Here is a 72089-nt window from a genome sequence, read left to right as displayed (position 1 = left end):
TTACATAGGAATGATATTTTGTTTATATCTTTCTGTATTTGTCTTCGTGTATATGTACCACATTTTCACTGTCCCTGCATTTGTTGATGGACATCTTGGTCTTAGTCACAATGGCAAGAATACTTGTTCATTTTAAGTCCTTTTTATATTGCTTAAGTTCTCTAGTCTTGTTCCCTATTCCACAACATTGCATATTGGCTCCCATTGAAAGAGTCAGCATGAACGAGAATTATTTTTAGAGATGAGCTGAATCTTTTTTTCTTGAACATGAATAATAAATGATTATCAGATATTGGGTGTGGTGATGTACTGCTTAGAATGCTGATACAGATATATTTCACATTTCCTGATTCTAAGTAAACAAGTAAATAAATAAATACTCAGCCACAAGTAATATATCTTATCTGTATTCAGGCCTTGGGGTTCACTTGGCTATTGATATGAGTTTGGTTGCTCAGCCTGTTGAAAATCAATTGTCTTGAACAGGAAACTCCTATGGTGTTTTACAACAGATTAACTTGTTCAAGGACCAAGTAACAGATTTCCTTCCCCTTGTCTGTCCTGACAGCTTACTCTTTGCATTTCATCTGTGCACACATTTGAAAAGAAATGTAGCTTTCCTTGTGATTCCTGACAGCTGCATTGTTTAAGATTCAATGAGTTATTCCTCCTGAGAAATCCAGTCACATTTGCTAATTTTGATTTAAAGCTAATGTTTGATACTCAACTCATGAATCCCACTTAACACACTTTTAATGAGTCTTTGCACCCATCCCTTTATGTAGTAAGAAAATGGCATTTCCAGCTACTTGGTGAGGGAAATGTGACAGTGAGTACTTGGATGCCAGTAAAAGGCAGAAATATTGGAATTCGGGTATCTTAGGATCTGGGAACTTCATAGTTGCAATTCCAGTGAATGATGTACTCAAGCTGGAGCTTCGCTATAGGTGCCATGTATGCATGCAAATATATGAGATCAGAATATTGTAATTATAATGTTCAGTGGTCCATGCCAAAACACCAACATGTACTGAAATCTTAGATGTCTAGAAGTTAAAGGAGCAAATGAATTCAGGAAATAGCATGTGGATGATCAAGAAAAGGTATTTTGAATATATTGAATAGGAAAATGTAAGAATCGAAGCCAAAATGTATGCTCTGTTGTAATTTATTTGATAAGAATTGCAACACTCGGGAGGCAGAGGCAGGTGGATTTCTGAGTTCGAGGCCAGCCTGGTCTACAAAGTGAGCTCCAGGACAGCCAGGGCTATACAGAGAAACCCTGTCTCGAAAAAAAACAAAAAAACAACAAAAAAAAAAAAACAAAAAAAGAATTGCAAAAGTAAGAGGGAATAAGGCTTTAATTACACAGAATGGAAACATAGAAAGGTGGTCTTACCATCATATTTTAATGGGGTGTTTCTCTGTGGGAGAAAAGACAGGAAATATATGATATATAGAATTATATATATATATTATAATTTATACTCCATTTCTGAATAGAAATAGCTCATAATTCATGTATCTATATACCTGAGTCCATTGCATACATACATAAGACTCAAGTCATCCAATGGCAAAATGTGTGACAAAACTGGGGTCCTATGTCCACTTGGAGCTAGGGCCACTGGGCAGAGCTGGTACAGGGAGTTTGACTGCACAGCCCTCAGGATGCTGCTGGGGGCTCTTGGATTGTGAGAAGTCACAGGATCCTGCTTCAGGGGTGAGGAAGGGACATTCTGGGGTCCCTGTGGGACTGCCAGAGTTGGTCTCCTACTCTTAGGGAACACATATGCTGCTGGGCACTGTGGAAGAGCCAGTTCTGGGGTCCCTGGGCCACACAGAGGCCAGGGATGACAGGTTCTCACACTTGGACATCCCAGATGCTGCTATACGTTATAGAAGAACTGAGACTCTCAGGCAGATTTGTCCCTCGGGCCAAAGGGAAAGGGGTAGGAGGAGAGAGCTCTGGCAGATTACCGTGGAGATGAGAGTCCTAGGCTAACTCAGGAGCTTCTTTGTCAGGCTGCTTGGTTTGACTAGCAACCATGGCTGGAGCACAGCGAGGCCTCATAGCAGAAGATTAGATGTGCAGCTCATTAGGGGAAGACCTGCACAGCGGGTTCAGATGAGAAGAGGCAGTTCATGGTTTTAAGACGTTTATTGTAGAAAGTCAGAGAGAGGGAGTGTGGGGAAGGAGAGGCCCGCCATGACCACATATAGAGAAGGGGAAATGGAGAGGGAGCAAGGGAACAAGAGTAAGAGCAAGAGAGTAAAAGGGTAAGAGAGGCAAGAGAGCAAGGAGGGGGCAAGCAGTTCTTTTTATAGTGAGCTGGGATTATCTGGCTGTTGCCAGGTATCTTTGGGGATGGAGTCCAGACAGAATACCAGGAACTTGGGGCATTGCCTATGTGACTGATGGCCACCCACCTCTCTGCAGGGGACTGTGGGAGGCTGTAGCTTAGACAGGAGTCAGCTGCCCAGGAGGGGTGGCTGAACACTTCTGTCCCTTAGGGTTTCTGGGGTTCCAGGCCTGTGCTTGACTAGGACCAGGCCATCTGTGCACAGCTCACCACCCAAAAGCAATTTCTGTTTGTAGGTCACCTGTAATATCTGGGAAATATTTGGTCAAAAGCTTGTATTTAGAAGACATTCTTCAAATTATGCAAGTTATATATGAAAAAAAATTTAAGGTCTCTATATTTAACAACATTTTCAATTTTTCTATGACTATCAGAGTGGTAACACTGGATGATTTCCTCTTAAAGTAGCAACTGTTACAATAAAATCTCATTTCATTATAACCGGTTCAATTATCTGTGCTTCTATAGAAAATCATATCTAGAATCTTTCAAATCATTTGTAATTTAAAATATTCTAGAATAAAAGGGGCTAATGCGTGTTTGACAGTTAATAGAAATTACACTGCTTTCTTGAAATATCTAATGACTATGATATTTACTATATTTAGGTCATTTTAAATATATTGTAATTCCTTTGATCTTCTTGACATCTAATATCATACTGAATCTGCAGTAGTGATTTGGTAGCTTTTATATCGAAATGGGCTCTCTGGATGATGTATATTCGATCCCATAGAACTTGGGGTATGGAATACCTATCTGTAGGCATAACATGCCCATCACTGTCTTGGCCTCTATGATTCCCAGCAAGAGGCTTGTACAAGATTGGATTCATTAACATTTTCTCATGAGGGAGCAAACTTTTCACCAATTCTCACAAGAGAGTTTATAGATAGCAGTTGGGGTGAGGAGGCCTTGAGGCCCCACTCACCTCTTAGGGTGTAAATGATTAATTGTTTGGGGCAGGAATATTTCTTCTTTGGTTTAGACACCCATAAGTTGTTCACAGTCCTGGAATTAGCTCCACATCTATGCTTCTGTAAGGAGAGCCAACTACAATCCCTGATTCACTAGATTAGACTTGGATGAAATATTCTCTATTAACTGTGGCCTTTGCCATATCTAGGATGAATAGATATGTGTATTTCACAATGAAAGGTTCACAAACACTAATAGAGTATACAGGTGAATTTCTAGAAAGATTCAGTAGGCTTCAAATTTAATAAATGCAAGACAGGAGCTTGTATGTTTATTATAGAAAACGCAAACCTGACTCAGTGAACGTCCACAATCAGAATGACAGAACTAGGAAGGAAGGCTTCATGTGTTACAGCTAGAGCAAAGTGGTTAATATTTAGAGATATGATAGCATCCTATAAAACATATCAATATTCTGGGTGTGTCCAGTCATACAATAGTATGTGACCCTAATCTTTAGCATATACTCACCCACTGGCAAGTAACTCTTCTAAATATTTTATATAATTGAAGTCATTCATTCCTCTAACTAGTCTATAAATACTAACAGCATTTCCTGTTTTACTGAAGGCAATTTAGGCAGGTATTTAATTAGCTAACAGAGCTATGATTCACACAGATCTGTAGGCTTATCCCCACCTAATGGCATGCATGCCTGTGCCTCATGGCAATATTAGTACAAACATTTTCTGTTGGTATAAGGACATAAGTTATCTGACCACCTAGATACCGTCTTCAAGATCTAATACTTTCAGAGCAAGCTGAAAATTTAAGTTTTGCTAAATGCTGAAAAACCAATGTTCCTTTCTGCAATGTAAACAGTCATTTAGGCTAGTTACTGTTTCGGTCTCCATAAAGAAATGAAAGTTACCATATGAGATTCTTGAAATGCATAAATGGAGCTCCTCTCTTCTCTATTATCAGTCATTGACTGCAGCTGTAGATAAGCAGAGAGATTGGCTTCTGTTCAGTTAGGGTGTAGCCTTGACAAGTCACTGAAGACAGGATTCCCAACAGACACATAGGAGAGACAAACATCAAGGTGAGTCTTCAGTCACTACAGATTATAGCTTCCTGCTCATGAGAGTTTCCAGATGTTGTGGGGCTTTAACTGTAAGAAAACAGAAAGAAAAAAAAGAATAAGTTCTTTCATACCTTATTCTAAAATTAATTTGGGTTTTTTTGTGGTTCAGAGTGGTCCATTTCATTACAGGTGTCCCATGAATGATTTTGTAAGTCATTGAGTGAGTGTGACATGTCATAAAATGCAGTCACTCCTGGCTCGTTAAATGTGACTGCATTACATAAGACAGGCAGCTACAAAAAAGAGGAGAAAGGTCGTAGAATCATGCCAGTGTTCTTGAACAGAGATTTGGTCTCTGGGTTTCATTTACTGGCAATTAAGCACACAGGAAAGATTAAAGACAAAACTCCAGAAATAAACAACACATGAGTTTGAAAATGCACACACACCTCTAACCAATGTCCTGTTCTATCCTGCCTGGGACGTGAATCTTCCTTTCACTCAGTACATCCACAGCATGTACATTACTCATTCAGACACCATTTAGAAATTGTTTTGAAATGTGGCCAGGCTTGTGCTCATGCATCTCATGTTTTACTTAATAATAGCATGAAACTGGCCTGGTGACTAAGGTGTGTTAAAGAGAACCATAAAATGCCTGTAAATGAAAGGTGAGAGTACATTGTACCACATATGCTTTTAGAAATAATCAGCACACAGGGACTCGTCACATTTGTTATAGTTTATGGTTATCATTTTTCTGACTTCCTTCTGTTACTGTGAGTGATTTTTCCTGCCTTGCTTATACAAATATTCTATATGGGACTGAAGAAATGGCTCAGCAATAAAGAGTACTGGCTGCCCTTTCAGAGGACCCAGGTTTGGTTCCCAGCATCCACATGCTAGGAATGGATACCAAGCATATACACAATACACCAGCATCTATGTATATAAAACTCCTATACAAAGAAAATAGATGTTTTAATTCATTTATTTATTTACTTACTTTACAGGCAACAATAGTTTCCCCTCCCTGGTCTCCTCCCAATCCTTATATCCACCTTCACACCTCTCCATCATTTCTCTTTTAAAATATGGGAGGTCTCCATGGGTATCAACCAACTCTGACATGCCAAGTTTCAGTAAGATTAGGTGCATCTTCTCCTATTGAGGCTGGACATAGCAGTCAAGAAGGGGGAAGGGTACCAAAGGCAGGCGACAGAGTCAATGATAGCCTCTGCTCCACGAAAATAAATTTTAAAAACTGTACCCTGTGTGTATAGTATAGGAGTGAAACAGCATATAGGGTTTGTCACTTTGTTTTTGCACTGGTACAGTAGGAAATTGCAGATCCAGTTTGTGGGGAAATGTATCTTTATAAAAGAGAAACTAGAGCCTATGGCTGTATAAATTATGTAACCTATTTGTTCATGGATTTCCATCATTCTAAAACATTATTATCTATTTTTTTCTGACCCAAAGTCACCAACTGTGGGATGGTAAAGCCATGCCAGGAAGCTTGGTGGATAGAGTGGGTTGAGACCCAGAGACTCAGTGGGCACACACCTGAGACTTAGGTAACTCCCTGCTCCCTGTCAGATTCTTGGCCTGGAACATGTACTACACTCCCCATATAAGGAAATGTGACCTGTGTTCATGTAAGCCCAGAACAGAGTCCTCCATGCTAATGAGTGACCTAGAGGCCCTGAGAGGTTTAGCCAATAAGCTTCCTTTCCCAGACATTCCTCCCTGTAAAAGGTATTTAATCTCTGGTGAAAGCCTGAGAAGTGGATATGTATCCCACTTTTCACCATGAACAGTCAATACACAGTTTAGAACCATGGACTGTCACTTTCATCTACCACCGCCATGAGGAACATGAGGGTCTTTACTTTTAGACCCCTACAGAAGGCCTCTCTGTGCTTTCTATGCAGACAATTGGCACCAAGCTAAGGGTAATCACCCCTGAGAGACAAGCCAGAGCTCCCCTTTCCCCTGACCCTGGGCTAGACTTTGCCCCAGCCTCCTCAACCTCCCCAGCCTCCCCAACTTCCCCCCTCCCCAGCACCATTCTCAGCTCTTCCAAGATTCACAGTAGTGCCTGGATGTCCAAGAGTCACAGAAACCCCTTGGCCTTGGCCTTGTCACAGCCCTGGATACCCCCCCAAACCAGCTCAGGTTTCTCACATCTGAGACTGCATTGCCCACCCCTGGGCCTCCCCAGAGGCCATGTCCTTAGGTGGGTGGAACAGGATACACAACCAATCACCCTTCTAATTATTTTGTTTCTTGTGTTCATACATTTCCCAGTTACACTGGTGGTCTTGGACCACATTCCTATGGTAAGGAGAAATCTTCATACCTAAATACAAGAGTAGAAACTGTATTGTAGTTAACAGGAGGCATAAATACAAGTTCAGAATAAGTACAAGGCCCTGGAACACCATATAGGAAGGAGGTGAAAAAAATTAAGCTATGGTGAGACTCATCGTGTAGAGGGAGGTGAAGTAGGAAACAGACTTCTGTGGAAGAAAACCAAAGAGAAGGACCTTAATTTGAAATGGAGAAAGCAAGAAACCCTTTTCCATAGATAGGCTGCCTATAGATCTTAAAGGGTGTGCTGAAAAGTTTGGACACTAAAACCTAAAAAGCTCTTTAAAATTTAAAGACCTCAGCAAATAGGTAAAGTCTAGTGTTTTAAGGGGGTTGACTAGGTGTAGATATGTGGAGTTATTTGGAAGGTGTTAGAGGTCCACAGGAGAGATTCAAGTCAGGAAAGTGCTTTAGGGTATTATTAAAAATTCCAAGCACGAGGAAGGCACTAAATGGCAAGAAAGAGCTGGATCATAAGTACTGGCATCATATTTTGCAAGGATGGTATAAAACTCAGAGACTGAGCCCTCTTCACTTGCTGAAGATGTGTGAAGTTGGTACGGAAGAGATGGTGGCAAAACGAGATGCAGCAAAGGGATGTGAAGGGAAGGGTGCAGTTATACTGAAGAGGGAAGATGTGGAAGATGGAGACAATCTCCTTAGACTTAATGTGGTACACTTCAGGCTCCTGGAAGAAACTGGCTGCTTACAAAAGAAAACTAAGAGACTATGGCTGTGCAAATAATGTAGCCTACAAGTCTTAGATCTTCCATTCTGCCAAATATTATCTGTTCTCTGCATCCAGATTCACTAATTAAATTTCCAAGTATTTTGCTTCATATAGATTCAGAATTTATATTATTTATATTCATCTGTATGATATTTCATCCATTTTTTGTGTACAATCTCAGGAAATCTATTAGCTAGAAATCATAGATGCAATTAGCTCCAGCAACCAGCCTCTTCTTTGTAGATGAATACTTGGCATTCTGAGCAACACATATGCTCTCTGTAAATTTGATGAGCTCACCGTGTCTCACTGGGTCCAATTAACTCTGGGGCTTGGATGTGTTAGAAGCTTTGAGACCATATCTGCACTGTGGCCAGTTAACCAAGTTAATGTTCTTTCTAGGCACTGTCTGGGTGCTGATTATGCTGGCTCTACAGTCCTGTGTGGGCCATACACTTCATAGCATCGGCCCCTTCAAACTGTGATGCCCTGCAGAGAGGTACTACCTCTCTATTAAGATGTAACTTTTCCTCTTTCATCTTTGAAAGTTCAGATTTAATAATGATTCAGTCATTTGGGGGATATAAAAGTATTGCATTGTTGTATATGCAGACTTTGATTATAACACTAGCTTCATGGAGAGATGTGACCTCTCCAAGTGAAGGTTCAAGAAGATAACTGTGAAAAAAAAAAAAAAAAAACCTCATGACATCTCTGCTAGACACATGGACATAGTGCATTGCCTTGATCTTCCACAGTGCAAACAGTTATACGAACCAATCCAATCTGCTCTGGATTTGTATCACCTATGAAAAGGATTTCAATAAGAAAAGTAATCACTATAATTGGCAGAGGGAAGGACAGGGAGATGATCAATGATAGTGTTCACTGTGCAAGTTTGAGGGCAGGAGTTTGGATTTCTCAGTAGCCACATAAAACAACATGAGGGTGAGGTGGCTCATCTGCAAATGCAGCTCATGGGAGGAGTCCCAGGGAAAACCAAAATTGGTGAGTTCTAGGTTCAACAAGAGATTGAGCCTCACTAAATACAGTGGCACACAATCAAAGAAAATACCTGATGTCAAATTTTAGCTTCCACATTGCATCTAACCTCTCACACACACACACACACACACACACACACACACACACACACACACACACACAGAGGCACACATAATGCAAAACAAACTCATAAAAGTAGTATATGTGTTTAGAGATGTAGTTGAGTGACCTGTAAGTTGGCAAATTACAATACTCACCCTCCAAAATCCAAAACACATGTGTAAAACTTCATATTGGACCAAAGCCAGTATATATTGTTATATATGTAAAGCTGTGCTTCTATGATAAAAATTTAATTTATGTCTGAAGTGCCATAAGAGATTAGCAATACATACAAAATAAACCAGATATAATTATTTACTATAATGAAATTTATATGAATGTGCTCTGGTTCAAGATATCTTATTGTGCTTTCAACTTTTAATTATTTTATATTCACTTCATTTATTTTATCATGTATATGAATGTTTTTAACTACAAGTATTTCTGTGCAACAGATGTATGCCTAGTGCCCACAGAGGTCAGACGAGGGCAGCAAAGCCTCAGGAACTCAAATTATGGATTTTTGCTAGACAACTAGTAAGTGCCAAGAGCTGAACATGGGGCCACTATAAGGGTAGCTTTTGATTAATCTCCCCACCATGCTCCCACTTATTTATTAATTAAAAGGAATATTTGATGATTATCTTTGTGTTGTTCAGAGTGCCATATAGTTTGTTGTTAATTCTCAAATAAAAAGGAATCTACTTGAACACAAGCCCTGTGACTATGGAATTGTCAATCTGATGACAGATACTACCAATGGGAGGGTAGCATATAGACTCAGGACATGCAAGTGAATAATAGCATATTCACATCTCACATCCAAGAGACAGAGACAGGTGGTATACAATTTATAATTTGAGCTGATCGGGAAGGCACATGCCTTTGATCAAGACATCGGGGAGGGAGAAGCACTTAAAAAAAAAAAAAAACCTGCCAGCTCTATGGTAGCTTGGGAAACAAATCTATACAGTCTCATGCTTTTCAAAAAAATGTATATTTTTTTAAAAATTGGTGAACTTTTGTGTTTTGAATTTTCCGATGTACTTATTATAGACTGTGGTTAAGCAAGCAAGTGTAATTATAGAAAAAGAGAAACTGGGGAAAGTGGAATTGCTATAAAATGCACACAGATATTTTATGGACTTTTACCTGTGCACCCTATCCTGGCTCTACCTGCACATACAAGAAACATTTCTTCCCCTTTCATTCCTTTCTGTCCCACCTCTCTTTGGCTTCCACTTTCTCTTTCCCTTCATCTCTTACGTCCACTCAACCAGCACCTATAGAACACTGACTTGTCCCTGCAGCATCTTGACCGAATTTTAGAATAAGAGTTAGGACTGGGCCATATCTAGACATTCTAAGAAAGAGAAGGTGAGAATAAAGAGGTTGTAAACGTGTGCACATATCTGTGAGATTAAAAAGAAAACAAAAATGTGTGTCTTAGGAAAACAGGCAATATCCCAAAGCCCTAAATGCAGATGCAATCAGAATTCAATTCAATCAAGCATCTTTTCAAATACTTTGCATCTAATAACAGCATAAATGGAAGAACATTCTATCAAAATGTCATATAGAAGGGGCTCGCCCAGCCGGCAGACAGACTCTGAGTGCTTGGGATGGTGTTATTCAATATGTTTATGACTATTGCTTAAACATGTTCAGAATTTTACAGCGGTAGCATAAATAGCTACTGTATCTCAGGGTAGGCACATCCACATACTAGGCATATAGAAAATGAATTCTTCTGCATGTTTCATCCCAAAATGCCAGTGTTAATGGATACCCAGAAATTTCACTGAAAATCAACTGCAGGAACGGAAGCCAAGGTGCATTTGTGAAGAAGGAAGAGCACAGCAGTCAGATTTATTAGGAAGGAAACATCTTAAGTTAGCTCCTTATCAATTGTAAAATGATGGTCTCATCATGAACTATGCTTTTAACAGTATTTTCCTCAAGCATTAAACAGGAATAATTGTTCTCCCCTGTGACATGGGGTGTTGTGGAATCTTTCAAAGTAGATATGGAAATCATCGTTTTTTTCTGTTCAATTTTCACAACAAAGACAGAAAGGTACCCAAGTTAAGAATGAATTCTGGAAAAAGCCAGGTGATTAGATACTTAAAGAAGTGCGCTCAGACATTGTCTGAAGTACATTTTGAATGCAAATAATACCTTCCTGCATAAATGGCTGTGAAGGTTCTGTGATTACAACCTTCTTGGAACACGTGGAATGCTTTTCATTTCTCCATCTTTCTTCGCTTCTAAATTTAGGAGGTTCCCTGTTTTGTTATGTCTTTTTTTATAGCAGCAATTTTCATGTTTTTATAGCATTTTTATGACCCATTGAAAGGCCTCTTGGTGCAATATTTGGCAATGTTTCACCTCAAAGCCTGTCACACAAGAATTCACAGCACTAGAGAGCTAACATTCATCAGGAAATCCAACCTACACCAACCAAGTCAGATAGATGCCAACCTAAGAATCTCTCAGATTGCCTTATTCTTACCTTGTTTCTGTAATTTTCAAAATGCCTAAGCATTTACAGAATTCAGGAGAACCTTTTATCAGTGGCTTGTCCTATAGCTTTGAGCTTCTATCTCAGGAACTTCACATAAGAACCAAGTATCTGTGTTAATGTGATTATAATCCAAATTTTTTACTTATAAGATATCCAGTGGTAAATTCAGTTCCCTTCTCTAACCAGAACTTTACAGTAAAAAAACTGCCAATCATCTAAGTGGAGAAGGAACCACCCCTGTCTAGTTTTCAATGTCTCATATATTTTATGTGAGCACTTTTGTCACAGAGGCTGAAGAGGCCCTTCCCAACTGCCATAAAATTTGGATGTCATCCCTGTTACTCCACAAACTTCTTGGAGGAACTCTCAATTTCTGTTGCCTTTCCTCATCCTCATCTCAGATGGGTGCCACTAACACAGACAGTAAAGTAGACTTCAATGCCTAGTGAAGAATGCATCTTCTTTGGAAAAGTCTAGCACTGTCAGTCTTAATGAACTCAGGTCATATTGTCTGTCCTCTCCAGAAGACAGAAGAAGAAAGTACAAAATCAGTTTTCAAAAGAACATATTCTCAAGACATCCCAGGGAAATGAAAAGCCAGAAAAGGTAAAGCATCCTCCACTCTTTGTCTCATCCCGTACTCAAAAAGGGTGTGAATAAGGCAGGATTGGGGTTGGCGATGGAGAAGAGAGCTGAGAGAAGGAAGGACTTCCAAGTACAGAATGTTATCATTTGGGGTTGTTGGTATGATACCATGACACACTGAAGAGAAGCTTCAGAATGCAGATTTCTATAAGAACATGCTGTCATTTTGAAGCCTGCTGGAGTGATGATGTGTAATATTGCTACCACAGGACACAATATAAACTTCTCAAGCAGGACATAGTAGAGTTTTCAGGATATTTGAAATGTGTGGCAATTTGAAGCCCCAAACTTACTTCTAAAAGGACAAACTGTCTCTTGTCATTTATTTTCTCTCCACTTTCCCCTGACTCTTCTGGATTTTACTTATGACTGTAAGAGTAAAGTGAGAGATAACTGAAGCTTCACTGTATCTTTGTCATAGAACCAAGAATTTAAATGAGTAGGTATAGGTATGCACTCTTCCATTTATCTTTGTAGCAAAGGATATACTATCTACCATCGTCTATAGAGTTTCTAATCAAATGCTTTAGGTAAGTATGCATATAAGTTAATAAAAACCAAGATCATTCATGAAAAACAATGCAACTTAAGAAAATGGAACTCATGCCAGGACAACTGGTGAACATTTGAAAATTGAAATTTATTTAGCATTATTTTGTCCAATTGGGTGCTATATCAAGTAAAATGAAAAAGTTTGAAAAAAAATAAAATGAGGACATATTAGTACCTATTTATCTAAAGATATTCATCTTTTCAATCATCAAACTATATTGGTTTTATTATTTTCTTGTTTCTATTTTCCTTTTTTAATTTATATTTTTACAGTGGGTCATACTTAATATTTAGATCATAGAAGAAAAATCAAAAGAAACAAAAAAGAAAATCTTAAAAATGTAAAGTCCAGCCTTCCTTCCAGCCTACAAATCTGCCCAAGACAGAGTTTATGCTCGAGACACCCTCCCATACTCAGAGACAGCTTGACTCCCAGGATGCACTTCATAACCAGGGTCACAGGTAAGAGAAGCCCAACCCCAACACTTGGCCTAACTAGGGCCCCCATGGGGCCCAGTAGAAGCAGGACATATCAACCCTGCCAGAGACACATCATCCTTCCTGTCCACAACTACACTCCTACTTACAGATCAGGTAATCCAGCACTCCCCCTACACCCACACCAAGAGACAGCTTGATTTACAGGAGGTCCTTCAAAACCAAGGTGTAGACTCACAGAAAGTACAGGATCCAGTCAGAGACAGCAAAGTCACTTAACACCAGAAATAAACAGATGGTGGGAGGCAAGCACTAGAACATAAGCAATAGAAACCGTGACACTTGGCACCATCAGAACCCAGTTCTCCCACCACAGCAAGCCCTGGATACCCTAACGCACCTGAAATACAAGATTCTGACCTAAAATCCCATCTCATGAAGATGATAGAGGACCTTAAGGAGTACATATATAACTCCCTTAAAGAAATATATGAGAACACAGGTAAACAGGTAGAAGCTCTAAAGAAGAAACATATTTAATCCCTTAAGGAAATACAGGAAAACAAAATCAAACAGATAAAGGAATTAAGAAAAAAACATCAAGAATATAAAAATGGACATAGAAACAATAAAGACAGCAACAGGGGAGGTAACCCTTCAGATGAAAATTCTAGGAAAGAGATCAGGAGTTACTGATGTAAGCATCACCAACAGAGTACAAGGAACAGAACAGAGAATCTCAGGCATAGAAGATATTGACACAACAGTCAAAGAAAATACCAAATACTTTCTTCTCAGCACCTCATGGAACCTTCTCCAAAATTGACTGTGTAATCAGACACAAAACCAACCTCAACAAATCCAAGAAGATTGAAGTAATCCCATGCATCCTATCAGATCCCTGTGGACTAAGGCTAGACTTCAATAACAACAAAAACAACAGAAAGCCCACATATTCATGGAAACTGGACAGCACTCTACTCAATGATAACTTGTCAGGCTAGAATTAAAGAAAGAAATTAAAGACCTTCTAGAATTTAATGAAAATGAAGACAAAGCATACCCAAACATATGGGACAAAATGAAAGAAGTACTAAGAAGAAAATTCATAGAAATGGGTGCCTTCATAAAAAAATTCGAGATATCCCATACTAGCAACTTAACAGCACATCTAAAAGCTATAGAACAAAAACAAGCAGACATACCCAAGAGGAGTAGAAAGCAGGAAAAAAAATTAAAATAAAGGCTGAAATTAATCAATTAGAAACAAAGAGAACTATACAAAGAATCAACGAACCTAAGAGCTAGTTCTTTGAGAAAAATCAATAAGATAGATAAAACCTTGGCCAAACTAACTAAAGGCCACAGAGACAGTATCTAAATTAACAAAATCAGACATGAAAAGGGAGATGTAATAACAGAATCTGAGACAATAATAATAAAAAAAAATCATCAGTTCCTACTACAAAAGCCTATACTTAACATAACTACAAAATCTAGATGAAATGGATATTTTCTAGACAGATATCAGGTACCAATTTTACATAAGTACCAGATAAACTATGTAGACAGTCCCATAAACCCTAAGAAAATAGAAGCACTCATTAAAAGTTTCCCACCCAGCCCCCTTCCCCCCAAAATAATCAGGGTCAGATGGTTTTAGACAGAATTCTATCAAACCTTCAAAGAAGACTTAATACCAATACTTTTCAAACTATTCCACAAAATATTCCAAGAATGCCTCAAACCATCAAACACAACAATCAAGTGGGCTTCATTCTAGGGATGCAGGAATGATGCTGAGAAAGGCTTTGACAAAATACAACAACCCTTCGTGTTAAAAGTCTTGGAAAGGTCAGGAATTCAAGGCACATACACAAACATAATAAAGCAATATACATCAAATCAACAGCCAAAATCAAACTAAATGAAGAGAAACTTGAAGTAATCCTATTAAAATCAAGGACAAGATAAGGCTTGTTATTTATTCAATACAGTACTAGAAGTTATAGCTAGAACAATTAGACAACAAAAGGAAGTCAAAAGGATATAAATGAGAAAGGAAGAAGTCTATGTATCACTATTTGCATATATATATATATATATGTATGTATGTGTGTGTATATATATATATATATATATATATATATATATCCCAAAGAAATCTACCAGAGAACTCCTACACCTCATAAGCAACTTCAGCAAAAGTCCCTGGATATAAAAATAAATCAAACAAATGAGTAGCCTTCCTCTACACAAAGAACAAATAGGCTGAGAAAGAAATTAGGGAAAAAACACAATTCACAATAGTCACAAATAATATAAAATATCTTGCTGTACCTCTAACCAATAAAAGGAAATATCTGTATGACAAGAACTTCAAGTCTCTGAAGAAAGAAATCAAAGAAAACCTCAGAAGATGAAAATATCTCCCATGCAAATGATCAGCAGAATTAACATAGTATGCCCATCATACCAAAAGCAATCTACGAATTCAATGCAGTCCCCATTAAAACTCCAAATCAATCCTTCAGAGATAGAAAGAGAAGTATTCAACTTCATCTGTAATAATAAAAACTCAGGATAGCAAAAACAATCCTAAATAATAAAATAAGTTCTAGGGGAATCATTATCCCTGACCTCTAGTTGTACTACAGAGCAATAGTGATAAAAAAAAAAAAAAAAAAAAAAACATGTGGTATTGGTACAGAGATAGGTAGATCAATGGAATAGAATTGGAGACCCAAAATTAAACCCATACACCTATGGTAACTTTATCTTTGACAAAGAAGCCAAAACCATACAGTAGAAAAAAAGAAAGAATTTTCAACAAATGGTGATGGTCTAACTGGAGGTCTGCATGTGGAAAGATCCAAACTGATCCATATTTATCCATATTACATCCAATTTATCCAAATTGATCTATATTATCTCCTTGTACAAAGGCCAAATCCAACTGGTTCAAGGACCTCCATATAAAACCAGGTAGACTGACTCTAATAGAAGAGAAAGTGGGAAAGAGACTCAAACATATCTGAACAGAGGAAAATTTCATGAACAGAATACCAATGGCTCAGGTTCTAAGATTAAAAATAGACAAATGAGACTTCATAAAACTAAAAAGCTTCTGTAAGTCAAAGGAGACTGTCAATAGGGCAAAAAGGCAACCTACAGATGTGGAAAGATCTTAACCAATCCTATAGCTGATAGAGGACTCCTATCCAAAATATACAAAGAACTCAAGAAATTGGAGGCCAGAAAACCCAATGACCCTGTAAAAAATGGTGTACAGACCAAAACAAAGAATTCTCAAGAGGAATCTTGAATAGCTGAGAAACACTTAAAGAAATGTACAACATCCTTAGTCATCAGGGAAATTCAAATAAAAGTGACCCTGATACCAATGACCATATAAATGACCTTACACCAATCAGAATGGCTAAGATAATAAACTCAGGTAACAGCACATGCTGGTGAGGATGCAGAGAAAAAAGAACACTCCTCCATTGCTGGTGAGAATGCAAGCTGTTACAACCACTTTGGAAATAAATCTGAAGGTTCCTCAGAAAACTGGAAATAGGTCTACCTGAAGACCTAGTTTTATCACTACTGGGTATATACCTAAAAAACTCTCCAACATATATCAAGGACACATGCTCCACTGTGTTCATGGCAGCCTTATTTATAATAGCCAAAAGCTGAAAACAACCCAGATGTCCCTCAACTGAAGAATTAATACAGAAAATGTGGTACATTTACATAATGAAATGCTACACAGCTATTAAAAATGATGACTTCATGAACTTTGTAGGCAAATGGTTGGAACCAGAAAATATCATCCAGATTGAAGTAACCCAGATCCAAAAGGACATACATGATATATACTCACTGATAAATGGATATCAGCCCAAATACACATAATACAACTCAAAGACCATATGAAGCTTAACAAGAAGGAAAGGCCAAACTATGGTTGCTTCAAGCCCACATAGGAGGGGGAACAAAATAATCACAGGAAGCAGAGGGAGGGGGGAGGGTGCCGAGTGACAAAGGAGAAGTGGAGGGGAAAAAGAGGGGTAGGCTCAGGTTTGGAAAGAGACAAGAGATAATTCCAGAGAGTCTGGGGAATGAATAGAAATAAGTAGAATATGGCATGGAAAAGAGATGAAACCATTAGAAAATCCCAGACACCAAGGATTTGAGAGTCTCCCAGTACCCAATGGGGATGAGATTAGCCAAAATACCCAACAGCAGAGACATAGAACCTGAAGAGACCACCTCAAGTAGAAAAACATAGCCCCTAGTTGAGGGAGGGAACGACCCACCCATCTCAAAAATTTTAATCGACAATTGTTACTGTCTAAGAAAAAAATGCAGGGACAAAAATTAGAGCAGAGACTAAGGGATAGGCCATTCAGAGACCTCCCCACCTTAGGATCCATCCCATCTGCAGACACCAAACTGTGACACTTTTGCTGATGCCATGTTGTGCTTACAGACAGGAGCCTGGCATGGCTGTCCTCTGAGAGGTTCTGCCAGTACCTGACTAAGACAGATACAACTACTTACAGCCAACCATTGGGCCGAAGCTAGGGACCCCAGTGGAAGACATAAGGGAAGGACTGGAGGAGCTGAAGGGGATGGCAACCCCATAGGAAGAATAAAAATATCAACTCACCAGACCCACAGAGCTCCCCGGAACTAAACCACCAACCAGGAAGTATACACAGGTGGGTCCATGGCTCGAGCTACATATGAGGTAGAGGACTGCCATATCGGGATTCAATGGGAGGGAGGTACTTGGTTCTGTGGACGATTGTTGCCCCTGTTAAGGGGGATGCTGGAGGGGTGAGCCAGGGTTGAAAGAGTATCCTGTTAGATACAGAGGGGTGGGAGTTGGGGGGTTGCAGAGGGGAGACCAGGAAGGAAGGCAACATTTGAAATGGAAATAAATAAAATATTTTTTAAAGTGAAGAAAAAAGAAAAATATGAAAAGTCCTGGTCTCCACTTTCATAGACTGCCATCCACGAATATAAAACATACTTTCAGCTCCATGGAGCCTTAGCATTAAGATTATTACACATTTTATTGGCCTTTCCTAGGCCCTGATACTAGAAATTCATCTGCCTCTAACCTTTCCACCCGAGTCGACTTCATACATAAGTAAAGAGTAAGTTGAAATTACAGGCAGCTGTAAAGAAATGGAAGTTCCTCAATTTCTCCTTTCAAAACCAATATTAAAATATATGAGCTGCAATTGTCAAACTAAAAAATGGCTGGATGATTCATAAGGATGAGTAGCCGATAGGCTGGCCTGCGTGCTCCCTTGCATTACTGATTTTTTAACAGGTCCTTGGGCACAAAGACGGCTATTTCCCATCAGAAAGAGGCAGCAGTGGAGGTGAGGGATACCTGAGACATGGCAAGGAAAATGTCTAGATGCCAAACACACATAAGGATGTGCCAGTCAGCTCTGCATGCTCGAATGGTACAGTTTTAAGCAAACAGCTTGTAAATGAAACCTCAAAGGACTCATCTTCTCCTCCTGGAGTTCTTAGCCACTCCATCCCCCTCTTATCTCCCCAAGGAGGTACAGGCTTACCTGTCAAGCATCTTTTTAACTTGTCAGGGACTGAACTCGAGCAAAGGCAACCAGATATTACAGCTAAATGGCTTTACAGCTAAATGAGGGTGAATATCTGTTTCTGTTCACTGAGCCATGACATTGACGCCTAGTTTGCTGTTCCCATGTCACAGCAACACTGATTATTAACAGCCAGCCTGCACAGGAGGTGGGGCCTTGCAGCAGTCACATGCTCCTCCGCTTCCAGACTTGGTCAGCAGACATCTCATTATGGTAAGACATCTGACCAGCTTGTTTTTACCGTTTTGGATTGGGCATCAAGTGAAGGAGGAGTGAGAAAGCTTGGGGATATGGACTCTTGTCCCTGTCCTTTCCTTGCTGATTTTTCTCATGCCAGGCATTGATTTCCTGTATTCATGAAAGATTCATTGGAATGTATGAATGTCTAAATATTGTTCTTTATAACTTGACTCTTAAGAAACGGAAAACTTAAATGAACATATTTATGTTTTCCCTGTAAATCCTCTGGAGAAGAGAAAGTGTGCTGTTTTTATGGAAGTGAGGAGGCCAGGGATGATTGTTGAAAATTCTCCTTGTAGATCTAATACAAAGGCAGAATTGAAATGCCCTGGGGCACATACACAACGCCACCCTGGGAGTGATGGAATCATAAAGAATACAGATAACAATGGTTTCTTAAATGCTTGGGAAATATATTAGTGAATAAGCTTACTTTGAGGAAAACTTAAATTCCTGTGCATGTCGTTATAAAGGCATTATTAATTGGGTGTCAGTATGAAGCTTTATTAGAGAAGAAAGTTATATGCTACTAATAAAAAAATTACGTGACCTAGTTCTGAAGGGAAAACATGACAATCGTAATCTAAACAGATGAAACGAGCTGCATTAAACAGTTCAGCAGCAATACCAAGAGAGATATAAACAAACAGAAAGAAGCACAATACCAAGCCCCCAATAATTGTTATTTCATAAGTAACCATATTACTAAAGGGGAGAGCCGATTTTCAGTTCATTGAGGTTGAAGCCAGATATCAAAAACAGAACTGCCTATGGCCATGGAACAATATCAGCAAACCCAATAGGTAAAAGATATGAGATTAAAGAGCTTTAGTTTTCATAAGTATCCCCTATTCTCAAAAGGCCAGCAAAGGGTTTGATCAATAGTAGGGTACCTACTATGTTGGTACCTACTATGGAGGTGGAAGTTTTAAGATGTGGAGGCAACCAGGAGGTTTTTAAGTCATGGGTGGTATGCCTTTGAAGTTCTTTCTTTCTCTCTATACCACCCTAGAGCTAGAGGAGAAGTTTTACTCCAACACACACTTCCTTGATAAAGGATAAAGTACTGCAACCTCACAGGCCCAAAGCAGCAGGTCCAACTGATATTGTACTAACATCTTGGAAACAATGAAACCAATGTATGTCTTTTCTCTGGAAACTTATCTCAGATCTATGATATAGTGAGACAACGCTGACTAATATGTGAGGATGCTGTGAATAAAAACCTTGGGCAGAGCTTAGAATAGATCATAACTAACCACAACAAACAGGGCCAACTCTTTTGAAGGTTATTGGCCATGGAAACACAATAAAACCACCCAAGAGGCCTTTTACAAACACAATTAGTACCACATGGTGTCAGATTCACCTAGTCTAATATCAAACACTGGCATGATGGTCCAAATCCCCAGGGATGCCAATGAGCAATCTTGTTTGTGAGACACCCATTTAAAGAAAAGAGGAGATTGGAAATAGCAGTTTGTGCAGATAAGCCAACTGGCACAGAGTTCAAGCTACGGCTGTGCAAACACTTGCTGGAACGATGCTTCCAGTAGAGCAGCACACAAAACAGACAGAACAGGCACAGAGGCGTTTCTTTTCCTTTTCTTTCCTTAGCCAGTGTATTAGTTGAAATCAAAGCTTGCACTGTCCTTTCCTCTAAAAACAGAACTGAGTGCACATGTCTGCTTTGATCATGTAAATGTCAACTGATACATCTTTAATAAATTGATATAGAAATTGTCCAAATATTCCCATTAATATACATTCATGGTCAACAACTTACAGATATATTAAAGGTAATTGGAAAATTATGCTTAGGACAGGACAGAAAGTTTAACAAAGGGAATTTAAGTGACTAAATGTAATTCTTAAAAGTAGTATCAGTAGCAGTAGTAGCAGTAGCAGTAGTAGTAGTAGTAGCAGTAGTAGTAGTAGTAGCATGCACCATATCTGTGCATGTACCCACAGACAACCAGAACATGGTGTCAGATACCCTGAAACTGGAATTACATGACCATCACAAGCTGCTGTGTAGTCCAGAGAGCAGAACTTAGTTCTTTTGCATGAGCAACCAATGATCTTAACAACTGCAACATTTCTTCAACTCTAATGGTGTTTAAAATAATAATAATTTTTATTTTCTTTTGTTTTGAATTAACCAATTTTCTGCGTTAATTGTTGCCTTGGTTAGGGATTGTTTTATTATTATTATTGTTGTTGTTGTTGTTGTTATTATTATTATTTCTGTGAAGAGACTCCTTAAGCAAGGCAACTCTTGCAAAGGCTAACATTAATTGGGGGTGGCTGACAATTTCAGAGTGTTAAGCCATTATTATCATGGCGGGAAGCATGGCAGCATCCAGGCAGACGTGGGACAGAGAAGGAGCTGAGAGCTCTATATCTTGATCTGCAGGCAGCAGAAGAGCATCTTGTTTCACACTGGGTAGAGCTGGAACATACTCATGAAACCTCAAAGCCCACCTCCATGGTGACATACTTCCTTCAACAAGGCCACACCTACTCCCACTAGGCCACACCTCCTAATAATGCTACTCCCCATGGCCAAGTATTCAAACACATGAATCTATGAGGGCATATGTACTCTAATCATGACAATTGTTTTCACTATTTTCTTAAGGGCACCATATCACTGAACATGTATTGTAACTATAACATGAAAACTCCATACATAGTCATGAGCAAGCATGATTTGGCATCACCCTACCTAATACTCTGGCAATCTGATACTCTGTCTTTGTTTCCATATTAGCTTATTTTGTGGTATTATTTATAATCGAAATGTAAACATACCTTGTACACACAGGGTTACCTAAACATATTATATGTTAAGTCTCTTTTCTGTCAGTTGTCTTCTCTAAATGTTTAAAATAACTTGGAATAATGGTGACCACCTACTCTTTCCCAAGCTGTGAAAGGGAAAATTGTAATAAGAGAATTTAGAGAGAGGGAACCTGATTGTCTTAAAGGAAATTATAATGTCCCCATAGGGGTTTGTTTGCCAGCAATGCCATTTCAGCTTAATTGTGAGGTTTATGCGACTATTAGTCTTTCTATTTCAGAAATAATGGTTAAATAATGAGGTAAATTTGACTAGACCTTATACAGATATCAAATGGTTCAAGAATAAAATTGAACATAATGGCTTCCACATGAAAGTTGGTGCTAACTTTGTGTGACCAGTGGAAATTCTACAAGACTCTGTGATGATTAAGATGGTCCCTGCATCTTCATTTGCTGCCTCTCACTCCTGTAATGGGGCTTGAGACTAAACTGAAGGCCATCTTTCATGCAAGGACTACGTTGCTTTTCTATAGCATTTCAGCAAGGTGAATATGGAAGGAGTTGAGAATGATAATAACTGAGAGTTCTCATTCATATTAATTATATTTTTGAAATTAGAAGTCTCCAATTTATGTCCAAATACATTCATGAGCCAGAATCATCCTTAAAGATGAGCAAGAGAATTTATATCTGTGAAGTTAATCACTGTAAGTTTTGTTCTGAATCATAAAATCTACTGTAACATCTTACTACAGCAGTTATTTCAGGATACATGAAATCTTTTCTAGGAGTTGGGATATAGGAGACAAATGTTTTTGAATTATCTTTTTATATTACTATACCTGTCTCCAACAAATAGAGAGGATGCATTGACGAGTACAATTGTCACAGAGGTTTGGGCTGAAACATCTAGTACAAATATCTTTTAAACAAATGAAAACTCTGATTATGAGCTAGAAGATATACCAACATGCCATTGTTACTTTATAATGGAGACAAAGCTGTAATCCAGATGCCTAGCTTCTCTGCCACCCCAAGTGTTCTTGCACTAGGAATTGTATTTATTATAAAATTATTTTCTAAGCGTATTGCTTTTAATTAATTAAGACCATTGAGTTTTGGTTTGGGTTTTGCTTTTTTTTTTGGAATATTTTTATTTATATCTTAAACATCCACCAAAAGTTTATGTGTTGAAGCCTCTTGGTTTCTGGAATCATAATCTCAAGGTTATGAGAATCATAAATAGATTCATAGAAGAGCTTCTTGTGTTATTGCAAAGAATGTTTCAGGAAACTTTAAGAGTTGGACCTCTTAGGTAGCAGTTCCTTGGGTACATACATTTTAAGGCTACAGTACACACCCTCTCCTCGGTATTCTGAAGACAAGAGCACCTTTGCTCTATCATGTGCCCCCACTGAGTTTATCTGCCTCACCATGGGCTAAAAGCTATGGACCCAAAAACTTCAAACAAGATTGACTAAAAAAGCCTTTCTTCTCTTAAATCCCTGACTTAGGTAACTGAACTGAGGAATACACTATGCATGGCTTACACATAAAATTGTATATTTGGGTGTTTTTTCTCTTTGGAATAAAAAGTACAAATCTCAATATGCCATCTACCCTGTGAGGATTTGGAGTCTCTCTTTTAAAGGATGTCACGGGGAAGTTAACCCATCACCAGAAAATGCTCCAGGACTGAAGGTTAAACTGGTGTCACTGAAGGTGTGACAGCTGACAAATAACAGAGAGAATTCCCAGTTGCTATGAAAGTTTTAAATTCCAATGCAGTTGCATCATAATTGTGTAAAGTCAACTTGAGAAAATAATTATGTAAGATATACACAAAGGATTTAGTACATATTGTCACTGCCCAATAAGAAGGATAAGAAAGCATCACCTTATTGATAATATGAGATGTAGAAAAATTATTTGAGGGCCATACAAACAATATGTTTTGATATCAGTTTACAAATTAATAGTTCTTATCCCGTACTATATGCTCTTATATTGTGTGACATAGGCAATAATGTCTTCATCAGAGAAGTCTAGTGATTAACCCAGTCATACTGCTCCTCACAAGTATCCAAAACAACAGAAGAATACCACATCTGGACTAGAAAAAAATGAATGAAAGCCTTGTGGTTTTTAAGAAAAAAAATTCTGTAGAAAGTTCAGCATGAACCACAGACAGTAGTATTTCAGTGTAAAGGCTGGCAATGTTGCAAGAATCTCTGTAATCAATGAAAAAGGAAGAGAGATGTTACCAGTCAACCCAAGCCCAGAGAGGTTCTGAAATGCTTCAATGTGAGATCCAGTTTGTATTCACATTTCCTACTCTAAAACTACAAGGAAGGAGAAGTAAACAAGCAATATTTTGCAGAAGTATACATGGCAGTCAGCAGGTTGTTAAGGGTAATGACACACTGTGTCAGCTATTCCTCTAGATCCTTCTATTCCAGGTAGCCACTGAATTCATGATTGACAAACAGGCAATACAAGCAATGCTTTAAGTAAACCACTAACTAATTCCATAAATTAGTATCTAATAATTGGTCTTTTCTACCTTATTCTACTTTAAGAAGCCCAAGACTAAAGAAGAAACTCTTTTTTTTTTTTTTTAAACTTGGTGTTCCAAAAGCCAGAGAAAATCGGTTGTCCTCAGTGAAAGGAAACCAGAAGGTGTAAAAGAGAAATGTGAATGTCCAATGTCATCATTTGCTTTAAAAATATATTAATTATATACAATAATGTGATGAAAATATTTGTAGGTCTCCCTTAGTCAGGTGCAAAGGACAAAAATATTTAAGACATTAACTGAACACTAGCTTAGATGACATTGACCTCCAAGTAGGTGTGTTATCTTGTTCTTCTATCCGAGAAGGTTAGATGACATCAACCATCAAGTATGTGTGTATCCAGTCCTCCTGACCAAGAAGAAACTACAGGATCCTCCAACACTGTCATCAGCTGCCATGCATATGAGGGATTTGAAATCAACTTACTGTTAGGGACTGTATTGAAATGTTCCCTGGAACGCCATATGTTAGTGTCTGTGTCCCAAAAGTACTATTTTGGACAGTTCTGGAAACATTAGAGGTGGAGCCTTGTTGTACATTTGTGTGTGTTTTGTCCCTTGACTCTTTTGGTCTCAATCTTTGCTTCCTGTTGACAATGAGGTAAGAACTTGCTCTGATACATACTTCACCACCATAGAGTTTGACCCAAGTGTGTGGAGTGAAGGAAATATAAGCCAAAATGTCTCTTTGTTCTTTTCCCATCTCTCTGGTGTTTAGGGAAAACAACAATAAAACACTACATTGGTCCACACAGACATGCAGCTGCGTGTCAGAACCAATTCATTTCTTCTTGATATTTCTCTCATTAGCAGGTGAGAAAACATAGCTGCTTTTAAGATCGTCCTGTCAATTTCCACTTTCTTGAAGAAAGCACCAAAGTCTAAGAGACAGGTAGACAATTTTCTGAACTATCTTGTCCATAATTAACACTTTTTAAGAGAAGCTTCATGCTTAGAAATCAAAACAAACAAGACTGTGATGTGAATTTGGAGGTAGTTAGCAAAATGTGATTTCTAAGATATTATTTTGTATTTTATTAGTATGAAATATGATGGTGGGTTTTATTATGGCATGTTCATTCTACTTCTTTTTTTTCTCTTATTCCTCACTGCATCCACAACTCTTCCTTCATCTCTGCATTTTCTTGCTCAACTCTTCCTTCATCCAAGTAAACTGCTTTCTGGTTTTTAATATATTTTCTGTCACCCAACCACCACCACCCTTTAGCCCTTTATATTTCCTTTACTTCTCTCATGGACTCTTTCTAGTTTAATGACTCACCAAGACATACACAAATACATGCATAAACAGATATACATGAACATTAGAATATAAGTAATATGTATGAGAGAAAACATTTTTCTATTTTAATATAAGCTTTATTTTGTTGGCATACTTCTCTTCAGTTCTGTAACTGTCAAAGTTTCTTTTACCTTTATGGTTGAGTAAAATTATATGGTATGCTACATTTTGCCCATTAATGAGCAGTTAGGTAGTTGTCGTTTCCTAGCAAGAGTGAATAGTGTAGATATAAGTTCAGAGCTGAGACAGAAGGAAGGACCATCCAGAGACTGTCCCATTCGGGGATTCATCCCATAAACAGCCACCAAACCCAGACACTATTGCATATGCTAGCAAGATTTTGCTGACAGGACCCTGATATAGCTGTCTCTTGTGAGGCTATGCCAGTGCCTGGCAAATACAGAAGTGGATGCTCACAGTGGTCTATTGGATGGAACACAAGGCCCCCAATGAAGGAGCTAGAGAAAGTACCCAAGGAGCTAAAGGGGTCTGCAACCCTATAGGAGGAACAACAATATGAACTAACCAGTACCCCCAGAGCTTGTGTCTCTAGTTGCATATGTAGTACAGGATGACCTAGTAGGCTATCAATGGGAGGAGAGGCCCTTGGTCTTGAGAAGATTATCTGCTCCAGTACAGGGGAATGCCAGGGCCAGGAGTGGGGGCATTGGGGAGCAGGCAGGGGGAAGGGTATAGGTGGATTTGGGGATAACATTTGAAATGTAAATGAGGAAAATATCTAACAAAAAAGAAGACAAAAAAAGAGAGAAATAAGCAAGTATTTGCAAATATGTCTGTGGTAGGACTTATAGTCCTGGGCTTAACATATTCTGGTATGGCACAACTGGACAATGTGATTTTAGCTTTTTTTGAAAACCTTCTAGATGGACTTCCCCCTTTTCCAAGGTGTTCCCTGAGTCTTATGTGTAAAAATTCTATTGTAGATATATCAACTGGAGAAAGGAACCCCAAGGACAGTTGTATTATTCATTCTGACAAATTGTGGATTGCTGTGATATTCTCTCTCTGCTTCAGAGAGACGTTTTCTTGGATGAGGAGTGGAAGCTACACTTCTCTGTCCAAAATAAGAATAAGTATTCTGAATGCATCTGGAAATTATAATGGTTTAGGACATTGGCAGTAGTGGGTTATTTTTCTGGGTATCATGAATTCACCAGCTACAAGTTGTTGGCTAGGTTTATAGTACTAGGCATAAATTCTCTCCTGTTGTGTGGTCATTAAATCCAATTAGATATATGTTGCTTACCTCCAAGATATAAATGCCATTGCTACTAGAGGAAACAGGTAACGACCAACAACAAGCCTATGATCTATAATAATGATTTGCCTGTATTATTTGCTGGTACAATGTTGGCACAAACATTGTGATAGTGAACAACCACTCTCTCGTGGGATTTAAGTCCCCACTCACAAGATGCCTGACACTGCTTTCATATCCAAGTAACTGGATAAACTATGGAGGTCAGAAAAATAATAAACCAAGTGCTAAAGGAAAATTACTCCTGACATTCTGTTATACCTTAGATTGGTGTGTTACTCAGCCATCAGCAGAGAGATTTTCTCTAGTAGTAGATGAAAACTAACACAAAGCCCCATCAATGGACAATGTGCAGAGTATGAGAGACTTTGGAACTCACAATTCTAAGTGGGACATCTTCTTCAACCTCCTTCCCCAAAGCTTAAGAAGGGTATGCAAAGGAGAAGTAAGAAAGATTATAAGAGTAAGTGGTGTGAGTGTGTGTGTGTGTGTGTGTGTGTGTGTGTGTGTGTGTGTGTGTGTGTGTGTGTTGGGGAAGCAGGGGTGACATCAAGAAAAGTATAAAGAAAACATACAACAGGACTGATGTGCACATATAAACTCACACAAACTACGACAGCATGAACAGGCCCTGCATGGCTTCAAGTCAGACAAAGTCTCAGTGCTGAGAGAGGCTTTCATCCCTAACCAAGAAGCTATCTCCAATCGACAACCATTTGCTAAAGAAAATTTAATTTTCTCCAATGGTGTCTCATGGAGACTATTACCCAGACTTAAGGGTAAGGCCCATACCCAGAAATAAATGGCTAACACAAATAAACTCGATATTATTTTATGTATTTGTATTTGCTTATTTAGGTATTTTGTAGGTGGGAAGGAGCTGAGAGAAGTTGGAGGAGATAAAACCAAGATTAGGACATATTGTATAAAAACATTTTTTTAAAAACCCTCAAAAAAAACCAAAAATATTTTCAGTAAAATTTAACATATTTCATAAGCAAAGAAAATAAAAACATTCATGTTACAATTGCATCCTTGGGTGTGGAGCTTGCTGCAATGATCAGTGTAGCAGTTCACAGGCGACAGCTGGAACCTAAACTTTGTTTTAAGTTACATTTCCCTGATGTCTAATGATAAGCATTGTATTCAAATACTTATTGCCCACTTGTGTTTGCTTGAGAAGTAAGTCTTAGCTTTAAATTCCTAATAAGGAACATATCACTCTCTCCATATATGTTCCTATATATCATCAGATTCTGAATGTACTTTCACCAGTGATATAGTCACAAATAGTCACATTTCAAGCATCTACAGATCTTTGAGTCTTACAAAATGTCTGTGATATTGATAGTATGAGCAGTTTCTTGTCAGTTTGTTGATAGAAAACAGAGACACAGCTCAATAGAGTCCTGATGTCACAGGGCAGCCATGTTGGAAATCATGTGAATTTCTTTTAACCTTAATGCCATAAATATCCCCGGTGCTTCTCTTATGATTTCCTTATGGATCGAAGTCCTGAGATTTTCTAAAACTATTCTATGAGGAGGTGATATAAATGTTTTGTTCCCTTTAGTTGTTTTCCCCTTGATTAAATAACTCTATTATACCTGGTGATGGTGAAGACAAGCTGCCATGTTTTCTGGCATTATCCCATCGAACCATGCCTGAGAGGAATGCAGAATATGTTTGCCTAGTTCGTCCTTTATATTGTTTAAGCAATGAAGAACCATTACTCTAATCTTGCTCAATGTGTGCTATCTCTGGGCACAGCTGCTGTGGAGTCCCTTCCAAGGCTGGTGGCTGAGGAGTCTTACCCATGGTAGAGGAAAAAGAGAGCCAGATGCTTCCCTTCTAATAACGTTTAATTTTGCTTTTCTAGCAATTCCTGGAGAGAACGCCTGTCAACCAGGGTTTCCCAGTCAATAACTCTTCCTTAATTGTCACTTTCTTTTCTCCCTGGGAGGAGTAGCTTGGGAGCCAACTCCCAAACATAATCCAAGGAGCAAAAGATGAACCATGGCTTGAAATTATCCACCTTATCAAATGAGTCCACAGTGTCTCAAACAAAAGCCATCCCCCAAAATGACAAATCTGCTTTGGCAACGAGCCCACCAGGGAAGATGCCTGTAGGAAAAGCGAGTGCATCAGACACAAAACGTGTCAGAATGTTCTGGATGCCTCATAATATGGTAGTTTAGTATCATCTCCTATCGCTTAGTAAAGTAGTCACAATTGCTTGTGATCAGGCCTTGAAGGTCAATGGCTCTGCCTGCATCAGCAGGGCTGGAGTTCCCTGGAAGTGGGAATGGATAAGAATGTCTGGTGTTTATGACAAATCACTGTAACTTCTGTGAAAACAAAAGGGAAAAAAAAGATACAGGGTTTTAGCTGACTCCCTGGTTCAAGCCACTCTTTCATATTCTTTGGTCATTCTATGACCGAGCAGAAATTTTAATGCCCTAAAAAACAAATGTCAGTTTATGATTTGGAAACAATCATGCATATCTACCTGAATTGTTTTTTTTAGACTGAAATCTACACTAAAGTTTCAAAGTCACATGTATACACACGTACATAGTTTATAGAATATATAGTATTACTGGCTATTGTGAGAAATCCTGACAGCCATATAATTTAAGCTAATCAGTATTAAATCAGGAAGGAAACTGATTCTCAGATTTCACTGACCTACCTGAGGTCACAGGACTGAAAGAAGAGCCAATACTCATGCATATCACTCCAACATAAAGATAGTTACTCCTTTCATTGTGGATAAATAAGCAAAACTTTTCAAGTCTTGTCATCTCCACTCTTTTTCCCTTAATTGCTTCAGTTTCTGCTCTTGATGGCTGATGCTTAAAATTGAGAAAGGATGTTAGACAATCAAGTTTAAGGGCAGAGAAGGTGATCCAGTGGTGGAGAAACCTGAGAACCCACAACATCCTGTATTCACTTTAATTATTTTATAGCATAAGGCACAGACAAACAAAGAAATGATTTCCAGCTAAACTGGGCATAAAGTATAGGAAGAGTCCAAGCACATCTCTTTATGGCGTGGATAAGAGCATGGTGAAGTTTACTTAGGCCTATCAGTAGGAGAAAGGAGGAGTCAGATGGGAGGAATTAAAATATGTAAATCACTATGTATTTGAATCTGGGCCTTAGACCAGGTTAGCTTCCAAACAGCCTTTTTTATCATCATTGGCATGCTGAGAGAAAAAAAGCCCATAATATAACTATAAACCCCTGATGCTTTCTGAAGAATCAGAGTCATTCTGCCTACAGAAATTTCTAGGGAGTTTCACTATGGGCCAAGGGTCCTGGCTTCATAGATTCTACCCCACCTGCACTGCAACTTAGACTATGGCCTTATTCCTCTATGGCTAAGAATTACAAACACCTTCACCCTATTCCAGTCACTGTACTCTCACCTTATGTACTCATGGCCATCTCAGAAACTGACTTTAGTGCTGCCCACCCTGGAATCTGAAGCACAGGACTTTTAATATGCTTCCCCCGTATCTTCCAGTGTGGAATGCCTGGGTCTAACAGTTGAACACACGCAGCCTAACAGCTCCTGTACAGCCTTATCCCCAAAGTGGTATGATCCATGACAACTACTTCCAAGTCATCTGTTGCCCAAGTATGTTGTGCTTTGTATCCATTTATGTGCTGGGAGCAAATATTTCTGTAAAATGCACTGGGATTCAGTTATTAGAAAATTATAATTAATAAGATATCTGATATGTGACTCCAATCCTTAAATTATTAGGTTCAGCATGCAGAATGTTGGCTTTAAATTATCACAAAGTTTCTAAATTATCACAAGGTTTACTAAAGTAAAGTATCTTACTTCCTCAGTGACCTCCAAAGCCACATTTTGGGTTACACTGTTGTAGGTATAGTACCTATTAACCAGTTTAGCCTGAGCTCTGTCAAAAGGTCCACTCTGGGGTCATGACCTGAAGAGCTGAGTCTCTTGACCAACTGAGTTAATACCCCGATTAGGATGGCTAAGCGATAGAGGAAGCTTAGACAGTTTAAGCTGGCTTCATCCTGTGCTGTACTGTGAGGAACTGAAGATGCACTAAATCATAAAACCAATTTTGCTAAACTTTTTTTCTAAGAACCTATAACCTTTCTTCCCGCCACTGGTCTTTCTTTCTTTTCTTCTCTAATTACTAGTTATTAATTAGCATACAAAATCCAATTGATATTTTATCTTTCTCCTCTTGTTTTTCTCATGACCCCAAAGGCTTTAACACATTTCCTGAAACAACAGACAAGCAAACACACACACACACACACACCACACACAAAACTAGTTAACGTAATATATGCTTATGATGGGCTATTCACATCTATTATAGCAAATGCTTCCTGATTTAAATCTTCAGGTATGAGCAACATCAAATAGAAATTCCATGAGTCTGAAACAACAATTGGTACCTATCAGGAGGTTAGGACTCAAGAAAAAAAAAAATGTTACAGACAAAGCAGTTAAAAATACACCACTCTGGCATATTGATTAAGTTAAAAGCACTTAAAAAAATAACATGTGCAAAAAGATACATCTGCCCTTCATGCCGTTCCCTAAAAGCAGAAGATAAAATTCCCCTGTGAGGGGTGCAACATTGTTCCTGTCAAGGACAGAAAGCTGAGACAGGGATTTTGCGCCAGCCTTAATCAGCTAGCCCTTGTCCTGGAGGCCACTTTGTCAGTTAACTGCCTAGGCTAAGCCCCTTTACCTTGTTACAGATTTATGGTCTTGTACATTTTGTTCAACATAGCACATAAGTAGTTGACTCTTTAGCTTTTCGTGTCCTTATCTAGAATGCTTTGCCATGTAAAGCTTGAATTGAATATGATTTTATATTTCTTCTTTTGATAGATGTTTATCAATTTAATGCTGAGATACAGCACAGCCCTAAGAGATCTCAGGCAGTACTTTTTATCATGCCTATATAAACTTTATAAAGTGATAGCTTATTTAGGTAGAGAGGTGGAGAAGGAAAAGATTTAAATTCAAACATGCATGCTATTTTACCTCATTAAAAGAGATTCAAATATTTTAATATCCTTGCTGTAAATGTAATGTTCTTGCTCTTGTGAATCAGGGGCTTGCAGCAGTGCCCAGCAGCTCACACAGTAAAGGCTGCTGTTTATAATAAAACGCTGCAGACATATCTTTAAATCCAGAGTAGCCACTTTCGTGTTATTTTTAAAGAATACAATTAGTCATTGCTTTCCTAACAATTCACAAATATGAGTTGTGCATAATGAGACAGTGCTACTTGTCACATATGGAGCTTAGGACATCCATCTAGGGCTTTTCAAATGCTGAGAATCTTGGTGGATACAATCGAAGAGGCATGGGAAAATATTAAATGGATGCACAGTTGAGTTGTACACAGAGTTTATCTGAGAACTTGTGAAACAATGAGCTGAGTGTGTACCTTCCCTTTTCGGACCTGGCTTCTGCTTTCTGCTCTTGACCAGGCTACCCAATAAGCCTTAGGAAAGCTTACCAGTGAGAAAGGATGCCTCAGCTTTCAATAAAGCTGTAATAGACATCTCACAGCTAATGCTAGCATCTTTCCTAACTCTTGTCTTCAAAGTTTTAACCTTTATAAGAACTTCAGAGATTTTTTTTTTAATCAATTTTCCTTCTGGAAAGAGCAAAACGACTAAATTGACTCTAGAGGTCCCAGCATATCCTGAATCTGCTTTTTATTTCCTTGGAAAATTCAAGATTATGTCAGGGCTGAAAATAAATATGGATCCATGAAACTGCAATAATAATAATAATAATAATAATAATTACTAATACTACTAATAATAATGAAATGGATAAAATAATAGATAAATTCTTTCTTTTTCCAAACAATGCCACCTTTATCAGCACCAGGCTTAAACCTAGTCTATGATATCTATTTACAACAATATTAGCCTGTTTTCTCTCACCATTAAAACAATGGCAAAGATTTACAATCTCTTAGAACAATGGGCAAGGTTCAGAACCCCTCTTTGATGCAATGAGAGCAAGCATTCTTTATTTCTCTCCCTCCTCCCATTCACAGGCATTTACCTTGTATATTAGGCATACCTTTTACCCCCTGTAACTGCTTTTTTTCTTATTGTCTGTGTAGATATTTTCTTCTTCAAGCCAGACAGAGAAATATTACCTGCCCATAGGAAGATGTCCCCGAAAAGGAGCAGAGAACGAGAAAGCATGTTTTACTGTGACAAGAGAGAATAAGACAGGTAGGATTTCATTTCACAGCATATGGATTTTCAGGTTGTTAAATAATAGAGAGAGGTTCTTCCCAGAAAAGCCAGTGGGGCTAACTAGAATAGCCCAAATAGGCTAAAATGCAGAAATAAATAAACTCATAAATTGTATGGAACATAGGAGAATAGAGCTTCTCTCTTCCAGAAAGTCAATTGAAAAACTCTGAGCCATATGGTAACATGAGCATCCAGACCTTTTGTATGTTATGGGACCATCTTCTAGGGCTTCAGAGAAAACAAAACACATATGTGATTGGAAGGAATCTGTTTATTTCTTATGTATCTAGAGCATGACTGCTTGCTGTTAATAAACTGTTCTTGGAAGATCTGAAGAGTTGGCCCCACAGGTCAATTGCTTTTGAGTTTTATCTTGACCATGAAATCTCACCTATGAAAAGACTCTTTAGGGTCTTGAAATGCTTTGGGTGTGTCCTTAACACTTCCTAACAAACACTTTGCATATTTCACCTATACCAGAAATGGAGTGAATTACTTCACTCAGTGTCCATTGAGTAGAAATATGCCAGCAAGATTTTGCTGAAGGGACCCTGATATAGCTGTCTCCTGTGAGGCTTTGCCAGTGCCTGGCAAATACAGAAGTGGATGCTCATAGCCATTTATAGGATGGAACACAGGGCCCCCAATATAGGAGCTAGAGAAAGTACCCAAGAGCTGAAGGGGTCTGTAACTCTATAGGTGGAACAACAATATGAACTAATAAGTACCCCCAGAGCTCATGTCTCTAGCTGCATATGTAGCAGAAGATGCCTAGTCGGCCATCATTGGGAAGAGAGGTCTAGCAAACTTTATATGCCCCAGTAGAAGGAAACACCAGGGCCAAGAAGAGGGAGTGAGTGGGTAGGGGAGCAGGGCAGAGGGAGGGTATAGGGGACTTTTGAGATAGCATTTGAAATGTAAATGAAGAAAATATCTAATTTTAAAAAATGCGGGAAAAAAAAAAACTCATGCCTGCTTGCAAGAAGTCCATAAAATATAAACTCCCTATGTACTCAGGCAGAAAGAATTTTTTTTGTGCATCTATCCAATTTCTCACATAAAAGATATAGATAAGGATCTAATGACTTTATCAAATATACCCTTTCTCACTGGCTGATTATCTAATGGAATTTATGTAGTATGTGGACAAAGTAAGTGGAATAATTGTTTTCTGATTTTCATTATTGTTTCATTATGAGTATTAGCAGTATCATCCTTGGTATTGTAACCATTATTTATCTTGAAAAGCACACTTGAGAGGTTATTCAGAATGCTCTGTTACATAAGGAATAAAGCATTTAATACTATGAAAATCATAAAGGTGTTTTCAATTTGTCTACTATTTGATTTAGTTCATCAACTCATCTTATCTTCAAGCAGAATCACAGAAAAGATCTTTTTCAAGGTGAAGGGTATCATCTCACTGGGAAAAATGCTATGACAATATGCATGTTGTTCCTTGGGTATTCCAGAGGTTGTTGCCAATAGCTAGGGAAACAGGCAGGGAGAGTAAAAACCCCAGTCTAGTTCTGGGTATAGGACTTCAAGGTGGACTCTTGAAGACTAGCACAAGAGAAAGACAATCTATCCCATAAGTAAACCAGACTGAGCAATGCCTTGACTATAAAATAATTTCCCTGCATCTTCTCTTTTGGCTCCTTAACACCTTTACTAAAGTTTTGTTTAGCCCTCTCAGTCAATGAAATTTCATTGTCTCACTAAAATGACTAATTCCCCAAGAGAACCTTTTTCATAAGCTTTAATGCACACTGGTTAACTCCCAAATCTCAAGGGTCAGCCATGTGCTTCTAAGTACTGAGCAGGGAGCTCCCAGAGCAACACAGAATATGCTTTTATGGTTTATTGTTTTCAACAACCCCTTACCCCTTCACTGAGAAACAGACCAAACTCTCCTGGGACTGACACCTTTACTTCTCAAATGCTGGTGAGGTTAGAAGAAATAAGCATGAGGAAAGAAAGATCATTATAGAAGTGACTCTGTGTGTGTGTGTGTGTGTGTGTGTGTGTGTGTGTGTGTGTGTGTGAGAGAGAGAGAGAGAGAGAGAGAGAGTGCATGCATGCATATGGGCATGGGTGTGTGCATGTGTATTGTATGCACGTCCCTTGCTCCTATCATAGGATTTTGCTAATACTTAAAGGTCATGTACTTGGTGGAAGAATGGAATGTCTAAGAAGAGGTGGTTAATAATAATAAAGGATTCGGGAAAGCAGCCATCCTTCTGGACAATTGCGATGTGCTTCTGGAAGACAACTATGATGTCCCAATTCCTATTACATAAGCAATTTCTTGCATCCATTCTTCTTTCCTGTGTTCTCTAAAATTTTAACTCTGCCTCAGGTACCAAGAAAGAAGCCTCCTCTAACCTCATCTTTCAGGCCTCCTGCAAATTTCATGATACCTCCTACCTTAACATACCTCAACTCCAGATTTGCACTAAGGAAGTCTTGAAAGCAAAATCTGTGGTGAGTTCATGCATTGAGCTTTTTTGAGAAGCAAGATAAAAAGCTTAGTGAGAATTTTGAAATGACTGAGTATTCTCACCTGAAAGAAACAATTGCCTAAAAAGAGACTGAGCAATATGGTCCAAACATTGATGCATTACACAGGAAGATGTGAACTCAGAGCAGAGGTTTAGGATGCATAGGAAATAAAATTAAATTATATAGACATATGCACTACGCTAGTGCATCCCTTCTCAAAGAGCAAAGCATTTCTACAGTAAAATCGTTATTTTAGTCTCAAAATACATGCGGGGTTGCCAATCCTTATCTCCCTTGCATAATTTACTCAACGATGCTTAGTTGTCCATTTATATTATTAGTATAACTGAAAGTCATCGCTATACTATGCATTCACACAGTTCCACTTAAATTGGAATATACAGGAACTTCCAGGTATAGATCAAACCTAAACATTTTAGTCCGCACTCACAAAACTCACAACAAAATTTCACTTCTTTCTGACTGGAGAAGGATGCGTGGCAAGTACTTCAGGAGAAGCAGTAACAGTAAGATCAATGTGAAACAAACTCCTATTCCACTTCAGGAGGAAGACAAATACTGAAAGTAAGCAGTGTGGTCAGGTGGCTTCCATAGGAACCACTTAAACAGGATGTGGAAGAATTTAGGGAGCTTGCATCTGTTTGGATAAATCAAATATGAAAAGATACTACAGACACATGGCAAGAAGCTTTGAGGTAAAACGTCTACAACGTGGAGTGGAGTGGAGTGATACAAAGTTCAAAATGGCAATGCATGGCAGAGACAGAAAAGATGCCAGACAGATGGGACAAGGATTGTCTTCATCCCACAGAGGTTTTGTTTGGTTGATTTGTTAGTTTTGATCACTGGAGCTAGGAAATTGTGTGAACTAGAAAACACTCTATGTTAGTAATATATTTTCAACTCCCTCTTACACATATCTTTCTGAGCTTGAAACAAAACTCACTCTGAAGTCCAGAATTTCCCTTTAATACATAACCCTCCTACCTCAGTCTCCCCTGAATAGCTAAGAGTACAAGCCTATACCATCAGTCCATCAGTATTTAAAACAGTTTGGATAAAAACAATTAAAAATCCTCAGATCATGCTGGGAGTCTACATTGATTCACACATTATTTATTTAGTGTCAATTAAGGTATGTCACATAGGTACAGTTATTGTGTGTGCATTCATTCATTTGTATGCATGTGTTCATGTGTGTACATATGTCTGTGTACGTGTGTGTGTGTGTGTGTGTGCAGATACTTCTGCGTGGTTCCAAAGCTGCTCCTGTCTCTATTTACTGGCTTCCAAAACAATAGTATCTTTGACTCATTGGCCCATTTTCACCGTTTCTGTCTTGATATTTTCCATTGCACTATTACTATTATTTCTGTTTTTTTTTTTAAATTAGTCACAGCTTTAGGAATTAACACCCATTGGGTGTGCTCTTACTTTTAAAATTTAAAATTTTACTTTTACCTTACCCTTTGGATTTTGGCTTTCTATGTAAATCCTTAGTCTACAGTCAGCATAATCTGTAATATGGTGATGACATGACTCTGCTTTAGATATAAATAAATACAAGAAAGCTTAACTTTATGGTGTGTAGATGGAAGATTCCCGTTGCTTTCCTGGTCTAAATGCATAAAGGTTTATTTTTATCTGCATGGATGTGACTTCCACACATACCCAAGTCTTCCTATGCTAAATCTCTTCTATTAAAGATCTGGAATGACAATGAACAACAATAAGAACCAAAACGAAATCCACTTGGTGTTCTAAGAACACAGAGAACTATACTTCATAATCACTTCCCAGTTTATTCCCAGTCCCCCAATGCCTGCCAGTGTAAATATGGATGCCTCTTGAATCCTTTCCTAATAAATTATGATAAGGTTTGAAATCCATGCCAAACTTGCCCTCTCTTACAGATGTGTTTTGTAGCATGTCCAAAGGAAAGGAGATCGATGTCTGACTCGTCCCTACAAGGCCTCCTTCGCCACATGAATTTAAATATTAATTAATCATGGTGATGAAGGTACTTTATGATCATTGCAAACCACTTGAAGGCATTCCTTTTCTCCCGTGAGCATCCCTTCCCTCCAGTGCTATAGCAACCACCACACCATCTGTTAGCATCCCCTTCTCTCTCTTGCCTCATCGCCTTGTCCCTTTTCCAGGTTTCTGTGCCTTAATTCTTTGCCAGACATGTAACATGAGGATCTCACAAAGAAAACAAGTTGAGAGAAGAAGAAGAAAATAAATCCTGTCATTTCGAAAAGGTACTTGTTTTCTACACTTAGCTAAAAAACATTAACTTTCTTTCTGCACCCATGACAATGCTGTCTGTGCTGGTAGATAAGCACCTTGGGAGCAGGGACCATGTTTTCCTTAATTAGGTACAGGCTTTTTCAAATTGTTTTATTCTGGACCAAAGTCTCAAGGGCCCTATAGGGACTCAATAAATATTAAACACGGGCGATCATAGTCTAATGGCATCTCTTGTGCATATTGCTATTTAAAGAGAAGTTCAACAGTCAATGGCTTGCTCGCTAGAAGTGGACAAGAATGAACACGCTGGACAGCTGCAGCATAGAGACAAAGCAACAAAATTGATGGACCATTTTGTACTCTATTCAGAGATTTTACACAGTGTCCCTATGTTATAATTCACAGGATTTATTGGCTCTCAGCCACGTCAGGTATCATTGTTCTATCTGTCTTCAGGCCTAAGATGATTGTGAGGAATAGAGTGAATGTCCCTTATGTAAGAGACATCTCAAACTCTGTGTGGACAATTTAGTTCCTAATTTTACAAATAAGTTAATTCTTACAGTGACAAACCAAAAGTCACATGAGGGCAATGACTAAATGGAGTTGGTTTTGAACAGTATCAAGCAAATGATAAGCTGAACTACAACTTTCTATGCATATGTTTTTAAAAATAATTTCGATTTTCTATAGCTGAGAATGTTAATAAAATTCCTGTCACCTTGGTTCCTCTCATTGTTAAGTACCACCATCTTAAGCTACAATTGTTAAATAAAGTAACTTATCATTTTCTTTCAAAACAGAAAATATTTTGCTATTGGATATGTAGTTGTCTGTGACACTTGTTGCATGAAAAACTATTTTTATAGAATTTTAATCATAAGATATTAATCACAAAACAGCCAGAAGGTTAGTAAATAACACCAATTCATATCCCAGAACTATTCATTTCCTTTTGTAATATGATGATAATACATGAAAATGCCTATGTGTCTACATATAAGATAAGTGAGGGCCCTTCATATATTTCTGAAAGACATTAATATGCTGGTATATTTCTAGAAATTGGCAAAAGAATTTATTCACCCACTCAATAATTACAATTTTTAATTGAAATAGCATAAGAGCCATGTCATTTCGAGAACAAGCATAAGTGCCACATAATGTCACCTGTACTGTTTATTGGAGATCTGAGATGTAGTCATTGAGAAAGTGGCAGACAAGCTCTGATCAAAAGATATGAAATAAGTCAATCACATGAACAGTCAAGAATGTCTTAGGGTTAGAGAGTTGTCGGTGAGAGAGCAGCCTACCTAGATTGCTTAAAGGATTCACTGAAAGGAAGCAATGTGAGATGCAAGCAACACATGCAAAACTAAGAGCAAGCAGAGTCTAGAATGCATTAGTGAAAACAGTGGGGCTGGATTGGGAGAGGAAAGCTCCAAAAGGAAAGGGTAGGTCTGAGTCCTAAAGCTGATGCAGGTCCTCCCTTGGGTACAAGCCAGGACCGTTTTGTTAAAGGGTGAACACAAACTGAGTTTAAAATAATTACTTAAGCTCCTGCATGAAAAAGACTTAGGAAAGACAAAATAAGATGTGGGAGGCCTTAGAAGTTGCTAAAAGTACCCTAATGCTACATGCGTAGGTGATAGATGATGTTGGCATAGACAAAATAAAGGTCAGAGCTGAAAAGGTGTAAGGACTAGTAACTTTATGTATCATTTGTATGAATCATTATTAGGTATCATTTTGAAAGTGAAGGTAACAGTATTAGAAAAGGAGGGAGGGAGGGAGGAAGGGAGGGGGAGGGAGGGAAAGAGAGAGGGAGAAGGAGAAAGAGAAACGGGGACAGAGATTGATTGTTGAGCATCAAGAAAATGTCAAATCTTTGGTCCAGTAGCTGGAAGAAGCAATTCAATTATCATTCACTAAAATGAGGGAGACAGAAAGGAACAGGCTTTGGTGAAATGTGTCAGCTTCTTATTAAATATAATAAACATGACATCCCTATCATAAACAGAAAAGATGCAAGGTAACAGTATTAGAGTGGTAGTTGCCTCTGGAATTCAGTGAACAGATATGGACAGCTATAGTTAAGGCTATGTAACTTCTTAACTTAGGAAATCACCAGTGATTTTTGTCAGTGGAGTGTGAAGCTAACATTAAGAACATATAATGGTACATAACAAATTGCTTAGACTTCTGAGCCACAATTTCCTTAACTAGAAAACATGTTAATCAAGATAATTACTAAAAATACAAACAAATTATAATTGGGACTGATTTTTAAATAATTGATCATTTACAGAAACTAAAGCAGCCATCATTGAACTTGCATGTTCTGTGCTAAGTCTTCTGTGTGTGTGTGTGAACTTAGTGTTTTTGTTGGACTCCTAACACTGGAGTGGAGTTGTCTCTGACTCTTTTTTCCTGCTCTTGGAACCATTATCCTCTTACTGGGCTGCCTATTCCAGCCCTGATATAGGGTCGCAATCTAGTCTTATTGTGTCTGTTCACTTGCTAACCCAAGGGACCCTCACATTTCTGAAGGGATACAGAGGAGGAATAGATCTGTAGGAGTGGACTGGGAGTAGTTGTGGGGAAGAACTTCAGTTGGGATATATTATATGAGAGAGGGATAATTTTAAAAAGAATTGATAATTTACTATTAGGATTATATTTCATTTTATGTTTTTACATTTATTAAAGGTAGAATATAAATAGCAGGTGTTTGTTTGTTTTTATATGTATAAGTGTTTTCCTTACATACTTGAATGTACACCATGTGCACATAGGTAGTCAGGAAAGCCAGAAGAGTGCATCAGATTGCCTTAACCTGGAGTTACAGGTGTTTATAATCCACCATGTAGGTGCTGACAACCGAAGATAAATGCTTACAAGACCCACACACCTATGATCACTTGATCTTTGACAAGGGAGCTAAAATCATCCAGTGAAAAAAGACAGCATTTTCAACAAATGGTGCTGGCACAACTGGCGGTTATCATGTAGAAGAATGCGAATTGATCCATTCCTATCTCCTTGTACTAAGGTCAAATCTAAGTGGATCAAGGAACGCCACATAAAACCAGAGACANTGAAACTTATAGAGTAGAAAGTGGGGAAAAGCCTCGAAGATATGGGCACAGGGGAAAAATTACTGAATAGAACAGTAATGGCTTACGCTGTAAGAACGAGAATTGACAAATGGGACCTCATAAAATTACAAAGCTTCTATAAGGTAAAAGAAACCTTCAATAAGACAAAAAGGCCACAAACAGATTGGGAAAGGATCTTCACCTATCCTAAATCAGATAAGGGACTAATATCCAATATATATAAAGAACTCAAGAAGGTGGACTCCAGAAAATCAAATAACCCCATTAAAAAATGGGGCTCAGAGCTAAACAAAGAATTGTCACCAGAGGAATACCGAATGGCTGAGAAGCACCTGAAAAAATGTTCAGCATCCTTAATCATCAGGGAGATGCAAATCAAAACAACCCTGAGATTCCATCTCACACCAGTCAGAATGACTAAGATCAAAAATTCAGGTGACAGCAGATGCTGGCAAGGATGTGGAGAAAGAGGAACACTCCTCCATTGTTGGTGGGATTGCAAGCTTGTACAACCACTCTGGAAATCAGTCTTGTGGTTCCTCAGAAAATTGGACATAGTACTACAGGAGGATCCCACAATACCTCTCCTGAGCTTATATCCAGAAGATGTTCCAACTGGTAAGAAGGACACATGCTCCACTATGTTCATAGCAGCCTTATTTATAATAGCCAGAAGCTGGAAAGAACCCAGACGTCCCTTAACAGAGGAATGGATACAGAAATTATGGTACATTTACACAATGGAGTACTACTCATCTATTAAAATGAATGAATTTATGAAATTCCTAGGCAAAAGGTTGGACCTGGAGGGCATCAATCTGAGTGAGGTAACACAATCACAAAAGAACTCAAATGATATGTACTAACTGATAAGTGGATATTAGCCCAGAAACTTAGAATACCCAAGATACAAGATACAATTTGCAAAACACATGTAACTCAAGGAGAAGGAAGACCAAAGTGTGGACACTTTGCCCCTTCTTAGAATTGGGAACAAAAAACCCATGGAAGGAGTTACAGAGACAAAGTTTGGAGCTGAGACGAAAGGATGGACCATCTAGAGACTGCCATACCCGTGGCATCCTATAATCAGCCTCCAAACGCTGACACCATTGCATATACCAGCAAGATTTTGCTGAAAGGACACTGATATAGCTGTCTCTTGTGAGGATATGCCAGGGCCTAGCAAACACAGAAATGGATGCTCACAGTCAGCTATTGGATAGATCACAGAGCCCCCAATGGAGGAGCTAGAGAAAGTACCCAAGGAGCTAAAGGGGTCTGCAACCCTATAGGTAGAACAACAATATAAACTAACCAGTACCCCTGGAGCTTGTGTCTCTAGCTGCATATGTATGAGAAGATGGCCTAGTCGGTCATCAGTGGAAAGAGAGACATCTTGGTCTTGCAAACTTTATATGCCTCAGTATGGGGGAACATCACGGCCAAGAAGTGTGAGTGGGTGGGTAGGGGAGTGGGGAAGAGGGTTTGTGGGACTTTTGGGTTAGCATTTGAAATGTAAATGAAGAAAATACCTAATTAAAAAAAAGAAATGCTTACAAGAGCCGCAAATGCTCAAAACATGTTAAGCAATCTCTCCAGTCTCAAGTGGTTTTAGATACTAAAGATAATAGGCAGATATACTTACTATTATAAATGGTTTCATTCACAGGATGAGAAATCTCTATGGCATTTCAGAACTAGTAGTAAAGTTAAAAAGAGCCTGTGTTGCATCTGGAAGGTTGTAGAAGCAAACAGAAAAATTATAGCCAGCACATCATCCTGTATGGCTAGTAAATCTCTGTGGAGTTTTGTGCTTATTTAAGCCAGCAGGTTTCCCCTGTACAGGGTCCCCCCAATTAAAAACTGCTTTATGTAAGTGACTGATGAGAGAGATCCTGGGCAAGCACAATACAATTAGAATTCTTTCACAACAGGTGTGTTTCTATGGGCAAATGCAAGCACATCTAGAACTCCCTCATTTGCATACTTAGTCTCTATTCGGGCACCATAGTAACCAGCAGTGCATTTGTGAATCACTCCAAGAAATTGAATCCTATCAACAATCTCCATTTTTCAAGACTTGGCTTTTAGCAGTTATTTGGATAAAAATGATTACTTTCCAGAAACACTGTGTGCTTTCCTCACAGCTAGCCTTGTGTCATGGTTCTTTGGGCTGTGTTTTCTGAAGCCAACACCGGGGTGGCATTTGTAGGAGAAGGTGTAAACAGGACGAGAACAGAGTGTGTGTGTATTACATTGATGATCATTGAGTTGGTGCACTCAGGTACCTGATCCTTCTCCGTTTCCAGGCTGAAAGCAAACATGATTTTTTTTTTCTCAAACTGATACTGGTTTTGTAGGAACAGACCAAAAAACACTGTCAAAATCAATAATATTACTGAGAAGTGTAACTGTGTGTTATTATGAATATATTGCTGGGAACAGAAAAAAAATGGAGTAATGATATGTCTTAGCCTGGGTACCTGAGGGAGCTGCTTAACTTGTAAGCATTGAGAACCCTAATATAGATCCCCCCAATACTGGTAAACTTAAATAAAGCAATATGAAATTCTTCTCTACTGAATAGGCAGGGAACATAGTATTTCCTCAATCAGTAAATTGTCTCATTTTAAGTGCTGTAGTGCAATGATCAGTCTCCTCTCTCTCTCTCTCTCTCTCTCTCTCTCTCTCTCTCTCTCTCTCTCTCTAATCCAGAGAATTATGTTCTAAAAATGTCTCTAAACCCCAAGAAGAGACAAACTTTGCAAACCTTGACACAATTAGCATGAGACACAAGGAGTGGCCATCAGTTTCTTCTGCCTGAACCCCAGCCATTACAGCATCTCTAGTTCAGCTCGTCACCAACTGTGGTGCAGCAACTGTGCTCAGTTTTCACCAAAACAGCCCAGACACGTGCTTCCTGAAACATCCTTGCTTGTATAGTCCTCCCCCTCTTCATCATTCTCCAGGTTTGAGTTGTGTGATCAATACAATATGGAGGAAGTGGTAGGATGCCACTTCTGTGGTTGTAAATGACATTGGATGTAGGTTCCCTTTGGGTGTGTCCCATCACTGACTCTGTAGGAATCTACAGTGTGCAGGCTGCCATACAGAGGTCCATACTGGGAGGAACTCAAGGCTTTCTACTACAGCCATGTAGCTGTGTGAAGATAAGTCATGTTTGTCAGAGGCTAACCCAAATATCTTGATCAGAGAAATGAAGAGAGATATGCATGGACACACATATGCACTGAGCCACTTAGATACTTGAGAATTCATCACAAAAAGCTAAAATTTTGACTCACTTGGCTTTTAATTTTTTTAACCTATACTTTGTTTCTTTGTTTGTTTGCTTGTTTGTCTGGCAGTAGTTTATAAGAAGTAGGTAACATTCAGTTACAGTTTCCTTGAAGTAATTCACACCGTGCTGGTATCTATATAGATATGACTGCCAGATGAAATCCAGATAATGCATCACTAAGTGTGTGGTGCTGACACATGATTATAAATGTTTCCTCTTCTACCAGGGAGAAAAAAAATGTCGAAAACAACACAGTTGAACTGTGTGCATGAAAGATGCTCACTATTTGGGTTGGCAGAAGTCCATGGCTAGAGTATGATTTTATTAGCTCCAAGTCATAACAACTAGGAAAAAATTCTGGTGGACAGTTTTCTAATCTGAAAAGAAGCTGTCAGAATAATATGAATATCTACAACTTGGAGAAAGAGGTCCCAGAAGTATATGCTATTGAAAAAAAAAGCAGTGTATTTATAGGATTCTTAATGGCATGTAGTTTAAAGCCAGAAAGAAACTCTGCTCCTCTAAACTGCAGGGCTCCCTGGAGACCGTCTATCTGGCTCCTGTTCCTCCTGGCATATTTTTGCCTCCATTTTCTCAGAATCAATTTTCCAAAGATATATCGTTTATATCTTAAATTATTTCACCATGTTGCAGAGGAAACAGAATCCACACCAGTGTGCTCCCAGGGAGATAATAGGCATTATGTTGGGCTAGAATCGGTCTCATCAGCTATAGCAAATCACTTGAGCTTCGAGTTTCTCAAGGAAAAACACGTTTGCTGGCATCCTGTGCAGTTGAGGTTGTTAGTGGGCTCCTGCATCCCCAGAACAATGTGGGCATTCTATCAATAGAGTTATTTTTCAATGTTATCTGCCCCTGCCCCAGTGGAAATACCACTATAGAAACACTTAATCGCCATTACACAAGCATTATGTTTTCATAGATAATTAGCAAAGCTTCTTAGAGTCATGTGTTTTCAAATATTAATGGATCAAAAAGAGTCTTAGCAAAATCACCTGGTCAAGGTAACAGAATCCTGAAGGTACATCTCCCTATGGAAAATCCACTGAAAGAACAAACTAAACAAACCAAAAAGAATGAATTCATGGTAACACTGAGAGATGGAGGAATAAAAGTGAGCAAAAGATTCTTCAAACCAGATGATTCTTCCTGACAGAAAGGATTAACGTGGATTCTGTAATAGAATTCCCTTTGACCAGCAGGTAAGTGTTGGAAGAGTTCGGTAGGCATCCATATCAATCAACAATTCTCTTGTGACAACAATCATACCCCAAATCCCTTTGGCTGGCAACAGTACAAGTGAACTTGTCTTTGTGCCAGGTCCTCATGTGCTCAGCCCTTTGCACTACAGGTCCTGGCTAAATGAGCTCACCCTCTGTCTATCCCAGGTGTTTTGTTTCCAGCGCCAAAGCCCAGGATGCACTATGGTAAGTGGAGTGTGTCCAACACTTCCACTTGAAAGAGGAATGATCTGAGTTTTTCACAACCACAGGATCAAAGCCCAGATTGAAAGACCCACAACGTGAGGACTCCCCCACGTTCTGACTCAGGAGAGGCAACACCCCAAATCACTCATGAGAAATGGTCTTGCTGCAAACTGCAAGAGGACTTTTAATTCAAGAGTGCTCTCTGGCCCACGGTCATACACCACAAAGGGGTAGAGGACCATGGCGCCCTGAGTAGCTGGGTAAAGGGGTATTTAAAGGAAGAAACCGCAACTCAAGGAAGTGGGGAGGGCGTTGTTGGAAAATACCGAAGATACCAGTTAAGAGTCACAAGGAAGTGCAAAGTCACAAGAGTCACAAGGAATACCTGGTAATTGTTCAGGTTATCTCTCAAGACTGTTTCTAAGAGCCCCCTAACAATATCACATTCTTTGAATGAATACTCTTTGAACCCAGGAAGCTGGTGGGTGGAGGAATGCCACTATATGTTTTATGATTAGCATACCTTGGGGCATGAGTCACAGAGGTCACATTCCCAAGCCTGGGCCTAAAGGCCTAGAATTTTGCTTTTATATTTTTTCAAGATCAGGGGTGTGAGAAGTGTTCTCAAGGTCACCAAGACGATTAAGAGGGAACTGTACATGTTTGAATGAAAACAAAATCCAACACAGCCCTCATTGATAAACACAATTGTCCACTTGATTAGAAATATAAAATAATCTCACCCTATAAAATACACTAGTTATATGAACCACATGGTCTTACAGCTACTATCGGATTTGACACCAACAATTTCAGCAGTGTCACTTTTTAGGTCAAGATTCAGGATGCCTTCATCCAGAGACTTCTAATCTCAGAAACTCCCTATCTGTTCCTATCAAAAGTGGCCCACTCACAGGAACAAAGTTACAAAGAGTAACTCTGACCCATTCCTCTTCATTTGGGTGTCAGAGGACACTCCTTTCATAGCTTATTTTGGTGGTGGTGGTGGTGGTGGTGGTGGGATGTTGTTTTATTTTTGTTTTTATTTTTCTTTGTTTGGTTTCTTTGGTTTGATTTCGTTTGTTTACTTGTTCTTCTGCTGTTCATGTTTCTTTGCTTTTGTCTTTCAAAATTCAGGTTTCTACAATGGCCAATATTTTTCAAAGGAGGGTGTCACACCTATGCACACATTGTGTGAGTGTCTGCTGGGATCAGAAAAGGTTATCAGATCCTCTGGAGTTAGAAATATGGGCATTATCGTGCCCTCTAGTATGGGCTCTATGAACCAAACCTAAATTATCTGCATGTGCAACAACCACATTTAACCATTGAACCCATTGCCCCAGCCTCAGTTTTGATTGTCCAGTTGACAGACATTTGAATTCCTAAAAGGCACACCTTCTGAGGACATTTCTCAAGAGCTTTGACTGAAAACAAAACAACAACAACAACAACAACAACAACAACAACAAAAACTAGCCTGAATATGGCCAACATCATCTCAGGCTATAATCCAAAACTGAATCAAAAATAAAAAAGCCAATGGAGAAAGAGAATTCATGGCTTCATGTTTCCTGACTGAGGTCTTTGCATGAAAAGCTGTCTTGCTCTCCTTCAGCCACAGCTGTAGCTTTCCTTGTTACCATGCCTTCTTCATCATGATGGACTGCATCCCTCAACTGTAAACTGAAATGAACCGGTCTTGACTTAAGTTGCTTTTATCGGTATTTTGGTACAGTAATGATGGGTCTTTTGTCTGTGTCTCATGGTGATAGTATATACACTCAAATAGGTATAGAAGTGCCTTTGGTGCAAGTTGTGTGTACATTTGTCAATAACTTTGTTTTACACTTTCTTTTTCATTTTTGCTTATTTTTTTTTCCATTTTATTCTACCATCTCCATAGATATGGCTTTGAGCTTCTTGGGCCAATGAGAGAATAGATGTTTATTTTAAGAGTCATCTTGGTCAGATGAAATTGTAATCTGGAGGCAGACTGATCCAATCAGAACAGCAGTTACCAAGCAGGGTTTTATCCTGATAATGTCTTTTCCTTCAGGTTATCTTTATGTCAATAGTAGTATTCCTTTTTTACTCAAAGCAATTCTAGAATTTATCTTGTTAGCAGGGAAGTAGGAATTCATTCTAAAGATTGTCAACACTTATGGGTTGTTTTTCTCCCTTCATCCTTTATTTTGAACAGAAAATAATCTTATTGTCTTCCACAGGTTACTACTTTATCCTTACAAAATTTTCTCTCATGTACTCATAAAAATTAACTCAAGTACCACACCTCTTATTTTCATTGTGTCAATAAAAGGTGTGGTTTATCAAATAGTGCAAATACCCATAACTATTATAGGACTCAATTTAATCACCTGTCCATCTGATGAGAGAACAAAAGTATCTTCTCTCATCAGTCCACGATGATGGCACCTTAAAGTCATATGGATAGAGATGGTGGAATAAAATAGAAAAAAATAGCAAATGAACAGAAATCACAAAAGAACAGTTATTATTTATTGTCATACCCTAAAGGTGATGGCCTATGCCTTAGGTTAATAAGCAAGTGAAAGAAATGTATTCCCAAGGTGTCCTTCTATATGTATCATGTGTCCCCACAATGGCTAACATTTACCACCAAGGCTAGCATTGCTGGAGAAGAGACAATCCTTATACATACAGGGGTAAAGTAGGAATGACTGTATGATAAATAATAATGCAAATTGCCAGGCCAAGTAATTAATAATTGCTCCTAAAAAATACTGTCTCCTGAATTTTTCTATCAGCAGGTAGCAGTATTTGCCCTCAGGACAAACTACAAATCAAGTCTGCTTCTCAGGAAATAATTAGGAATTCTGACCCATGAGACATTCAAAGCAGGTCCTTCTGCTGCAGAAGCAGGGCAGTGTCCTACATGAAGTGTTTCACCCAAAGGAAAATAACTAACGTCAAGATAACCTCCACACACACACCAAGAAAGAACATTCATTAATTGGACAAGTAGAGGCAGGATCATGCCTCATTACAGTGGAAGATTTATTTGCTCAAAAGAATTTTAGATATGGTTCAACCTCTCATTTTGTAGTAGCCATCAGTTCTTTCTGCTTTAAACCCACAGAAGTCTCAAACATTTCTTTTACCTACTTGGCCTCTAAAGGGAAGAAAGTTTTAGAAAGTTTAGCTTGATACCCTACCTGGCCAGGAACCTTCTAACACTGTGCTCTGGTTTTGGGGGGACCAAAGCCACATAACTGAAATTCTCCTAACTTGCCAGGAAAGCAAAGGTTTGCCTCAAAGCTTAGGAAACATTCAGGCCTACAAATTTGATCAACTCACAGATCCTCACAGAAGAACTGGGACCATATGCAAATGATACGTAGAGGTTAACACACAGCAGTCATTAGGGAGACAGAGTTAGTACCAGGAGCAAACATGACTTGAGTGTAACTAAAATTCTTTGCAAGAGATACTGTAATCAGAGAGGAGAAGTAGGACAGACAGTGTAACGAAAGGGAGAAAATGAAAGAGAAAAGATATAGAGAGATACATGAAAGAGCATCAAGGAAGGTTTTTGGAAACTATTGTTGCAAAAATAAAATAAAAGAACAAAGAACAGAGTGTTTATGGATTATATATTAAAATATGGAAATTTAAATTAGCATGCAAGAAGATCAAATGAAACTATTCTTCCCTTTGGACTGTCAAGATAAAAGCAAAGTGGATAAAAATTCTGAGATTAAATGAAATCCAAAAAAAAAAGTTGTAAAAATTTGTGTTGAGCATCTAATCACTGAGTATCAGCAAGCTCTATGAGAAAAGTACTGGCCATTGATAACTGATTCAATCCAATCTGACCGATGTCTTCTTGTATACCACACTAAAAATCAATACTTATTTATTGGCTACCCTAGAGTAGAAAACCAGAAGAGCAAGGAATATGAACTTCTGGAAAAGTAAGATTGATGTCGTGAATCATTTCATCCTCTAAAAGCATATTCCCCTCATCTCCAATGAAGGTCACCCCTCAGTCATGTTCCCCTCATCTCCAATGGAGGTCATCCCTCAGTCATGTTTCCCTTTATCTCCAATGAAGGTCACCCCTCAGCCCTGTTCCCGTTCATCTCTAATGAAGATCATATTCAGCCTCATCTACCATGAAAGCCAGGCTTTTCCCCTTCACCGTCCTTGCAGGCTATAGCTCACTCATGTTCAGTCTTATCTCTAATAAGGCCAAAGCTTAGCCTTTGAAGAAAAGAACAAAACCAACCAAACAACAACAAACAATGTCCTTCCCCTGTGGCTATTCTTCCTAGTAGATTGTTCCAAACCCATTCAAATCTCACTGTTCCTGTCTCACCCACCACCGATCTCTGATCTCTTACTCTTCAGCTAGTCTTTACGCAAACCCCATAGAAAAGGACTGCATAAAGAAATGAGAATTGGAACAGGGGTGGGGAAAAGAAAGCCCTAGAGCTTTTGCAAGGAAGTAAGGATGTATAGATCTATCACTATCTCTCTGTCTGTCTTTTTCTGTCTGTCTATTTCTGTTCCTTCCTCTCTCCATTCAAACTGAAGTTTCCCCTTCCCATGACCACATATTCACATGACTGCTTGTACACAGGACTGCATACTGTTGATTCCTGGCTCTCTCTTTGCTGTTCTATTGTTCTGCCTAAGTCTCTCACTCTATAATCCACGCAGTCACCTCCTTATTCCTACCTCTCCCCATTCAGGTTCTCATTTTGTTGAAGAACTCAAAGGTGAACTACAGATAAAGAAAGCTGACACAAACAATAAGCTAAGATGACACAAGCAATGAGAATGTGCTGGGTCTTTTGAGTTCAGAGTGTCAGAGTTTTTCCTCTGAGATGCAATGTCAAGGGATCAATTAACTCATGTTTATATAAGCAAACACAAAAATAAAATAAAACATTAAATATGAGTCTTCCCATAGTAGAATCCTGCAGCACGATTCTCTTGTACTTCATGCTTTTTATAACTTGGCTTTCACAGAAGCTGAAAAAAAAAAAAAAACAAAAAAACAACCACATACCTTAGAAAAAAGCTAGCCTTTCCTACAACATGCAAAAAGACTCACATAAACATGAACACAGATTTTTAAAATTTATTTACTTATTAGATATTTTCTTTATATATATTTAAAATGCTATCCCAAAGGCATTCCCCTATAGCCTCCCTCCGCCCTGCTCCTCTACCCACCCACTCCTACTTCTTGGCCCTGGCATTCCCCTGTACTGAGGCATATAAAGTTTGCAAGACCAAGGGGCCTCTCTTCCCCGTGATGGCCAACTAGGCCATCTTCTGCTACATATGCAGCTAGAGACAGGAGCTCTGGGGGGTACTGGTTAGTTCATATTGTTGTTCCACCTATAGGGTTGCAGACCCCTTCAGCTCCTTGGGTACTTTCTCTAGCATCTCCATTGGGGGCCCTGTGTTCCATCTTATAGATGATTGTGAGCATCACAGATTTATCTATTTATTTATTACACAAAATACTAGGTTTTATTGTGACATTCATATTTGCATCTCTTGTAATATTTATTTTTTATTCCAATTGTCCTCTTTGGACCTGGACCCTTCCTCTTTATCTTGAATATGGCCTTCTTAATTGACCACTGGTGTAAACTGTATTAAAGTCTGAGAAGTTCGTTCCACTTCATATAGTATAGGAGTAGCTTTCTCTAACAAGCCCAATTGTTAAAAGACAGATATTATGTGAAAAATGCCTGGTGCTTGGAAATCTTCCTTATACATTTATTATCTTCATTATTTTACTCTCAAAGGGAACTGCATTTTCCCTGCAATTAGCATTGTGTAGAGGAAGATTTGCAAAAGGGAGAAGTCTTTCTGTGCTGGCAGTCTGGTCAACAGAGATTCGTGAGCTGAGTGATGAGCCAATTTGTTGACTGGATGAATTATTTTCAAATAATTTCACCTTCCTTGCTCCAGAAAACAGTTCACAAGGTTACTAGCTCATCGAGATCCCTTGCTGTGTGACAGGAGCTGATTGGCTTTGAGCCATGATATCTTGAAGCAACATCCAAGCTTCCAGGGAACCTGCAAGGCTGATTGCCGTGGTCCTCCTCAGAATTTTGCTTTCTCATAATTTTGACAGTTTAAGGTAGAGGAGAATAGTCCAGGTCAGACAATACTTGTAAGTTTAAAATCTGCTCTGAAAAAATCAGCCAAACAAAAAAAACAGATACATTGCTCAGTGGACATATTCTTCTCCCTTCTTTTCTTCTGTGTCCCCTGGAGCCATCTCAGATGTTCACCAAAATCATAATGGGACTGGGACCCCACCACCCCTTTTGTGGTGTTCCTAAACTTGGATTCTAGCATAAAAGTTGATTAGGATTTATAACAGAATATTTACTTCCTATGTTAGTAAATAAACGCATATTAATCAAAGTAATATATTACATTAATCATAATTACATAAAATTTTGTAAATACTTCCCATTTAGCTGCATCCAATTTAATTTCTGGGGAAAACACAGTGTAGTGATTTGAACAAGAATGGCTTCCATAGACCAACAAGTTTGAATGCTTGGTCACCAGAGAGTAGTGGTTTTTAAAGTATTTTTTAGAAGGTGTGTGGCCATGTTGGAGAAAGTGTGTCTCTGGGGGTGGGCTTTGAAGTTTTCAAAAGCCCAAGCCTAGCCTGTGGCTCTCTCTTGCTGCTGCTTGTAGATACTGATATAGAGCTCTTAGCTCTTTCTCCAGCTCAATGTCTTTCTGCATGTTGCCATGCTTCCTGCCATGGTGATAATGGACTAAACCTCAAAACATAAGAAAGTCCCAATTAAGAATTTCATAAATTCATTGTTTTTAATTGCTGAATAGTACTCCATTATGTAAATGTACCACATATTCTGTATCCATTCCTCTGTTGAGGGACATCTGGGTCTTTCCAGCTTCTGGCTATTATAAATAAGGCTTCTATGAACATAGTCGAGCATATTTCCTTATTACAAGTTGGAACATCTTCTGGGTATATGCCCAGGAGAGGTATTTCTAAACACTGAATTTATGAAATTCTTAGGCAAATGGATGGATCTGGAGGTTATCATCCTGAGTGAGGTACCCAATCCAAAAGAACACACATGATATGCACTCACTGATAAGCAGAAATTAACCCAGAAACTTAGACTACCCAAGATACAATTTGCAAAACACATGAAACTCAAGAAGAAAGACCAAAATGTGGATACTTCATTCCTTCTTAGAATGGGGAACAAAATACCCATGGAAGGAGTTACAAAGACAAAGTTCAGAGCTGAGACAGTAGAAAGGACCATCCAGAGGCTGCCCCACCCGGGGATTTATCCCATATACAAACACCAAACCCAGATACTATTGCATATGACAGCAAGACTTTGCTGACAGAAGCCTGATATAGCTATCTCCTGTGAGGCTATGCCAGTGCCTGGCAAATACAGAAGTGAATGCTCAAAGTCATCTATTGGATGGAACACAGTGTCCATAATGAAGGAGCTAGAGAAAGTACCCAAGGAGCTAAAGGGTTCAGCAACCCTATAGGAGGATCAACAATATGAATTAACCAATACCCTCCAGAACTGTGTCTCTAGTTGCATATGTAGCAGAGGATGGCCTAGTCGGCCATCAATGGGAGGAGAGACCCTTGTTCTTGGGAAGATCATATGCCCCAGTACAGGGGAATGCCAGGGCCAGGAAGTGGGAGTGGTGGGTGAGTTCAGGAGCAGGGCTAGGAGAGGTTATAGGGGGGATTGGGGATAGTATTTGAAATGTAAATGAAGAAAATATCTAATAAAATAGTAAAAGAAAAATATTAAACAACAACAAATAGAGAAAAAAAAAAGAAAGTCCCAATTAAATGCTTTTGTTCATAACAGTTTCCATGGCCATGGTGTCTCTTCACAGCAATAGTACATTAAGATACTCACTGTGCATCTCTACTCATCCTTTGTCACTCCCTCCATGTGACCCATCTCCTCTTGGACAAGACTCCCTGGTGTGCACTCCTGCACTAAGTTACACAGTTTCTTCAGGAGGGTTTGTCTCATTCAGCTCTGAAATTCCAAAGGATTATTCTCCTCTTCACATCTATCTTCAGTAAAGGCTCTGATCAGCCCTTAATCCCTCCCTCCTCTCTTGCCAGAAGGCATCACATCCCACACAAGAGGAGGCCATCATCCAGAAGTCTGCAGCTTAGTATTCTGGGGAAGTCAGAGCTCTTGGGACTTAATCAGAGAGATCAACAAAACGGCTAACACTAACACAGGGGTCTTGCTACCTCCATCTGAAGATGAAGATATGTAGCAAGTTCTTTCTGACAGAGTATGGGGATTAGAGATAACCCTCAAGGCAGACAAAGGCTGTCAATAAGGCTTGGTCATAAAAAGGACAAGCTGCAAACATTACAGTCTGAAAGATTAATGACATCAGCCTTGTCCATAGGCTATGCATGCAATGAACTCCTCTGAATACCCTTCAATCAAGAATGCTGTCTTTGCTTAATAACCTTGCTACACATTTGTTAATATTCTTCTTTAGAGTATTTAGTAATTGTATGTAATTTCCAAAAAGTTTTACAGGTCAAATTGTCTCCAACTGAAAATCTCTTTAATCAGTTTCCTACTTTATAACAAACAAACAGAAAGAAAAAAACAAACAAACAAACAAAAAAACAAAGCCTTGGTCTGTTCATTCAGGTAAGGATGTGCTTGGCTGGCTGGATTTTTTCTTTCACAAAGCATCTAACATGTTCTTCTCAATACTAAGGACCCAGGGAAACAAACCTTGTTCACTGAGCTTGGACCTCTAGGTAAGAAGTTAGATCCAGCAGAACTCTCTATAACTGTGGAGATGGATTGTATCTGCCCTGGTCCAATAAGGCAGCCACTAATTCATTGAGCACTCATCTCTTAGTTGTCCTGACTAAAGAACAAAGGTCTCATTTTACTTTAATTAATTTCAATACCTTCCAGTGCCTTATCAATACTCCCAATTCTTCCCCCAAATTATAAAGTTGCAAACTACAGTCTAATTTTCAAATAAAATGAGGTCTCTATATTTCTTGTTGTTATTGTGATGTATAGTGTGAACAGCAAGACAATCTTGAAGAGAAAAGTGCCTGGCCTCCAGAGGAGCAGAGCTTGCAGGCATAAGAGAGCATGTGAGCCAACTGAAGACCTGGGCCAGGAGAGGCAATGGCTGAGAGTCAGAAGATACAAGGATGTTGACTAAACTTTCAGTGGTGTGAAAGGTCACTCTAAAAATAATCAAGCCTTTGATAATTCACTATGAGGAGTTGTGAGGAAGCATTATCTTCTAATAGATTCCAATGTAGAAGTGGACAAACTAGCAGGTTCCTTTTCTCCAGATTTGCAGATCTATGGAAATTATTATAGAAAGTCAAGCCAATTAGGCAGTAACTTTGACATCCTGACTCCCCTCAGACACCTCTGGAAAGGCATCAGGCTACTGTCATTAGAGCTGCATTACTCTTGTCTTGATGGTGTCACACAGGATGCTCATAGTAAAACATACAAGACAAGCCAGTGGAGATTTCCGTTCTTAGTGTGGACTCATTAACTGCAAAACCTGCACTCTGGTGCACTTCCTGCAAGATGCTGACTTGCCTGATGCTAAAGAGATGTCTATTCTACTTCATGGGAAGATATAATTTGGAATCATCACTGTTAAACACCACATCACTTACCACGAGAAACAAACCCAAACCCAGATGCATTAAGTAATTCAAAAACCCACAGTTGTGTCTGGCATTAACAGGTCATCATGAAGCTTCTGAGAGAACAGAAACACTTTTGGGAATTTATCCAGGGCATCTGATCTCCAAATACAGGAAGACTGTTCTGTGTTGAGCATCTAACTGTATAGCAGCATAATTAGAGCCTATTGGAGTTTAAGGAACAGTCAAGAGTCTCAATTCTTCCAGGAATTTTTGTTTAATTTGCCTCTGAAGTCCAAGAGTTTAGAGACATTTAAATAGAGGCCATCATGCCCATGGAGGAGTGTAAATATCCCTTCAAGATAATGCTGTAACAAGCTGTTGAGGCTCTTAGCACTTGGTTTAAGCTTCCTGCTAGAAGAAGGGCGCTCTGAGGGGAGATCATTTTGCACCTAGTAATCATCTAATAACATCTTTCTATTCCCAGGCATGCCCTCAGTACTGTTATTTCTCAACTTTTATTATTTTTGGGGTTTATGGCTGAACATTATGAACTTGCATTTTTTTTTTACTTTACAAAATTTCATGTAAGCACCATTTCACTTCAGCTCAAATCTCTAACAACAATGAAACTGAAGAGCAAACTGTGTCAGGTAGTGATCCAATAAAATGTTACATAATTGTGAAAATTAAGCATTATCATATACTAGTTGGTAAATAATAGCACTGAAGATCTATACATATGTATATATACATACATATATATACATATATACATATGTGTGTGCACATATATATATTTGCAAGTTAGAATTATAATAAGAGTGAAATGAAGCAAAAGGAGATTTTTCCAAGTCCTGGCAGTGTTTTAAGTATTCATCCCGATATGTATTAGTGTGTTTAGCTTCAAACAATCACTGGAAGCACTTCCTTCTGGTGTTTGCAGTATAGGGCTTGCTACCACACTAGATATAAAGTGACCACTGGAGCAAACCTGCTTTATACTTTCATTGACAAATAAAAAACCAAAATTTCATATTCCTGTCCTCTAACTAAAGGTTATGTTGAGCCATATATGAGTTACTCTGTAATATTTTGTTCATTTTATTAATATCAAATATAAAGTTAAACAAATGATAAGCCTATAGCTTGATGATTTATTTGCTAATTATAATTATTCAGACATGGAACCAGACTCTAGATTTATAATTAAACCGAAGTAACCGTGCACCTTCAACTGTCAGAAGGACCACTGAAAGATCCCGCAGTCTCACAGCTTCAGTGGCAAGCCAATAAGTGGATCTTCCTAGCATTTATCAAGAGCATAAATGACTGCTGCTTTTGCATTTGAATGATTAAATCAATGCTTATATGAAAGGGCATCCAGAATCCTAGAGAAGTGAAATACGAAGTTAGTCTTCCTTTTTGTAGTTTAGTGCATGTGGACGGCTAGCTTGGTAATGTGGATCAATGGTTCCTCCTGTGAAATGCTTGAGCCTGCCTTTCAGCTGTCAGAGGTTTCCAAGCCTTTGCAATATTTGCACATACATAATTAGATACCTGTGAAGAAGGATCAGTGTCTTAACATCAGAGTCACCTATTTCATATTCACCTTGTCAAACAGCCCAAAGGCATTTTTATACAATATTTTCAGTGCAATTTCATTTTGATCGTGATCCATTAAATGTCAAGAGCAAAAGTCTCTGCTGAGGTACTGCCATACCATCACTCAAGACGTTCCAAGTGTTGGAGCAATTCAGCCTTCAGATTGCTAGGGACAAAAGATTTCCATGCAGTCTGTACTTAAAAATTAGTGAGAATAATAATAATAATAATAATAATAATCTGACTTAAAAGAGAAACTGCTGTTATATTGACTCTCACCTAGACATTTAAATGAGCTGGAATTCTGGTCTCCTCTGACAATGGGTTCCATTCATTCTTACTTGTTAATTTGATCATGATCTTGTAAACATCCAGACGGTACCATTTCTTTCCCAGATACAGGATTTAGCACATGACCTCATCCAGAGGTGATACTGGGCAATGACTAGGGCATTGAGCATTTGATTTCATAAGTGCCTCCAACTTTTGTTAAAGTTACACATACTGGGCTTACCTCTGTCTAGATGGATTCCCACAGATTGATCCCTGTGGTAATTTTATTCATCGTGCAATGACCATGAAAAGAAACACAAACCATGAGAATGTCTTACCCAGAGATTAGATTAGGACAAAAGAGGATGAAATAAATATTGACTAAAGTCAAGGCAGACTTCACAAGTTGCAAATGAATGAGTTTTACTGTCACAGTGCAAAAGCAATGACCAGTATTCCCCATGAACATAAGATTCTCCATTTTCAATAATTTAAAGAACTCAGGTTTCTGACTCTATAAATTTATTTTTAAACATAAGGTTCTTGACCAAAGCAACGTAATTTAACAAAATCAAAATAGCAAAATCAAACTTGTGCTTTGTGAAAATTATAAATGAGGCCAAGTTCAATTTTTCCTTCCTTAACTGTACTCTTCATATTCGTGTCCTCAATTTCCTGATTTAGTTATTGTGCTTATAATAGAAATCAAATCTAAATATGAAGCACATAGAAAAGGGTCTTCCAGGAGACACTAAATCGTTCTGAAGCATTTCCCTAGGCAACTTACTGGCTTGAAAGATCAAGGAAGAAAAGAAAATGTCAGAGTTCTGATCTCAGATGTAGAGGTACGGCCACCATGTTTCAGCAAGTTCATCTGGTCAGGCCCCGGTCACTGCTTGTACACTGTGGTGGGACTGAAGTGAGCTCTGTGATGACAAGGCAGAACTTCTACCCTTTGTGTACTGTGCCACCCCACAGTCATTACTGTTTACCGAGTCTTAAATATAGTATCTATCCCATCAGAGTCAAATGGTCAAAGGAAGTTCTTGGCCCCTTGGACATTCATGTCTGTACTGTGTGTCCCCAAACTAGTTAATCAGGAAAGGTGAGAAAAATTCTAATACTAACTAGTAAAGAAATACTATGTGTTTAAAAGTAAAAGGAGTCTTCTAATTAATTGCTCATTTCATATTGTATCTATTATTGGTTTGGGATCTATTATACAGTAGAAGTTTCATCTTGCTACTGTAGCTTCTAATGCCTCCAGGAATTATATTTGTCCACACAATGAAGCCAAGTGAGTGTCTGAAGAGTGGACAGAAGAATGAAAACAGTCTCTGGAAGAATATAAATCAAAAACAACACTCACATTAGCTTGTCAAGCCCTTAAAAGTCACATCCTTGAATCTAAACCAAAGTGGTATTTGATTTGGCCTTAGAAATCAATGAGAAGGAGGCAAATGTGATTGAAGAAAATAAACCGAAACTTCAAAAAGGAGATAGGAATAATCAACCCATATGTTAAAATTAATTGCTATTAAAATATAAATAAAGCAGTTGTGATACAGTGTTTCAGTGCCTGGAATTTAGAGCTGGTATTGAAAGCCGACGTTTATGATGGCTGCCCACTGACTTAATATTCACTTTTTTTTTTACTGACATTTACTGTAAGCTACCATTTCATTCTCAACTATGAATTATATAAGTAATTATAAATATAAACTATTAATTATTGTAAATAATTATAAATTACAATAGGTCATATTTTCATCATGTTTTAGACAGGTAAATGTGTACCATTTTTCTGGAAAACCATTTGGTAAAATTTGAGAAAAGTCATTGAAGAAACTTAACTATTTCCCTTTATAAATACATTCTATGTTCCTCCAGTTTTATAGACAGAGTTTATATTTCAGTGTTCATTGTTATAGTAATAAGCCAAAATATTTAAGTTTTAAATATTAACATTATACAGTTCATTAACTATGACCTTAGAGTAGAAAACTATTATACATTATCACATGGTATTTTTCACAGTATAACTCTGTTTTGAATAAAAATAATCCAGAACCAATTTTAATGCACAATATTAGTGTTGTTCTATAACATGAATATATGGATACATACTCAAAGTTATAAGAAAAAAATATAAAAGTGTTCAGTGGTAGCCACTTACAAAAAGGGAGATTTAAATTACTGACTGTCTTTCAGTTAAATAATAGTAAAAATTTACCATCGTTTTACTCTGTCTCTCAAACAAAATATTTCAAGTGAATTGACTTAATGTCTTCTAGCATCTTCCTCTTTCTTGATCAAGCATTGGGTGCTTCTAGTCTGTCCTTCAGAGACATGATCTGGAAGTGCTATCACTCTAAGACATAGAATGTTCTAAGACATAAAGCAAGGCATGTTTACTTCTGTACCAATCTTGCTTGTCTCTGCCAGTTTCTATGCCTGACCTCAGATCACACAGTGATTTTTCCAGTAACAACAGCCCACTCTGTCTGGTCCTCATACTTCTGAGCTGTGATGCCCTACCCTCCCTTCCTCTCTAACTCAACCCTACACTGCCTGTGGCAGGAAGTGCTCTCACCCATTCTGAGCCCTGTGGAGGCCATTCAGAAGCACACCTGAGACCACTTCTTGTACCTCTCATTTTTCTGGCTTCTCTCACTCTGTCCCACTCCACATTGTTCCATCCCCCTGCCAGGCCAACACAGGGGGTGAAGATGCTTTGAAATCTGAAAAAGCTCCCCGAAGTCACAATTTCTATCATGAAATTAAAACTTGAACAAAGGAAGTCTTTCTCTCTGGGCACATTAGAACTTACTAAAAAGCAATATGCCCCATGAGCCCTTTAAGCATAGTGCAAGAACCTGAACTTGTAATTTAGCCCACCTGGGTTGGTACCTCAGTTCTACCACTTGTTTCTTAAATAAGCTCTTTTCAGTTAACATAATCAACTCTCTCCATTTTCCCATGCTCAATATGGATATAATTAATGATCATTTATTCCTGGGATTGCTCTGAAGATAATAGGATATTTCAACAAAGGGCTTACAACAGCACCCAGGATACAATAAGAACGACATGTGTGAGGGTCCTCTGGAGACAGCATTACACAGCATGGCTCCATGTGATTATCTTAAGAGAGCTCTGCACAACCACAGGTATAGGGTATGACTGACACTCAAGTGACACTTTTTTGTGAGAGCCTGAATCCTTTGGATAATGTGGTCTAGGAGTCGTTTTCAGAAAGAATAGAGAACCATCCAGGTGGTTTACACAGAATATGAATGTATTTTCCTGATCAGTGACCCATGGCAGAGTAAATCTCTTCTCAATGGTTACCCTTCCAGGCCAGGATGTGGGGAAGGGCAGAGAAGGAGCTGTAGCTCAATGGTGAGAAAGTACCAGCATGTAAAGTGGTAAATCATTTGTCTACCTCTTAAGTATTGCTTCTTTAAGATGATGAGCTACTGTGAAGACCAAGTCCTCCTTCCTCTAAAGTCCTCTACTGCTGCCTGTCTCATTTCCTCTGAGTGAATCACTCTCCATTCTAGCTTTCATTCCATCTGAAATCCCTTAATTCCATTTGTTTTGCTCTGTACCCACTGCAACATCCTGGATACACACTGGTAATTTGAATAAATATCTATTAATTTCAGGTGCACATTTCACCTGATGATATTAAATCACTCACCAAATTTTCCCAGCGAAAGCCTATTCACTGTATTAGTCATGGTCTGCTGGAGAGGACTGATTAGAATGGTGACCGTGATCATTACAAACATACCTACTAATTCTGATACGGTTTTCATAAATTATGCCATGTTGCTTATTTTTTAACTAATAAGAAAACTGCCTAAGGTGCTAGCTTTCCCACAGTGACAAAGCACCAGGAAAAGCAAGTTCAACAGAGAGATGCTTTAATTCTGCCTCATGGGTTGAGACATTTCTGGATCAGAAAGGAATGGTAGGGCAGAGCAACTACCTCACACAGCCAAGAAGCAGAGAGAGAAGAGGAACAGCACTGCAGGCTGTTCCTTTCCAGTTATTTCACCTGGGCTCATAGCCCATGGGACAGTGCTGCCCCAGTTCAGAGCATGACTCACAGTCAATTAACCCTGCCTGGAAAAAATATCCAGAGGGTGGACCTGCTTATTTCCTAGGTATCCACCAATCTAGTTAAGTTGATAACAAAAATGAATGGTTAAAGTATATAAATACCATTTTTTTCATTTTACTGACATATAGATTTAAATACATACTATGAAATTGGCAGGGAGGGTATTTCGGGGAGGAGTTTTGGGGTATTTTCCTGAGGTGTGGAGGCAAGGAATGCTAATAGGAACTATATAAAAATGATATAATATTATACTAAAAACATAATAAAAACAAAGAACTGCACTAAGTCAGTGAAGGATTAGAAGGAATCTTGACTTTAACCCTTACAGGCCTCCAGATCATCAGAAATACATCTTTTGTGGAAGATTTTGTAGATCAGATAGATCAGAGCTGGTCTCACAAGTTTTCCTGTTCTCTCTCTCTCTCTCTCTCTCTCTCTCTCTCTCTCTCTCTCTCTGTGTGTGTGTGTGTGTGATTACTATCTTTTCTTTGAATCTGGGTTGTTTAGAAGCTTGTCAGAATAATAAAATACCCTTCTAATTTATCTAAAATGCACCTCCTTCTTCTGCTCATACTCCCTGGAATACTTCCCCTTGGCCTCCTGAGATGCTCTACCAAAATTCTAACCTTGCACTGACATGCAAGCAAATAGGACAAAGTCACTGCTACTACTTGAAGACACGGGTAGATGCTACACCAGAGTTTCACTTCTCCAGCCTCTACCATTGGCTCAGTCACCCTGAGGTCCTAGAAAGGAGCCAGCAACATGTATATGACACAAACAAACACATAAATGTCAATAGTCTCTTAATTCACAAGGTTTTAGAGTTCGTTATTATATAATAGTGGATACACAGAGCACAAGTTATGTGTGAACAACCAACTCCCTTGACCAAGGAACATGCATGCATGTTTCACATGTAATATTCTTGAGTGTCAATGACCTGATAAGCATAAAGAACAGCATTTTTGATGTCCCCAAATGGAGGGTCATGTCAACCTAGATCAAATGATCATTTATGTGAAAATTCTTCTTTTGAAGCAGACATTGAAATAGCAAGGACTTCACATAAATTCAGGTCTTTTCTTTTTTTTTTTTTTTTATCTTTTCATCCTCATGCAAGATGCCTATTACAGGAGGTGATTAGCTACTTCTGAGAGTGTTATGATGTACTTCATGGTACTTCTAACATAGGTGGTAATAGGAAATATTTCCTATCAACACTGTCTGAGGAGCCATCCAGTGGGGTGGTTTGATTATGCTTGGTCCAGGGTGTGGCAATACTAGGTATGTCCTTGTTGGAGTAGGTGTGGCTTTGAAGGAAGTGTGTTATTTTGAGAATGGACTTGGAGACCCTCTTCCTAACTGTCATGCCACTCTTCTGTTTGCCTTTGGAACAAGATGAAGAACTCTCAGTCCTTGCCTGGACACTGCTGATAATGAAGGGAACCTCTGAACCTGTAAGCCATCTCAAATTAAATGTTGTTCTTTATAACAGTTGACTTAGCCATGACTCTTCACAGCAATGGAAACCCTAAGACATCTTTTTTTAATGGAAGAATTCCTTTATAGTTTGTTCCATCTTTACAACAGGCAGGTATTCCAGACTTCAGACCTTAGCAATATCTTTCAATTCCTAGTAGCATTCTATAATCTTCAGTGTATAGTAAAGACTTTTGTTTCATTTCTCTCTATGCATTTTAAAGTTAACATATTGGCTTCTGTTTTGAATATGTTTTTCCACACTTTATTCTCAGTCTTTGGCAAGGTAGCAAAAATGCCAGCAGCTAGTATGGTATAGTTGCCAGCAAATGACTTGAAAAATATTTTTCTTGTAAAACTTGTCTGCGATTTTGGGATTAAATCAACACCCCTTTTCCCTTTATTTAGAAGTAGATGTTCAAGAATATGAAAAATGATATTAAAAATAAAAAAGTAGTTTTGTGCTGCTGAGTATATATTACAGCTAAAATTACACTCACACCTATCTGTACACTATGGGAAAGATTTCACACCCCATTCTTTAAAGCCTTTGAAATAGTGAATTCGCTTGTAACTTTTAATTCTATTTTCATTTGCAGATGTTACAAAGAAACTTTTCAACAAATTAAATGATTTAGATTTGCAAATTGATGTTGTGGCCTGGTGGTAGGATGTTTGCCTAGCATTCTATAAGAGTCACAGTTTCAGCTGGGCGTGGTGGTGCACACCTTTAATCCTAGCACTCAGGAGGCAGAGGCAGGCGGATTTCTGAGTTCGAGGCCACCTTGGACTACAGCGTGAATTCCAGGACAGCCAGGGCTATACAGAGAAACCCTGTCTTGAAAAACCAACCAACCAACCAACCAAACAAACAAACAAAAAAAGAGTCACAGTTTTATCACAGTTTCTTTTACGGTACTACCACCACCACTAATAATAATAATAATAGTAATAATAGTAATAATAATTTTACTATTTAAGAAAGGAAGAGGAGAGCGTTGGGCAGCTCTAACCTACAGGAGTTTGAGGGCTTCCACCCCAGGGATGGGCTTCTATGTTCATAGAAGATAGAAGTGAAAAACAGGAATGACTTGATTGATCACAATGCCACAGTTGTCTTACTCGAAGATTGTCTGGTCAGATCCTAGCCTCTGATTTATTGAAGCCCCCAAAATACTATTAACTGAAGCTTCAATTTCATTTATCTACTAACTTCTGTTTGTTATGTAGATACCAAGGCATATTCAGTGTCTTAACTGGGGTTTTATTGCTTTGACAAGAACCATGACCATAACAATCTCTACAAAGGACAGTATTTAACTGGGGCTGGTGTACAGTTAACAGGTTGAGCCCATTGTCACCATGACAGGGAACATGGCATTGTGTAGGCAGACATGGTGGTGGAAAAGGTAAGGAGAGTTCTACACCTTGATCCACAGGTAGCAGAAGGAGGTTACTACACTAGGCCTAGCTTGAACATATGAGACTATGGAGACTACCTTTACACTGGCACATTTCTTCCAAAAGGGCCACACCTATTCCAACAAGGCCACACCTCCTAATAATGCCACTTCCTATGGATCAAACATTCAAAAATATGACTCTATACAATCCATTTCTTTACAACAATAAACTACACTTAGCCTATCTCTAAATACACAAAACCCGTACTTATATAACCAACATTTTTCACATGTGTCTGTACATGTGGCAAGAATATATAAATATATAAATATATATATATATATATATATATACACATATACATATGTGTGTGTGTGTGTGACTACAAGCAGCTATGCATGCACACATGTGAATATGCACATGTGGGGTTAGATGGTAGCTGCACAATCGCCTGGATCTCTATCCTCTTTATATATTCAAGACGATTCTCTCAGCTGAACCCAGAATTTATTGATTAAGCTATGCTAGCCTATTAGCTTATGCTATGGTATCCCTGTCTCCAGATTCTATTACTAGAATTACAGATAGTCTATAGTGCCCACTTGGCATTTACATGGGTGCTGGCGATTTAAATTCCAGTCCTCACCCGTGTGCAGCAAGGACTTTACTCACTGAGCCATCGCCCCACTCCTACAAATAACTTTCTCTTTAGAGGTTGAAAAATGTATTTTAATTTTTATTTGGCCTTCATGGGATAGTGAACAAGCTCTGATGCACTATTGCACAACTTCTTTAAATCTTTACAATAATTCCATGAATAGGTATCACTTTCTTTATTTGGAGTTTCCTTAAAGTTGCATTGAACTTTTCAATAGAATGTTTTGATATATGTGGGCATTGTGGAAGTAGTACATTGAGCAACTGAACACTCCTATCTCTTCACTGCTGTCTTTTGACTTGAATTTTCTGATACTCTTACCTTCATTCTTTGCTGAGAGTTTTAGCCTGATATTTTACTATATAAATAAAATGATTGATGTTCAGAAATGCCTGTCATAGAAACTGTAGAAGACAATGTAAGCTTAACCCTAGACTAGTGCTAATTCGTGGACATGACTTGCTCCTTCTCGCAGCAGCTGCAGTCCCTTGCTACTTCCGCTGCATCCCTTTCTTGTCCCTCCTTAGACCACAGATTTATCTAAATCAACATCTCACTAGCATTTCTGTCCTTCCATCTTTACCAGAACCCAGGCCCACCCACAGGCCACACAATTCTTGCTTTCAGCTATAGTCTATAGCAGGTAAAATCACAAATACAATAGGTGAGCTTCACTGCCTTAAAAAGAAAAAGTCTCTGAAACTCCTAGAATTGGATGTATATTACCTGTCAGATGAGAATTATGAACATACTCCCACTGTTTTTGTGAACTGTTATAGGCACTTTAGTAGAAATATCCTAAATAATTGAGGAACACCTTGTTAATTCTATATTAAAGGAGCTATGAAAAAAATAACTTTAAGTATATATTATCTTATATTTTATTTAAGAGCAATAAGACATTTAAGTCAACTAGGGAGAAATAGCTACTTCAAATTCATGCTGTTTTGAATAAAACTATATCAATTTAACAAGAGTTCATTGCACAAAGAAATGCAGTTATTACATTGTTGCATGCATTATGGGAAAGTGTATGAAATTATGATTATGCTGGTCAAATTTTCATCTTTGTGTCAGGGGTTCTATGCCAATTTCCATCCTCATTTGATCAGTTTGGAGAGTGTTTTCTCTACTAACTATGAATTTCCATTCTCTCCATAGACCATTATCCTTATGACTCTTAAAACAGTCCAAATCTCACATAGACTGAGTGGTAGAGTGCCATAGCCTGTAAAGGGAGCTGAAAACACCTGCAAGGACTCATTGCCATTTCATTGAAAAGCCCCTGGTAGTGTCAGATTGTTTGGAGTTTCTTAGACCTGAGCCTCTATATTGCCTGTTTTCAACAGGCATCTTCAGTCATCATAGCACCTAACTTGACCCTCTCCTTGATTAAGTGGCAAATATCCCCGATTCTGATTCTGTCATATTCTGCAATGTCACGGGGTGGAGAATATTTCCATTCTAATTTTACTCAGCATTAGCACCAATCTCTCTAAATGACCACTTCTCCATCCTTATCCTGCCCTCCTCAAGGATAGACACATGGAAGGGATGAACAGGTAAGGGATTAAGCAATGGTGGATTCAGTACAAGAAGTTATGACGGTGCAGGATCAGGGCATCAAGCAACTAGAGATCAAGCTGAAATGTTGGGTGGCCACTGTGGATCTCCAGCATGCATGATACTGAAATATTCACATTTCTTGCAAGACCACAAGAACATACCTTTATCAAAAGTGCATCCCTATATTTATCTTTGAAGTTCCTCTGCCTTGTCATTCCTGATGGCCACACTTAGAGTCTGTCTCATTTCCTTCCACATTCGCCAGTCCATAGTTTCTAATGAATAATAAAAGATTTGTGGACCATTAACAAGATAAAGACCGTTCAGACTTGGGGACATGGTCACTGGTAAGGCTTGAATTTCTGTTTAGCATTTAAGGTTAGAGTTTGGTGGCACTAGATTAAAAAAAAAATCCTAAAACCCTTTGTCTTAGGGTTTCATTGCTGAACCTTAAGACACCATGACTGCCGGGCGGTGGTGGTGCACGCCTTTAATCCCAACACTTGGGAGGCAGAGGCAGGCAGATTTCTGAGTTCGAGGCCAGCCTGGTCTACAAAGTGAGTTCCAGGACAGCCAGAGCTATACAGAGAAATCCTGTCTCGAAAAACAAACAAACAAACAAAACAAAACAAAACAAAACAAAACAAAACAAAAACCAAAAAAGACACCATGACCAAGGCGACTCTTATAAAGGACAACATTTAACTGTGGCTGGCTTACACTTTCAGAGGTTCAGTCCATTATCATCACGGTGGTAAGCATGGTAGTTTCCAGGCAGGCACGGCAAGGGAGGAGCTGATATCATCCATCTTGTTCTGAAGGCAAACAGAAGAAGACTGTCTCCTGCATGGCTAGGAGGAGTGTATCACTATCCCCACAGTGAAACACTTCCTTCAACAAGGCCACACCTCCTAATAGTGTCACTCTCTGGGCCAAGCATATTCAAATCACCACACCCCTTGTTACTCAATCTTACTTAACCCAAAGGAAAAAAAATAGCCTGCACATGTTTGACACATCTCTCTTCTGTGCTTACCTTCGGATTTAGTTTGTTCAGTGTGTCTTGACAGTTCATCCTCTAATCCTTTACCTGTAAAACTCATGGGTAGATAATTTCGTAGAGTGCTATGTGTTTCTTGCATTTACCTCGAGTTTTCCTACTGGGTTACATTGGTAGCAAGGGTACCAGATATCAATTTTTGGTAATTCAAAGGCATTTTAAAAGATGCCACAGTCTTCTGTGTTTTATAGATTTTAGATACTTCCCTCAGTCTAAAATAACAGAATGTCAGCAGCTGTTGGCTTTTTTTCTACAAGGAATATAATAACATATTTATAACCCATAGTCTGTAATTGTGGGAACATCCCACTTGCTCATCTTCTGGATGCCAGATGCAGTGGGTGAAGGCAAATCACAGTGACAAGACTAAGGTGAAAAGGCCCTGGAAAACGGATGGCTGAATAAGCTTATAACACTGGGATATGACCTGAACACATATCTGGATGTGTATCTCTCATGATGTGGAACACTATTCCATGAACGCTGGCACAGGGACATGTTTAAGGGCTGTGATGTTGGTTTCACCTTTTCCCTTTGCTAAGGAAACCTCCCAGAGGTGTTGCTGGGATAGGATTTTCTTTTTCTCACCATTTGTTTTACCTTTCCCTTATACTCAGGCAGGTTTGAATTGGCAGCTGCTTTGCCCATTCCCAGGAGGAAATCCTGCAAAGCTAATGATGCTGGTAGGGGTTCCATTCATTGCAGGCAAATGTCAAACAAGGTACTTAGCAAGCGCAATTGGCTAGAGAATGTGGCTGTAAGTTATTATTTAGGGGAAGGGGGTGGTAGGTCCTTCAGTTCTATGCATTTAAATGTCATTTTTGTCTGTTTCATGATGTTTTATGTCAGGTTCAATATGACAAATTCAGCTAGTATAAGTTAACACAGCTACTTCTGATGCTAAACCTATATGGTTTATATATATATATATATATATATATATATATATATATATATATATATTTCCATTTTTTTTTCAGAGACCATCTGAGAATCTGGGCAGCCCAAAAGAAATTAGACTGTGTCTGGAACTTACACACTCAACATGTACACACACACACACACACACACACACACACACACACACACAAATGGTGTCTCCTGTAACACTCTGATGATTTATATGGCAATAAAATTGTTTGATTTGATCCAGTCAAACTCCTCATCTAAAAGCATGCAGAAATCTGTATGTACTGTTCTTTAATATATGAACATAAGGAATATGGTTGGTATGCTTGTTACACTTGCATCACTGAGGCCTGAGAGAAACAAAGAGGAAAAAAGATTTCAATTCACAACTTAGGTGATCTAAGGTCCTCATAGTGTAAGCACCTTAAAGCTTAAAGGACAGAAGTAGCTGCTGTTCATGTGGCCCTGTGTAGAGAGAAACTCTTATGAATAGGACCTGTCAATAAAAAAGACAGTGGACAATCAGCTGAGGCAGAAAATAGGAGGTGGGACACTGGCAGGAAGAAATAGTAAGAGATAAAAGACAGATATGGGGAGAGCAATTGGATGAGATGAGAGGTAGACAGAGGAGACAGACACAAATCAGCATATTAGAAGAGACACTGAGAGATATGCTAACTGAAAAATATGCTGAGAGATATATTAAGGATATGAGAAGGAAGAAGTGGGCTGGTACAGAGGTAACTAACAAAGTAGTAGACATAGATTAGTTTAAATGGTTAAATAAGGTAGCTAGTCAGGGAATGGGCCAAAGCTCATGGCCTAGGCATTTAATAATAACGGATTAGTCTCAGAATCATCATTCCAGGAGCAGGACTTGGAAGGAAATACAGTTATACTTTTTTAACAGCCTGAGGAGAAAGAGACCTGTTAGCTAGAGTCAGGGTGTAATAGAGAGTTGCGCCTTCAAAGACCTTCCTGTAGTGCCCAGCAAGTCTTTGAAAAAGAGCCACTAACTAGAGACTGCAGTCAAAACATGCACCTGTAGAGGACATTTCAGATTCAAACCAGAACAGCTGGCGCTTGCCATAGATTGAGATGTTTTCTTTCAAAATTATATTAGCGATCTAAACCATCACAGGGTTGCTTTGGACTCTTTGGGACCCTCCCTGATCTAATAGAATTCATCCCAGAAGAATATGCCTGTGTCTCTTTCTGTCTCCCTGTCTCTCTATGTGTATCTCTGTCTGTATCTCTCTATGTATCTATGTCTCTCTGCTTTTCTCTGTCTCTGTGGGTCTCTCTCTCCTGACTCTCTGTTTCTGATCTGTTTCTCTCTCTTTCTTCTCATTTGCACAGAAAAGACCACATGAGAACACAAAGAGAAGCAACCATTGTGCAAACATAAAAGGGTGCCAACTCAGACAACTGTTCTAGTACCTGGATACAGCCTTCAGCTCTCCAGAAATAAATAAATCCCATTGTCCCCTAAGAAAATTGAATCCCACTGTTTCAGAGACTCCATCTGGCACTTTGTCCTGAGAACTAAAGTAGACTATCCAGTACACCTTGGGAAAAGCTTCATTTTCTTTATCCTGTACAAACTCTTTCCTTGTTTTTATATTTCTTAATCTCTATTTCAAAACAGTGGCTATGTACATGTCTTTAAAAGAGGACACAGAGTTCACCTGCTCTTTGAGTTCAGCTGCTTCTGATGCTAACACTGTGCATGCTCTTAGTATCATCTCTGAAACTAGAAAGTCACTGTTGATCTCTGCTATGAGATCATCTGTAGACTTGGCTTTACTCTCAGGAGCAATGCCTGCTGTACGGTACTGGTGTAACACAAGGTCCCTGTGAGCCTTGGTGCCTCTTGCTCCATTCTATGTCACTTCTCATTCTTATTTCCAGCCTGGGTACTTGGCACATCTGTAGAATGTTTGTGTCCTATGTTTATGTTGATGTTCATGCTCATGTTCTATGTTCATGGTCTATGTTCATGTTCTATGTTCTCATTCTCTTATCACAGTTGATGGTGCCACAGGCCAAAACAGTGCATAGGTTCCTCCATTTTGTTTTCTTGCTACTTACTACAGAGTATTTCTAGTATGGGTTTGCCTGAAATTTTCAAAGGGTTAGCTTGAGGTTATACACTTCTTTTATGAAGCTCACATGATACTATATGGGATGTTCTCTATGCCTAACAACAGGGAGTGGGTGGTGTCATGTCTCTTCATGAGTGTGTTGACTATAACCACTCAGCTAAGGAGAGACATGCCAGGGATGTCAACTTAATTGTTAAACCATTTTCCCCTTGCAATTAACAACTGTCCTGTAGGAAGATTCTTTGTGATTATAGGAATGTCCTTTCCCATCCAATTCTAAGCTAGAACTTATTATAAAACTTTACCTTTGAAGTATTTGTATAGTGCTGTTTTCTTATCTGCCATACATCCTAGTTTAGAATTTTAGATAAAGGAGATTTTCCCCCAGTTCATTTCTTTTTTGATTACTTATGTTAGTTTTTATAAGTACCTATTTACTTCTCCGGGTTAAGATTTATTGTTGTGATTATTTACTTTTTGCTCGGCTATGTCCTAGCTTCTGCACACCCCACTGCAGCTGCCCAGGGAGATGCCAGATGTGGCACTTGCTTTACTCTATGCTTTTGGTCACTAGTGGATTTGGTGCACTAAGAATTGAAAGGTGCATTTACATCCATACCTTAGAACCAGGCTTTCACTATTTCTGATATATATTCTTATTTTCTCAATTTCAAGTCTCAGAATTACTACAGAATTAAAAAACCAAATTTTTAAACTCAAATGCTGTATTTGTATAGTTTCTGTGTGTAGGTATGACTGCACATATTAATGGGCAAATGTGGTACAAATATGTATATGTTTATGTGAGCATTTGGGGGCACATGCATGAGTGTATTACAAGATAGAAATAGACTCGGGTGTCTCCTTCAGTTGTTCTCTATTAGCTTCAGAAACAGTGGTTTTCAATGAGCCTGGTTTGCTAGACTGGCTGGCCATCAGGTGCTAGAGAGCCACACTCAGGTCTTCCTGCTCAGGTTTCAAGTATTTACTCACTGAGTCATCTTCCCAGACACTACTTCTAATTATTGTCATCTTCATGCTATGATATCAAAATCATGTTTTCCAAAGTCGCTGTTTTTCCTCTACTCACCTATCTATTAAACTTAGGTAAGCTGTGCAGTGAAATTTATTTGTTATACTTTGAAATCCATTTGTGATTTCTCTTAAGAAGTGCTGAGTATGTAAAATGTTAATAGCACCAAGCACAATTATTACAAAAGTACCATTTGTTCTAATGCTAATCTTTGTTTTTATTTTCAGTGCTCAGGATCAAAGCCAAGCCCTCACGCTTCCAATCTGATCTATGTACTCTTCATAGCTACAAGAGTATATTGGAACAGGTGGCAATCTTACCTGGCCCCTTCTACCTGTCACTATTTTCCTAATTTTCCCTCCCTACTCATGTTTAACAACCAATACATTCATTTCTGCCTTACATTTACAACAATGTCTTCCTATAAATGAACTCCTTCTATACTTTCCTACTTCTACAAGGAGTGGCCTGCTCTAAATAAGCTTTTGTAGTTGACTTGTAACTGTTGTGATTTTAAAAAAGATAAATCTTTAACCTCACCTCATGTCATAGCCACTATTGTATTGCTGTGAAGAGATGCCATGACCATAGCAATTCTTATAAAAAAAAAAAAAAAACATTTAGTTGGGGGCCTAGTTATAGTTTCAGA

The sequence above is a fragment of the Mus caroli genome, chromosome 8, assembly GCF_900094665.2.
Source record: "Mus caroli chromosome 8, CAROLI_EIJ_v1.1, whole genome shotgun sequence".
NCBI lineage: Eukaryota > Metazoa > Chordata > Mammalia > Rodentia > Muridae > Mus > Mus caroli.
Note: the sequence above shows the minus strand (reverse complement) of the source record.